The 70,629-nt window shown below is 48.7% G+C and overlaps 2 protein-coding genes and 1 pseudogene across 2 annotated transcripts; 1 reads left to right on the top strand and 2 right to left on the bottom strand.

The window, feature by feature from the left end:
• The first annotated feature begins 17,470 nt into the window (after positions 1–17,470).
• On the top strand, positions 17,471–21,588 carry LOC103666727 (annotated as a pseudogene).
• Positions 21,589–44,739: 23,151 nt separating this feature from the next.
• Positions 44,740–47,481, bottom strand: GJA4 (gap junction protein alpha 4). Its single transcript, XM_008694426.2, has 2 exons — positions 47,247–47,481; positions 44,740–46,269 (listed from the first exon to the last, which is right to left on the bottom strand). Exon 2 carries the CDS (start codon positions 46,250–46,252, stop codon positions 45,251–45,253), a length of 1,002 nt encoding a protein of 333 aa, XP_008692648.1. The 5' UTR covers positions 46,253–46,269; positions 47,247–47,481; the 3' UTR covers positions 44,740–45,250.
• Positions 47,482–52,869: 5,388 nt separating this feature from the next.
• On the bottom strand, positions 52,870–58,519 carry GJB3 (gap junction protein beta 3). Its single transcript, XM_008694425.2, has 2 exons — positions 58,315–58,519; positions 52,870–55,586 (listed from the first exon to the last, which is right to left on the bottom strand). Exon 2 carries the CDS (start codon positions 55,550–55,552, stop codon positions 54,740–54,742), a length of 813 nt encoding a protein of 270 aa, XP_008692647.1. The 5' UTR covers positions 55,553–55,586; positions 58,315–58,519; the 3' UTR covers positions 52,870–54,739.
• Positions 58,520–70,629: the final 12,110 nt, after the last annotated feature.

Genomic DNA, 70,629 nt, shown 5'->3' with positions numbered 1-70,629 from the left:
GGGGAAGCTGGCTGTCCCTCCCGATTTCACTGTGCCCTTGGCCTTTCTTCCCCTGGGACCGGGGAGGGTGGAGGGTGGAGGGTGGGAAAATTGGTGAGGGCTTTCTCCCCTCCTTTCCATCCCCAGAGACCCCTTTGTTCTCCTCATTCCGGACACGCAGGCCTGGGACCCCTCAGTGGCTGAGCTGCAGTGCTCAGGTCTCCAGTGGCCAGGTGGGAATGAATGGGTTCTCACCCCTTGACCTGTTCTGCCTCCCATCCCAGCCCCCCCACCCAGGCAACCACAATGACCTGAGGCTGATTCAGTGCCTCCCTCATCGACAGTGGAAAACAATACTCGGAGGCAGGCTGCTGGCAGGGGAGCAGCCCCCTGCCCTCCCTAGGGTTGCTTCACCAGTGCCAGGAAGCTGGGGGAGGACGTTCAATGTCTGGGATGTGGGACGCAAGACCTAAGAAGGTGTATGAGAGGAGGGGGTGAATGGTACCCTCCCCATTGCCCTAGACCTCAGTCTGTCTCCCAGTGCCAAGCAAGGCTGGGGGTGGTATGGCTCTGCCTCTCATTAGCTGGGTGACCCGGGGCCAATGGCCTTAGCCTCTCTGTGTCCTTGTCTTGAACTTGAGGCCCTACTATCTATGTCACCAGGTAATGGAGGGGAAAGCTCTTCGCCTGGTGCCTAACTCCATAGAAGATGGTCAGTTGCATCTGCTCCTACTTGCCCTTGTCTTGCTCTCCCTGATCAACCTCTGTGGGGAGCCAAGGTGCATGGGGAGGCACGGCCCGGGAAAGGCTTTTCTCGAGTCTAGCTGGAGCCTGGAGGGAGAGGAGGCCTCCCTGCTGTCTTGCTGTGGTGAGCTTTTTGTGACACAGAGGAAACCAAAGGAATCATGACCATGCACTCTGGGAAGAGGAGGTTGAAGGGGTGACTGAAGGAGCATTTGTAAGCCTATCGGAGGTTATCGTTCAGAGCAGAACTGTGTTCAGTGTGCACCAGAGGAATGTGAGGAGACACAGGAAAATCTTTCCCAGCAGAGGCCTGAGATCCTGGAATTGGGGGGTGGGGGGCTGTTACTGAGGAAGGCCGCGCAATCTTTAAAAATAGGTCATTTTGTTCTGCCTGGGCTTGGGTGGGGTTTGGCTGGGAGGTGGAGGAACTGGTCAGAGGCCAGCAGGGAATTCACCCTTGAATCAGAAATGAGGTGAGATGGGTGGCTTTCTTAGGGGGGGAGAGTTGAATCCTGCCCTGCCCCTGCCCCCGCCCCTAGGCTTGCCGAGCTGTATTTTCGGAGACAGCGCAGGAAGTGGGCCTTCACAATGTCAGGATACAGGAAGCTATCGGACTATTGAAGGCCACTTCCTGTGAGCTGGTCATTCACATACATTTGTCACCGGCTATCAGGCCTTTTGGGCCCTGCCATTGTCTGGAGGGGCTGCAAAAGCCGGGGGGCCGCCAGCAGAGGCTCTTGGACACAGAATGCACTATTGTGCTGAACTGGCAGCACCCCATGGGGCGGGGAGGAAAGCGGTGGGTAAGAAGGGGACGCCTGCCTCTCATTGTCATTGACTGCACAATGGGGTTGGGGGCTGGGGTCTGCCCCTCTTCATGGGAGCCTGAACTTCTGGGAGAAGGGATGGCTGCGGCAGGAACCTGGCTTCAGGCGTGGTGCCAGGCAGAGCTGGAGAGGAGTTGAGGCCCTTTATTAGCAGTGGTGGGTTTTCTAGATCTCTGCCAAGAGCTGGCGTGATCTAAAACGGGCTGGGAGTGAGGCAGACCTAGGTTTTGAAGTTGTCCTCTGCCACAGTCACCTGTGTGACTTTGGGCAGGTCACCTCACCTGTCCGAGCCTCAGGCCCGCTCCTATGAAACGAGAACAGTCATCACTACCTCATACGGATGATCGGTACTTGAGACGGTCTGTTGAAGTTCTTAGCTTGGTACCTGGCACGAAATGAGATGTCTAAGAAATGTTAGTTCCTTCTCCACCCTCATCTCCTTCCCTTCCAGCTCGCTTCTGACCCCGCCGTCGGGTCCAGCCGCGAGGGAGTGAATCAGTGTGCACAGGGGGAGGTGAAGAGGTGTTTTAATATCAGCCCAGACAAAGCAGAGCTCTGGCTTCCCCTATGCCAAGAATATCAAATCAACTGTTAATTATCTGCACTAATGGACGGCACAGAAGCAGATCATTTTTCTTTGGCCACGTGCCTTTGGCCTCGTGTGAATCTGGGTGTGCCTGAGTTGTACAGATTTGCTTCAGGTCGTAGCATGAGGTCGTAACGGGGCAGCCGGAGCTCAGGAAGAGGCAGGCTGGAGAACCGCAGGCAGCCCGTGGCCTTGCCCTGCTCCACTTTGACCCGTCAGTGCCAGGAAGGGGCACTTTGTTCTTCAGCAGTGTAATGAGGTGGAAAACCAGGGACTTGGAGGTCAGACACTTAGAGTTCAAACCTTGCCTCTGGCCCTAACTGTGTCACCCGAGGCAGGTTATTAGACCTGAGTCTCAGTGTCTTCATTCCTAAGGTGGGGGCAATCGTATTTACTTTGCAGGGTTTCCGTGAGGACAAAGTAAGGTAATGTGTATGTATGCCTCTCTTTTCTTTCTCTTTCCCTCTTGTCCTTGTCGCTTCAGCCCTACCCTGAACAGACAGCCGTTTCTGATCACTCCTGGCACACGCACATGGTGAAATGTTTGGATCTCAGAAGGTTTTACTGCCCCGCCATGTGCAAGAGCCAAGACTGCTCTGTCCCATATGGTGACCACTAGCCATGTGCAATGATGACAAGTATAAAGTAATGAATTAAAACTAAGCGTTCAGTTCCTCACTAGCCACATGTGGCTGGTAGCTGCTGTACTGAACATCATTGTGGAATGTTCTGTTGGACAGCGCTGAGCTGGAGGGTCCACTATACCACAGAATCTCAGAAGCAGAAGGAGATAAATTAGTGGGGGAGGGAGGCTGGGAGGCAAATATTGGCTCGCTGCTACTTGGGCGCTCTAATGCCAGGGACCTCTGAGGCTGGGCTGGGAAAGCTGCCACGTAGGCCCCGTGCTCCAGAGTTGGGTCATCTCCAGCCCTTACGGACAGTTTGCCCTGTGCGCCATGGCCACCACAGCTTCCCCACAGGTGTGAGTTGTGGCTTCTTAGGCCCGTGGGAGCCACAACTGCCGTGACTCTTTATCCCACAGCTGCTGCTCTGGTCTCTCTTGCCACCCTGATGTAGAAAGCAGAGCCATTCACGTGGCCTGCGAGGGCACCCCCTCCTCCCAGGCGTTGTCCTGCGTGCGACTCAGTCTCTTCTTACTTTGTGTTTAGCTGCAGGGACCGATCCCACCATGCAGCCTGGCCTCGGCAAGCCACAGGGTTCTGGAATCAGCTTCGTGGCCAATAGCCAGGTGTGTGTGAATCCTGGGCACCCCTGGACCTTGGCTGTCTGACTCCAGCTCTCCTTTTCCAGTTTATACAGTTTATACGCCGGCTTTGCTTCCTGACACCCCACCTGGGCTCGTTCGTGTCTCCTTACCTTTCTGCCTTGCTGGTCGGAGGGGCTGGGCTGGTAGGCTGTGGACCGGGATCCTGCTCAGAACACAGCCGTCTCCTGAAACTCCAGTTCTGGAGTCTGTCTGCATCGAGCATCAGACTGGCCTAAAGACATCAGGGTTGGGCTGGATCTTCCCTTGGAGTAGATCAGTCTCCCTGCTCAGGTCCTGGCTTCCTGTCCTTTCCCCTCAGTCTGCACCAACAGCAGAGTCCCAGCAGGCCTGGCAGCTGTGGGCTTGCCTACCCTGAGCGGGTACACACACAGTCACAGCAATTAGAATTCAGAGGAGCTTGGCAGGCACTAAGGTCAGGGGTGGGTCTGGTGGGACGCCAAGTTGGGAGACATCAGGGTTCTCTAGCTCAGAGTCTATTTGGCTCCCATTGAGTATTTCACCGGTGGGGCCCCTGAGCGAGAGGAAAGAGAACTGACTCGAGGCCACACTGGAGGTCTGAGTGGGGGCCAGGTGGCCGTCTTTGCTCCTGTGACCCCTTTCCCCACCCCGGCCTGGGGTCCCTCCCGCCCCAGCATAGAACATGTCCTGTCCCCCATCTGACCTCTCCTTTCCCTCTCCGTCCTCATGAACTTGTAGTCAGAGCAGTGGTCCGCAGGTGTCAGGTTTCCGAGGACACTCGAACTGCCTCTACCACCTGTTCCTGCCTCGGCCTTGCTCAGCTGCCTGCTGGGTTGTGGGGGTACCGGGGAGGTGTCTCAGCCAGAAGGAACAATGTGCTGCCCGTGCCATTGTCAGGAGAAGCCCAAGGGACGGCCTGGCTGGGGCCCCCTCCCGCTTTCCTTCTCCCTGCTGCTGCTGCTTGGTCTGGCCTCTCCTGGGAAGGATGGGAAAGGGCATGTGGGGGCCGAACAGTGCCGTAAGGCAAGTGACCCAAGTCCCCCTTCAGGCTTTTCAGGTAAAAAGAAGACCTTCCTGGTTTGTAGAGCAGCTTCAGCGGCAGCCATGAAGGTCACCAGTACTTTCTCTGCACCTCTCGCCTCTGTGTCTCTCTCTGCGGTGGTTCCAACCTCTTTCTGCACACCTGTTTCTTCCATGCAGAAGAACATGGCTGCCAGGAGCTCCCAAGTCTGATACATGGCAGGTTCACTGTGATCCTTGGTTTCCAAGCCCAGAAATCCAGAGAGGAGGCCCGCTGGCCCAGGTACCCATCCCTTGACTGATCGGGGGTGGTCAGGAAAGGGCAAGTATTAGGGGAGAATGTGGCCGCTTCTGCAGTGGCCCAGGGAATGGGGCCAGAGTTCCCAGAGAAGGCAGGTGGTTTCTTAGGTGGCACGATGAGGGGGCAGGTGTGACTTGGGCAGGGTAGGGGTTCTCAAGGTGGCCCCAGGCCTCTCTGCTGCTGTGCTGGCTCAGCACAGGTGTACCAGCCTTAGGAAGGGAAGAGGGGTGGGATGACTACGAGGATTTCTGGGACCCTGGAAATCAAGGACACCCTGGTAGACTAGTGTCCTGGAAGGATCATGGCTGTAGAGCCAGGGACCCAGGCGTGGCCCTCGCTCTACCACGTCCACAGGTGACTTGGTCTCTTTGAGCTCAATTGACATCCCTAAAAGTTCACGAGAGGTGGCTTTCCCTGGCTTCACCAACCTGTGGCTACAAATGGAATTGCATTGACGTTAAGGCCGCACCTTTCCTGCCTCATAGCTCCCCGTCGGGAGGACCGCAGGCTTCTACCTACTCACAGAGTCCCCAGGATACATCACGGGTGTTCACAGTCGGCTATTGCCTGAGTGGCCCTGGTCTGCGAGCCACGGGAGGGCTTACAGCGACCCTTCTCCCAAACCCAGTGCCACCCCGGTGCCCTGAAGCCTACAGCCAGGGTGCCAGATGACATGTTTCCCTCAGGCCTTGCTGGACTGCAGCCACGGGAATTGTGTGAAGAAGTAGGGAGAAGGGTCCTCTCACCAAATCCAAATCATCCTTGGTCACGGGCCCCAAAACAGAGTGGCTTGTGAACCTTCTCTCATGTAATCCCCCAGAAAAGGCAGCTCCCCGGCTAGCAGCTCCCGCTTCCTCTCCCTGAGGTTCCCACCCAGTCCTGGCAGCTGGGCCAGGGAAAGCACATCTTGCTCCGGCCTTCCCTTCTCCAGGAGCCTGCCTCCTGTATATCCACCCCCCCCCCATGCCCGACCTTCCTCTTGTGAAGGGATGTCGGGAGGAGAGGATGCAGTCCTTTCCATGTGTCCGACACAGCCTGACTCTGAGTCCTCCTCACTTAGCCTCCTCTGGAAATCCCTTCTTCACGACAAACCCCTCTGAGAAGGGTTGGTGTGTTAATTACAGGAGACACATGGTGGGTGCTCAACAAATGTTCCTTCCCTTTCCTTAAGCCAGGTGTTTGTTAGTGTCCTTTTGGGAGGGCAGGGGTGAGGGTACCTCTCTGCCAGGGAGCAGGCCCACTCGGACCAGGAAGCAGCCTGGCCTGGCCAGAGGAAGCCAGTGTAGGTCCAACCTAGCAGCTCTTCTGCGGTTTTTGGGGTGAGCTTCCTGGGTCCCCCTGTGGTGCAATCAAAGGTCCTGGCTGGTTGTTAGGGGTGTCAGAGTTTGAGTCAAAAGGTCATGGAAGATAATCCTGGCTGAAAACTCAGACCCCAGACAGTGAGGAACTACCTTGTTTCCCCTGGATGACCTCCTGCAGTGTTCATAGCTGCCCAGCTGAAAAACCAAAGCTCTGTGCCTCCCTCCCAGGCAGGAATCCCTTCTGTGGCAGCCCTTCTGTGGGAGCCCCTGTGTAGCAGCCCGGCCAATGGCTGTTGAGGCTCTGCTCGAATGTTTCGGAAAGCAGGTCCATCAAACAGGAAAACAGTGCGCTCTCCAGTCAAAGACATCTGCACGTGCTGGAATGATAAAAATCTAGCAGGGGTAGAGGGTAAAATACTAAACTGCATGAAGATAGAATGGAGAGCTGGTTTCAAGAGAGTCTCAAAAACAGCCTTGGGGGAGGGTGGGGACAGGCACCCAGTAAGGAGGGTGGGAGAAGGGTCTAGGCTGAAGTTGCTGGGGGATGTTTGGGGTCTCCCCCAGAGGAAGATATCTTTTACAGTGAGATGTTCTGGGTTCTGGGAGCTGGGCCTCACTGTCCCCTGACCTCTTCCCCCATTCCTGGAAAATGTCCTCAGAGAAGCTTCTGGATGGATCACTCCTTCCCCAGCAAAAGCAGAGACCAGGTCATTGACCCCTGAAGGGAGCACACAGAGGTGGTGCCCTTGGGGAGCAGGCAGGACAGAGTGAACTGGAAGCTGCTTCTAGAACACTGAAGCTGATGGCTTCCCAGAGGGGATGGCCTGTGTCCTCAAGAAGGCTCTCAGAGCTGCCTTTCACCCTGGGACATAAGACAGGGAGGTGTCCACCGGGACCTGCTGTCTGTTCATCCAGCCTTCACTTTCCACGAAGAGACCTAGAACCCCAGGATTAGCCACGTGCACACATGGAAACGCCTCACCCACACCCTGGGCGCCCTCATGCTCATGCACACATGCGGACCCTGACGTATGCATGCCACTTCTTCCCATCTTCAGCCACTCTTGTCCTGGACAGTTGATGCAGGCCCAGGACTTCTTGTCCCCTCCTCCTCTGCCCTCACTGCCCTCCTCACAGCCAGCCCCACCCCTGAGAAAGTACAGCTCAGGGGTCCCCAGGGCTGCACAGGAAATGCTTTGCACACCACGGGTCAGCTGGGCTATTTTCTGTCCCAGAACTGGAGGGAGGCTGGGCTGGGAGCAGCCAGTCACGACACAGTCAGCTGTTCTCTGCCTCTTTCTCTGTGCCTTTTTCTCTGCCTCTCTAATTCGTGGTGTTTCTCTGTCTCTCCTGTCTCTATCTTGTCTCTGTATTTCTCTTTCCTGCCCTAGAGCCTTTTGGACCCACTGTCCTTTGCTTCCTTTCACTTGACGATTGCCAACATACCCTTCAAAACTCAGCTCAGTGCCACCTCTTCCAGAAAGCTTTCCCTGAGCCCTCCTGTCCCATCTGGGTTCCGCTCCCCTTTGCTCCCTGAGCTCCGAGCAGGACACTGTCAGAGCACTGCACCATATGGATGAGTGTGTCTCTGCCTCTGGTCCAGACTGTGAAACACGTGAGCACAGGCTGCTGGGGAGTGAGCCCTCTCGTCAAGGGATATATCCTTGCATAACAACAGATGCTGCTGAACTGCCTTCTGAGGAGGGCGGGTTGGGGCACCAGCAGGGCTTGTGGAGGCAAGTTTGGAGCCAGAGCAGAATTGCTTGAGACGGGAGAGTCCACGGGTAAGGGGCTCGGGCAAGACGAGGACGTATTAGCATCCTGTTGCTGCTGAAACAAATGGCTGCAAATTTAGTGGCCTAAACCAACCCAAATTTATTTTTACAGCTCTGGAGGTCAGAAGTGTGAAACAGGCTGCACTGGTCCAACATAGTTCTCTCTGGAGTCTCTAGAGGAGACTCCATTGCCTCGCCTGTTCCAGCTTCTAGAGGCCACCTAATTCCTTGGCACATGGCCCCTGTCTCTTTTTTCCATCTTTATAGCTATTTCCCGTCCTCATATCAGATCACTCTGACACCACTTCTGCCTTCCTCTTCCACTTCTTACAACCGCCGTGATAATCTAGGATAACCTCCCCATCTTGATGTCAGCTCGCTGATGACCTTACTTCCATCTGTAACTTTAATGCACCTTTAATCTACGGGTTCTGGAGATTAGCATGTGGACACGTGGGTGGGGCGGACATCATTCTGCCTACCACCTTGCTGTACCAGTGTGGCGGGAAGGAGCCTGGGGATAAACATGTCCGATGGGTTCGGGTGAACATCTGTGGGGTGTGCGTGTCCTCTGTATTTCTTACAAAAGCTCCAGCACTTGGACACTATGTGTATTTTCCTTGGGCACACAGACTCTTGCTTCAAGGATTGGCCCGAGGAACCCAGGGTTCCCACAACAGAAAGAGCCGAAGGCTGGGTCACAATATGTATTCGTTCACTCAGCCTGTATGCGCCGGGCGAGGTGTGCAGCCTCACAGCCCTCAAGCCGTTCACAATCTCCTGGGGGCGGCAGGTGTACAAACAGGTAAGATCACTCGAGGGTAGGAGGGTCAGTCGTGAGGATCTGCACAGGTGGGGCACAGAAGAGGCCGTCCACGTGGTCTGGAGGCAGAGGAGGCAGGAAGACCTGAGGAGATTGCACCTGTTCCGCATCTGAGTTTTGAAGGATGAATAGGAAGGAATTCGCCAGGTGAAGACGGGAAAGTGTATTCCCGGCAGCCTGGACTGACTGTCAGAGCGAGGACGTGGAGATAAGGGTACAAGCCAGCACGAGGAGTGTGTGTGTGTGTGTGTGTCTGTGTAACTGTGAGCACTGGTCCTAGCACATCAGTGGCACTCGGGAAGTATTTCTGGAAGGAGTACTTCAGTGTTCATGCTGTCCTGTCTGTGTTTCTAGGCAGGTTGTGGCCCTGCCAACATAACTGAATAGGAGACACCTCCTTTTGCAGAAGTCCCCCCGCCCAGGGTTGCCACGACTTACCCGAGAAGTTTTTCAGGGTGTCTCATTAGGAAAAAGGGGAAGGTTTATTTCATATCTGATCTCCAATATAAGAATAACTCTTCATATCTGAGGAAGAATGCTTCACACTTTACTGAATCATTTGTAATGTCTCAACTGATCCTTTCTTTTTTTTTCCCCAGCTGGAGAAACCGAGGCTCAGAGAATTGGCAAACCTTTCCCAAGGTCCCATGGCCAAGGTCCCCCAGCTGGAATCCAGCACACCTGCTTCTCAGCCAGGCTCTGAGTGGCTGCTAATTGCTGGGTCCCCTTCCATCTGGTGCTGATGCAGCTGGGAGCTGGGCCCGGGTTGCCTAGTGCTGCCCGGGACTCTTCTCCCCCTCTTCCCCAAAGGGTTTTCCTGGAGGTGGAAGTGGGTCCTGCAGCCCTAGAGGGTGTGCATTGTTCAGCTGCACCTGGAGGGTGAGCTCATGTCAGCAGACAGAGCAGGGAAGGCAGCACCAGGCAGGCAAGGGCCTGAGCAGTTCCGTTGGCCCAGGTCCCTGCCTCCACCTTTGCCTCCTCTTCCCGGGACTGGGTCCTTTCCCTGAGTCCTGGGCCGACAGTCAGGAGGCCAGGGACCCAGTGAGGCCAGGAAAGTCCCTCAGTTTCCCTGTCTGAAAATGAAGGTTGAGTTAGATTGGGGTTTTCCTGTCTGTTGAACACCACTCCTACAGAACATTCTCCAAGAAAAGGGTTGCATGGTCAAATGAGGGAAAAGCTGGTGAGCTCTTCTGCTCCGGGATTTTCACAGTGCACAATGACATACTAAAGGCTCTGAGAAGTCCTGAAACGAAGAAACCCAAGGTAGCCAGGGTCTCTCACTTGGCCTTTCTCACACTCCTGTCCTCACAGTGTCCCACTGAGCACACAAATGTTGGCACAGATGGTCTCTAAGGTCCCTCCTCACTTCTACTCCCCAAACGTAAGCTCCTTGAGGCAAAGGTGTATTGTTGATACTTGTCATATGTTTTGGCTATCTGGCACCCCAGGCCCCCTCTTTGTTGTGAGAGAATCACATATGAATCTTGGAGGGAAGCAGAGAGGCCTCCCTTTGCAAGATATGTCCTCCTCTCCCTTTCTGGCAGCTCGGGTGGGGGTGCGTGATCTAGGCTCAGGACTGAATCCAGAGAGAATGACCCAAAGACAAGGGACAGCAGTGGGTTCATTCAGAGAGGCCGAGCCTGCAGGCAGAAGGGACGGGCACTTGTGGCAGGATTCTGTGTGGATTTTCTGCCCACCGTGTCATCTCAGCGGAAGCTCCTGCTGTTGAGCTTTTCTGGGTTCTCAGTGGTTCTCTGAGCCTCAGTTTTCAGTCTTCCTATTACTACTGTACATTCCCCCAATAATTTTTCCTACATATGTTCGCCAGAATTGTTACTACTACTGACAACCAGGAATCTTGGCTGAGCACATAGTAGGTGCTCAATAAATATTGGTCAAATGAGTCCATACAACCCATTTCTGACCCACGATTGAGCTCACTTTCCTATTTCCAGCAATCTAATCCAATTTGGTCTAGTTCCGCAGCTCCTGAGTACAGACCCTATGTGGGATGACGCAGCAGGGGAATTCAGATGGGGTCACATGCCATCTCTGTCTCCCAGGACCCCTAAGTCTGTGGAGGGAGACTGACCTGTGCCAGCACAGAGGACCTGACAGCGTCTGCAGGCAAACAGAGAGTCTTGCTAGCTGAGGAGACCTCCTGGACTGGAGCACCTGGCCTGGGTCTTGAGGAATGGTTAGGTCGGGATGCGAGGGAGAACGTTCCAGACTAAGGAAACAGCACGAGCCAGGGGAGACCGGCGAGTCTGGAGCATGCAGGCCTGGTCTGAGTACAGCAACAGGCAAGGCCCCAGAGTCCATGCTGAAGAGACTGGCTTTTACTCTGTTAGTTGTGGGAGTCACTGAAGTGTTGCGTAGGAGTGGGACATGATGACGGCCCGGAAGGCAGTTTGGCACCACAGGAAGGGCCTGGGTCTTGGGACCAACAGCCAGATGTTGCCACCGAGGAGCTATGGCTCGGGCAGGTCGCTTCCTGAGCCTCAGTTCCCTCAGCTGTAAAAAGGCTCATGATAAATCTCAGTACAGTCATTGCCAGGCTTTGAGACATACAGATCGAAACTACTTAGGGTAGTTTCATCATCGTAGTATCATCATCAGATCCCGTGTGAGAAATACGAGCCCCTTCACTAGATGGACTCCCCGAGCGTAGGGATTGTGCCTTTTATCTGGTCATCCTTAGCACAGCTGCTGGCCCCAAGTAGATGCGGGGTGGCACTGTTTGATGAAGATGGAAGGACCGAGCGTGGTAGCTGGTGTGGAGGGCGGGATGGTGGGGTGAGACTCCCGGTCCCCGTGATGATGAGGTTGGGGAATATAAGTGAGGTTCAGTGGGGTGGAGTCCGGAGCCGACGACCAAGAAAGAATTCTTGAGGCGTCTTTGGTGCAAAATTGGTGGTTTATTAAAGCACGGGGACAGGACCCGTGGGCAGAAAGAGCTGCTGCCCCGGGTTGTGAGAGGTGGCTGATTATATACCATGGGGTTGGGGGAGGTGAGGGAAAAGGGAGGCTGAGAAAGCACTTTCATATGTCAAAGAAGACTCACAGGACACTGGAGGCCCCACCATCGTCAAGCCAAGGCTGTCCACACTATCGCTGTGTCCCTATCAATGAGCTGCAGGTACCTTCATATGTCAAAGAAGACTCACAGGATTTTGGAGACCCCGCTACTGTCAAGCCAAGGCTGTTTACACGATCACTGTGTCCCTATCAATGAGCTGCAGGTCCTTTCCTTAGTTTTAGGGCAGCCAGGAGTGCTGAGGAATGTTGCATACGTGGGGGGGGGGGTGCAGGGTGTCAGCTTCTGCTTTGTCTTCAGCCAGCCTTCTATTCCCTCATCACCCACGCTGGAGAGAGCTGAGAGCCTCGACTCTGCCACGCTTTCACGGCAGGGGCCGAGGAAGAGCAAGACTTCAGAGACCCGAGAGAGTCTTGCCCTGTGCAAAACAGAGAAAAGAGAGGCTTCTGATTTTGGACGTGCTGGCTTGGAAGCGCCAGATGGGTCCAGGAGAGAGAGATTGGGCTACTTTTGTGTGGATCTAGGAGTTTGGCCCAAAAGTTAAGTACATGGAGAGAGATTTTAGCTCAAAATATGATTAGATTTTTGGGAATAGGCTGCCTCTGAAGGTGATCGGAATCCCCTTGATGGACTTGCATGAGCAGAAGCTGGCCAGCCATTGGTTGGTCGAAAGGCCAGACCATAATCTACTACCTGGTTGGGTCATGTATGAGTCAGCTTTTTCTGTGTAATAACACCTCAGTGGTATACAACAAGAAGGATGCCTGGCTCACAGGTCGGGGTACACTGGGGTGGGCTAGGCAGCTCTGCTGATCTTGCATATGGGCTCTTTCACATGTCTAGGGGTTGCCGCCTCGGCTGGGATGACGGCCGTGGCTCAGCTCTGTTCCACGTGTCTCATTCTTCCAGGCTAGCGTGTCTTGGCTGTGTCTTGGCTGTGGCAGAGATGCAAAAGAGCAGAGGCAAACATGCAAGGCCCCTGGGGCCCAGGCTCAATGCTGGCACACTGTCAGTTCTGTTGCATTTTGTTGGTCAAAGCAGATCACGAGGCCAGCCCAGATTCAAGGAGTGGGGAAGTAGACTCCCTCTCTTTAGTGAGAAAAGCTACAAAGGCATATACAAAGGCAGTGGGGCCAGGGAGAGGTAAAGCTTTGGAGTCATGAATGCAATGCAAAGTGGGTGGGGATTAGCCCATTGTTTTAAAAGCTGAGTTCTGTGTAAACCTACATTTTGAAACATTTTCCTCAGGGATCCTTGTAAGGCTTGGGGGAGGGTGAATAGGTTGGAAGTTTTCTCTGGACTTTTATAAAAGCCTCTTAACTTAGTATTAATGATGTATTATTAACTTGGCATTAATGATGATAAACACTATTGAGTAGTCTACACATCTGGTGTATTTTAGCTCCCTAGTTAATTCCGGTAAGAACCTTTGAGACCGGCATTATTACTTTCCCATTTTGTTGGGGAAAAGGCACCAAACCTTACCGAGGTCCAACAATCAGCCTGTCTGACCTCAGGGTCCTGGCTCTCAAACGGGGAGCAGGCAGGAGAGCCCAGCAGGGCAGGTGGACAGAGGATGGGGTGGCAGAAGAGCTTGAGATCCAATCTGGGGTAATGGGCACTCTGAGGCGGCTCAGAGTTTGAGATCCTGGAAGCAGAGTCGTACTGAGTGTTGAGGCTACCCCAGGCGGGTCTGGGCCTCTGTGGCCAAGGTGTGGGCTAAGGAACACTCATCTACTTCTTCTTTCGACTGCTAACTGCTGAGTACCTCTCCTGTTCCAGGCACTGCTCTAGGTGTGGGGGACACAGCAGGGAAGAAGATGGACCAGGTGTCTGCCTTTTTGAAATTTACTCTCCCGTGGAGGGAGACACCAAACCCGTAAGCAAACCCACAACACAACTTCAGATAGTGTAAGTGCTAAGGGCCAGGTCTCCATTCAGGGGATTTCCCAGAGGGTTCAGGTTGTGTTGATGACTCAGTGCACAGGTGAGAAGTCACCTTCCACTGCTCCCTCTGGGTCTGTGTTGTGTAACCATTGGGAGATCGTGGCCCAGAGGTAGACCGGCTGGAGGCCAAGCTTTTTTGGATTGAATTCTCAGGCCAGGGCCCGAGGTGACCTGGGGGCAGGAAGCAGGTGTGGAGTTGGACAAGAGCAGAGCAAAAATAGCGCTGAGCAGTCAGGGGAGATCAGCGAGGATTGTGACATCAGAGAGGTGAGGGTAGGGCCCTGGATTATGTGCGAGAGGATGGGGCCAGACCCCAAGCCTTAGTGAACAGCCTGTGGAACACTTCTTGACCGGGGGGTCTGGTCTAAGAAACTTAAGGTCCCAGGGATCAGTTCTGACTCCAGCTCCAAATATGGTTGCTTGGAATCATGTGTGAGGATGGGTTTTGAGGCAGCACCCCCCTTCAGTGGAAAAGAGCCCCGATTGAATCAAAATGTCTGTTGTGGATACAGAATGGGAGAGGAGGAGCACAGATAGGACAGCAGTGTGTGGCGGGGGGGGGGGGGCGGGGGGAGGAGCCGTCCACCTGGGTGGGGGGGCTATTTTGTTACTACTATTCTTGAGCATGGCCAGTGCTTGGTGATAATAAAAAGCAGGCTGAGTTTCAGTCAATTTTACTATTCTTTTAAAATTTGCTGCAGACAGTGCAGCCCTTTACTGCCCACACCTGGGAGAGACCACGCGCACCCCCACCCCACCTTGGTGTCCCTCTGCACACATGCAAATGGTAGGGCAAAAGCACAGCAGAGCAGCCCTTTCTGGTGTCTGTTATAAACCCCCAGTGACTGGATGCGTACCGCCTGTTTTCCAAAGACTCGGAATCAGAAGACAACTTGCTATATGGGGCGCCTGGGTGGCTCAGTTGGTTGAGTGTCCGACTCTTGATCTCACCCCAGGTCTTGATCTCAGGGTTGTGAGCTCAAGTCTTGCACTGGGCTTCACACCGGGTGTGGAGCCTACTTAAAAAAAAAAAAAAAAAAAAGATAGCTTGCTGTGTTGAAGTTGGACACATCACTTGAATTTTGAAGGTTTTCCTCATCTGTGCAGTGAAGTGTCCAGCGTCGCATTGTTTGTTTACCTGCATTGGGCACTTTCACTAGTGACTAGGCCACCAGGGGTGGTTTGTACAAGAGCTCTTGGGCAGTGAGAGAAATGGTGAAGAGAATTTGGGGATTGATTATATGGCTCCTGGACAGTAATATTTTATTCCCTTTTTTTAAAAAAATTAAATTCAATTAATTAACATATAATGTATTATTGGTTTCAGAGGTTCAGGCCTGTGATTCATCAGTCTTATACAGCACCCACTGCTCATTATATCATGTGCCCTCCTTAATGACCGTCACCCAGTTACCCCATCCCCCCCTCCCCTCCAGCAACCCTCTGTTTGTTTCCTATGGTTAAGAGTCTCTTATGGTTTGTCTCCCTCTCTGATTACATCTTTTTTTTTAATGTTTTTTTATTATATTATGTTAGTCACCATACAATACATCCCCGTTTTCCGATGTAAAGTTCGATGATTCATTAGTTGTGTGTAACACCCAGTGCACCATGCAATACGTGCCCTCCTTACTACCCATCACCAGTCTATCTCTGATTACATCTTGTTTTATTTTTCACTCCTTTCCTCTGTGCTCCTCTGTTTTGTTTCTTAAATTCCACATGTGAGCGAAATCATATGAAAATTGTCTTTCTCTGATTAACTTATTTCGCTTAGCATAACACCCTCTAGTTCCATCCATGTCGTTGCAAATGGCAAGATTTCATTCTTTCTGATGGCTGAATAATATTCCATTGTCTATACATACCACATCTTCTTCATCCATTCATCTGTCGACGGACATCTGGGCTCCTTCCATAGTTTGGCTATTGTGGACATTGCTGCTATAAACATTGGGGTGCAGGTGCCCCTTCGGATCACTGCATTTGTATCTTTGCGGTATATACCTAGTAGTGCAATTGCTGGGTTGTAGGGTAGCTCTACTTTCAACTTCTTGAGGAAACTCCATACCATTTTCCAGAGTAGCTGTGCCAACTTGCATTCCCACCAGCAGTGTTAAGAGGGTTCCCCTTTCTCCACATCCTTGCCAACATTTGTTGTTTCTTGACTTAAGTTTAGCCATTCTAACTGGTGTCAGGTGGTATCTCATTGTGGTTTTGATTTGTATTTTCCCGATGTCAAGTGATATTGAGCATTTTTTCATGTGTCTGTGGGCCATTTGTATATCTTCTTTGGAGAAATGTCTCTTCATGTCTTCTGCCCATTTCTTGACTGGCTTACTTGTTCTTTGGGTGTTGAGTTTGATAAGTTCTTTGCAGATTTTGGATACCAGCCCTTTAGCTGATGAGTCATTTGCAAATATCTTCTCCCATTCTATCGGTTGTCTTTTGGTTTTATCGACTCTTTCCTTTGTTCTGCAAAACTTTTTATCTTGACGAAGTCTCAGTAGTTCATTTTTGCCTTTGTTTCCCTTGCCTTTGGAGACGTGTCCAGCCAGAAGTTGCTGTGTCCTGGACAGTAATATTAAGACCTTCTCCTCAGGAGCACCTGGGTGGCTCAGTCAATTAAGTGTCCAACTCTTGATCTCAGTTTGGTTCTTGATCTCAGAGTTGTGAGTTTAAGCCCCACGTTGGGTTTCCACGCTGGGCATGGAGCCTACTTAAAAAAAAAAAAAAAAAGACCTTCTCCCCAAAAGGAGGAAATAAATCCTGCCCCTACCTTTTGGAGGGGAAGGTCATGGATGGGGATGGAAGAGAGAGATGGAAGGGAGGAGGAATCCAAGGACACAGTTCTCTCTGGACAGGGTCAGAATAGGTGAGGATGGTGAGGCTTGTTGTCTCTGGGTGGGGTTCAGACCCTGTGGGGTGGGCTGCAGGGGCTGTGGCCCTTAGTGAGAGGTCATCCACTTACTTAGAGCTGAAGACGGGCCCGGGGCGTCTGGGTCCCAGTATGCAGAGGGTGTGGGCATAGTGTGGTCCGGGGGGGGGGCATTTGTAGTTACAGCTACAAAATGAGGGTGGTGTTCTCTGCTTACTAACATGGCAGAGTCTGTTCGGGCCCCTCTCGTGTGCCCTTGGCACCGACCTTGCACATGTGTCAACTCGTACACCTCCTCCTGAGGGCTTTCTCCGCCTACAGGAGCGTGCTCAGCCCCTCACAGCACGGTCTCAGGGGGCCAAGGTGCCAGCAGCAGCCCTCAGCCAAGGGTGGGAATAGGGGTGGGTAATTATGTCAGCTTCCTTGTATCTCCGGGGGACAGTTCTGTTCTGTCTCCTGGGGTCCCCAGTGAGACTGAATCCCATTTGCCCACAGCTGTCTTGGCCCACTGATACACCTTATGGGGTTTTCCTAGGATCAATTCCTGAATAGACTACTCTGCACTCAAATCCTTACCTCAGGGTCTGCTTTTGGGGGGAATCCCAAACCGAGACATGAACCTAACAGGTCTGTTGTGAGCTTCTTGATAAAAAACGCAGGGTAGCTATGGCAGGGGGCTAATAGTCCCACAGCAGCCCCAGGAAATGAATACAGGAGCCTGTAAGTACTTTGTAAGCTGAAGACCCCCACAAATACAAACGGCTGTGGGGCTTGCTAGGGTGTGATGAAAAGAACGTGGGCTCTTGTCTGGCAGGTGTGGATTTACATCCCAACTGTGTACCAAGAGCTGTGTGGCCTTGGACAAGTCACTCTGCCTTTCTGAGCCTCAGTCACCTCAATTGAGAAAGACAATGGGGAACAATCCTTCTTATATCTTCTATAGCATTGAAAATGGCAATGCTGGGAAGGGGACTATCACAGAGACTAGCCGAGAAGCAGGTGCCCCATGGATATGTGCACATCTGCTCTCAGAGGTAAGCATGCTGTGCTGCTGCGATGGGACTTGTGGCCTGGCAGCCCGTGTCTTCTCTTCCCAGTGAAGGCGGGCTTGGAGTTGGGTGCTTTGTCCCTGGAGTGGCCAGGAGCTCACTGCCCCCACCCGGACTCTGAACCTGGCATTCTGGCTCGGGTGATCTCCAGGGTGGGCCTGGCCCCCTGCCCCTGCCACTGTAGCCCCAGCTGGCAGCCTGGCAGCCAGGCTTGTCCACGCTTATCAGCTCCTGTGTTTGCTCAGGATGGGTACGGGCCTCCTCCTCCCCCTCAGAAAACAAGAAAACATGTTTTGGCAGTGGCGGGGTGGAGTGGGGTGGCCTCTCTGGCTCCAGGCCCACCCCCCAGCAAGGCCGCCAGCGGGCAGCAGCCTGTTGTTATTGGAGGGATAGCTGGCTCTCCAGCCGCCCGTTTCCTCCAGCTGTCCAAGCATGGCTGGCTGGGGAGGAAGCCCCCGGTCTGTGGGGCCATAGCCGAACCCCCTGTCACAACAAGGGAACAATGGCCTGGATGGGCTGATGGGTGGGTGGCAGGGCAGCCTTCTCTGTTCCCCGCTCCCATCAGCAAAAGGGACAGGTTGATGGAAGGTCTGCTTCCAGCTCGCCTCTCCCACCCATCTTGTTTTCCACCTTGTCGGGCATACTGTCTCCCATCACGGGGCCAAGGAAAACAGCAGCCTCAGGAAATGTCTCTGGCCTGTTGCTGGGGTTCTGTGGCTCTGGGAGGTAGCAGGCTGGGGGAGGGAACCAGAAAGGGATTGGCATTGCTCAGCCTCCATTACGCCTGGGACTGTAGCTAAGGAGTCATGGTCTGTTTCCCCAGAGCTCCTTGAGGACTCTGTCTCCCTGCATCTTGCGTCTTCAGGACCAGCACGTGGCCGGGAACAGAACAGATGGCAGGAATGTTGTTGACTAAATCAATGGAAGATTGAGCATATGAATAAGTTCAATTTCTAGCTCTGCTACCTCCTGGCTGTGTGACTTTTTGCAGGTTACTTAACCTCTCTGAACCTTACTTATCTCATTTGTAGAATAAGTACTTCATAGAATTGTTATAAAAATGAAATATGCTTCTAGCACTTAAAAAATTTATTTATTTATTTATTTATTTATTTGAGAGAGAGAGAACATGAGCAAGGGAAGGAGCAGAGGGAGAAGGACAAGCAGACTCCGTGCTGAGCACAGAGCCTGATGAGGGGCCCAATCCCACAACCCTGAGATCATGACCTGAGCTGAAACCAAGAGTTGGATGCCCAACCGACTGAGGCACCCAGGCACCCCTGTGCTTCTAGCATTCTGATTTTTCTCCAGAGGAGTCTGGGACACAATAAAGCCTAAGAGATTCTAACTAGTGTTAGTATATGATTGTTGCCATTGCCGTTGTTGTCAGGGTGTGATTTGGCGGAGGTTGCCACAATATGTGCAGTAAGAGGTCTACAGTTTTGTCTCCGTGGGTATAGGAGGGGAGGTTGAGCAGATGCTATCTCTCCTGGGGCCAGGAGTGCCCCTCCCCACGTGTTCACAGCCCTCTCCATTGTAGGCTGGCTTCGGGAGCCTGGCCAGTCTTGGCAGCCTTTGGGGATGAGGCAAGTAGTTTTGGGGTCCCTGTAGGGCTTAAGCATATCAGAGGCTGTGCAGGCCCCTACCGTCTGTTATCTAGTGTAATCTTCACAACGACCCCGTGAAGAAGACATTAAAGATGGTGACATGGCTGGTAATTTATAGAGATTTGGATCTAGGTCTTAGAAACACCAAGTTGTGTTCATTCTATTATGCCTCCTTGTCTAGAGATAACGACATGCTACTTAGATGTGGGATTTGGCCTAGCAGTGACTTTAGACTCAGAAAGTAAAGATGGAGCATAAAGCCAGGGATGGAAACTGAAGAGCGGGACGCTGAGCCCAGCATGAACTAGGGCTTTTGAGGAATTGTGTTCAGAGTAGGAAGGACAAGGATTGAGCAACACTGTATATGAGTGTATATATACTGGAGTAGCCAGGGTCTCAGTGTCCTCCATGAGATCCCCCCTATCCTCCGGGAAACAGAACATGGAGAACACGGATTCTTTTTTTTTTTCCTATAGAGAGACATTGAGAGACAGAGAGAGAGACAGAGAGAGAGAGAGAGGGGAGTGGTGGTGGGGAGGGGCACAGGGAGGGGGAGAGAGAGAATCTTAAGCAGGCTCCATGCCCAGTGGAGAGCTTGACGTGGGCTCAATGTCATGACCCTGAGATCATGACCTGAGCCAAAATAAGACTCAGGCACTCAACCAACTGAGCCACCCAGGCGCCCTGGCAACCCATTTTTAGTTGCCTTGTCCAGAGGCAACTCATATCACATGCATCCACATTCTAGCAGTAAGAACTAGTTGCATGGTACTACCTAGATGCAAGGAGGCTAGAAATGGGGTCTAGTAGTGTATCCAGGAAGAAGAGACAACATGATTTTGGTGAGCCCCAGCAGGCTCTGCCACAAAAATATCAATAATTTATTTGTATCAATTATCTATCTATCTATCTATCTATCTATCTATCTATCTATCTACCTAACTAATTAACAGTTATTGAACTCTTTCCGTATGTGAGATACTGTGCTAAGCTTTGACCCACCGGGTACAGGCAAGGCACCCTGTGCTCGGGCAGTTGCTCACAGGACTGATGCTTGCTTCATTTAAGTTATTGGGTCTGAACTTGTACGGAAGTATGTAGGTGAGGGGGCTCGGATGGTTTGTGAGCTTTTTGAAATGACCAGAACAAAAAAAGCCTGCCTTATCTTCTTTGATGAAATTGATGCTATTGGAAGGGCTTGTTTTGATGCTGGTGCTGGAGGAGGCGATAAAGTGCGGAGAACAATCCTGGAACTGATCAGTCAGTTGGACGGTTTTGATCCTCGAGGTCACATTAGGTGCTGATGGCCACTGACAGATCTTGACACTTTGGATCCAGTACGATGAGGCCAGGGAGATTGCATAGAAAGATTGGATTTAATTTACCTGATCTAGAAGGTTGGACTCAGATTTTTAAGATTCAGTGAGTGTTGAAAGAGATACCAGATTTGAATTGTTAGCACGACTGTGTCCAGATAGCACCAGTGTCGAGATTAGAAGTGTCTGCACAGAAGCTGGTATATTTGCCATCAGAGCAGGGAGAAAAATTGCTAGTGAGAAGGATTTCTTGGAGGCTGTAAATAAGGTCATTAAGTCTTAGGCCAAATTCAGTGCTACTCCCTACTATATGACTTACAACTGAGCCCTGAAGACAAACACTTCTCTTAATTGGAATCCTAACCTTATTATAGACTTGTTAATAACCATCACACAGGAAAAATGAAAGGGTTTCAAAACTGTATGCTTTCTTCAGATGTCTTTTCTCTGTCGTGCAATAAAAGGTATCTAATATCTAATATCGTTAGGCAGAAAAGCTTATTTACAATGGAGGTTGACTGTTTTCTGATCCACTACCATTTAAGAGTCCCATGTCATGAGGTGCTTCCTTAGACCATGTATGTTCTAGGCCTATGTTGGCTGGGTGATGATTGTCTTCTCCCATCTGCCGAGTGAGGTGGAGCTAATGCATCTTGATCTAAAGCATGCAAAAACTTTCCTACCTAATTTACTCGTAGCAGAGCTGGGATTCAAGTCCAAGTTCGTCAGCTCCATCGCCTGTGTTCCTCGCCTTCGTGCTCTTCTGTCCCTTATCAAAATAGCCCATCTAGGCATCTAGGCACAGGACCACATGCGTTTCAATGTTTTATTTTATTTTGTTTTCCTACCACATCAAATAATAAAGCTTTGGTCTCCTTTTTTAAAGTGGAAGAAGTATTTCGTGTATTAGCTTTTGCTTTGCTATTTGAGTTGATTTCAAGTTAATCAAGAAGAATTAGTGATTTTAATGGCTATTGATGTAGTAAAGCAGAAAGAAAAATATATACACATATAATCTAATTTAGAAAATCCAAATTGGTTTCATACAGAGAAGTACTTATTTTCATCGTATAAATTAATGGTTTAAAATTTTGATGAAGGTCCTGCTAGACTTCTGGTCTACAGCGAGGTATTTCTAAAAATAAAGTTGTATTAGGATCCTTAAAAAAAAAAAAAAGATACTATGCTAGGTTCTCTGTAGAGGTCATCTCATTTGACCCTTGTAATAACCCTTGTTGGTTGATACTAATGGAGATGACTTAACTCTTTACAGCTCAAGAAACTAGTAACCATTGATCTGCTTTCTCTCACCGAAGTTTTGTCTTTTCTAGAATTTCAGATACATGGAATCGTAGTGTAGCATCTTTTATGTTTGGTTTTTTTCAGTTAGTGTGTTTCTGAGATGCATCATGTTGTTGGTATGATCAGTTTTTTTTCATTTTAGCCATTCTGGTGGGTTTTGTGGTAGTATTTCATTATGATTTTAATTTATATTTCCTTACTTTCCAAAATGTTACTGAACATCTTTTCATGTATTTCAGTTATTGCTTTTGATGAAGTCCCATTTATCACTTTTTCTTCTATGATTAGTCCTTTTTGTGTTCTAAGAAATGTTTACCTAACCCACATGTTTCTGTTCTTTCTGCTCGTAGAAATTTTATATTATTAGCTCTCATGTTTAGGTTTTTGACTTACTTTCAGTTAATTTTTGTGTATGGTGTGAGCTAAGGGCTCAAGTTCCTTTTCCCCCTCCCTATCCAATTGTCCCAGCATGGTTTGATGAAAAAACTATCCTTTCCCCACTTATTTATCTTGACATCTTTGCAAAAACTCAATGGAGCATGTATGGATGGATCTATTTCTGGACTTTCTATTTTGTTTATTGATCTTTATGTCTATCCTTACACCAATACCACGCTTGTTGATTATAATAGTTTTATAGTTAGGCTTGAAAACAAGTAGTGTATGTCTTCCAACCTAGTTATTTTTCTAGGTATATTGCATTTTGATATAAGTTTAGAACCATTTTGTCAATTTCTACCCAAAAAGCCTGCTGGAATTTTGATTGTGATTGTATTGAATCTATATTATATTTAACTTATGTTTTATTTAATTTAGAAATCAATTCCAGGAGAATTGACATCTTAAAAGCAATGAGTCTTGTTATTCATGAACATGGTATATCTCTCACTTATTTAGACCTTCTTTAATTTCTCTCTGCAATGTGTCATAGTTTTCAGGGTACGGTTCTTGTACATTTTGTTAAATTGATCCCTAGGTTTCCATATTTTTGATGCTGTTGCTAATGGCACTTTAAAAATCCCAATTCCAGTTATTTTTTGTGGTATATAAAATGAAGTTGAGTTTTGTGTATTGACCTTGTAAATTGAGATCTTACTAAACTCACTTATGAGTTCTAGTATCTCTTCTTTTATCGATTCTTCAGGGTTTTCTAAATAATCATGTCATTGGAGAATAAAGACAATTTGACTTTTTTCTTTACAAAGCTGCCTTTTATTATTATTTTTTCTTGTCTCATTGCATTGATCAATACTTCACCATTAAATATGATGTTAGCTATAGATTTTTTGTAGACACTCTGTCAGATTAAGGAAATTCTCTTCTATTCCTAGATTACTGAAAGTTTTAAATCATGAATACATGTTGAATTTCATTAAATGCTTTCCCCCCCATCTATTGAAATGATCATGTGGTTTTGATTTTCTAATGTTATATCAAACTTGGATTTCTGAGATAAAGCTTACCCATAAAGTGACTTCTCTTTTCTATATATATCCCTAAACTTTTGTTAGGGACTTTTGTTGTCTATGTTCATGAGGGGTATTGACCTGTAATTCCTTCCTTCCTTCCTTCCTTCCTTCCTTCCTTCCTTCCTTCCTTCCTTCCTTCCGTCCTTCCGTCCTTCCGTCCTTCCTTCCCTTTTCCCTCCTTCCCTACCTTTTTTTTTTCCTTGCAATCATAAAGTGAGCTTTTCTATTTTCTGGAAGAGTTTGTATAAAATTGTGAGTATTTTTTCCTTACATGTTTGGTAGAATTCACCAATGGTGTCACTTGGGTCTGGAGGTTTTTTGTTTTTTGTTTTTGTCGGGGAGGTTTTAAACTACAGATTCTATTTCTTTAATAGATATAGGGCTGTTTCTGTTATTTGTTTCCTCTTCTTTCTCTTCTTCTTCTTAGTATTATTTCTTGTTTATTAAGATGAAAAAAAATTTAAGACCCAACAAAACAGCTAAATGATGAGTTCAAATGATATATTATTTAGTGAATTGAGAATCTGTCCAAAAAGATTTTCTGGGAAGAACAATTATCCAAATGTGACTGCAAATTTGTCTCTTTTTAAACTTTAAAGCATATCGTTCAAAGTTTTGTGCTTTTTAGCTTGTGTGCATGATAGAAATTCCATACATTGTTTTCTCAATGACAATAAAAAGCATAGTTTATTAAAAACAGAAGTAAAAATAAAAATAACTTGAAAAAATCACTCACAGTTTTGTCTTTGGTATATGGAGGTTGTTCCAGGGACCCAACCAAAGCTCCTCATCCTCTGAATGCCTGTGGTCACTATGGAATTCCAAAGTCTCCTTGATGTTCTTACTGTCAACCACAGACTCCTGTTCAACTGTGCTTTTCAGCCTGTGCCCCAATGGCTTCCCTGTTGTATTGTCAGTCCCCAAAGGGCAAGGGACAAATGTAATCAGAGTTGGTCTCGTGTTCATCTTCCCAGTAGAAATTGGCCCCTTCGATAATGTGTTCAGGGGGACAGTCTCCTCATGTGTCACTGCCAACTTCTTAAGTTTCTTAGAGGGCCTCCCCAGTCAGACAGGAGAAGTAGCTTTTAAGGTGTCGGTGAGGCAGACATCGTGGGTTCTCACTACGGAAACATTCTGTGCAGTATATAAATTGCCATAGATGTTACTGTGTGTGTTTGGATGGTGAAGACAGTTTCTCTGACATTCCGGAGCAATGTATTCTCCAGTGGAGCTAGTTTCATATTCATGATTGACAATCAATGTGATCACTCTTTATCTCACCCACTGCCAAAATAAAGAACAACGAGTCACTGCCAAAGGAATGAAAAGGGCAAAGATTACAAGAGCCCTGTGAAATCCAAAACCTTTGATAGAAAGCTATGGGGTAAAAAACTCAAGAGAAGTAGAGAGAAGAAACTCTTCATTTACATCAGATTCTTTACTGCCAACTGTCTACTGGTTTTAGTGCTCAACTTCTGAAGAAAGTGTTGCTCAATTAAGAAGCAGACATTTCAGGAAGCACTTGTATATTTGTTTCTTCTTGAATGTTCTTTGGTTCGTTGTGTCTTTTAAGGAACTTGCCCATTTTATCTGAATTGTTGAATTTGTTGGCATGAAGTTGTTCATAATATTTCCTTATCATTCTTTTAATGTCTGTAGTGGTGGCCACTCTTTAATAGTTGATATTTGTGATTTGTGTCTTTCTTTGATCAATCTGGCTGGCTGTTTATTAATCTTATATGTCTTTCTAAAGAACCAGTTTGGTTTCATTGACTTTCTCTATTGTTCATCTTTATCTCTTTTCTACTTTGTGGACTTCTGATCTCATCTTTGTCATTATTATTTTTTTTTAAATATGGATTCACTTTGATCTTTTTTCTAGCTTCTTAAAGTGGAAGCTTAGACTTTTGCTTTTGGAACTTTTTCTTTTCTAATAGAAGCATTTAAATCTATCCATTTCCATCTAAGCACCATTGAGCTGCATCGTAAAATTTTATGTTGTGTTTTCACTTTCATTCAATTTAAAATATTTTCTAATTTTCCTTGTGACTTCTTTTTACCCCTGGCTTATTAATAAGTGTGTTATTTTCTAAATTTTTTTTCCAGGTATCTTTCTATTGGTGATTTCAAATTTAATTCCACTGTGGTCAAAGAACATATTTTGGATGATTTAAATTCTTTAAAATTAATTCAGATTGGTTTTATAGCCCTAAATATGATCTGTCTTAGTGATGTTTCACGTGAACTCAAAAAAAGTGTGTATTCTGTTCTTGTTAGGTGGAGACTTGTATAAATGTCCATTGGGACAAATCGGTTGATAGTAATTTTTTTTAACCATTCATTTATTTATTTGAGAGAGGGACAGACAGCACACGAGCAGGGGAGGGGCAGAGGGAGAGGGAGAAACAGCCCTAGCTGAGTGGGGAACCCAATGTGGGGCTTGACTCCAGGACCCCGAGATCATGACCTGAGCTGAAGTCAGATGCTTAACTGACTGAGCCATCCAGGCATTCCAGTTGATAGTATTGTTAAAGGTTTTTATATCCTTAATACATTTTTTGGGTCTATTTTTTCTACCAGATTTACTGAAAGAAGGGGATTGAAATTGTTAGCTATAATTACAGATTTATCTATTTCTTCCTTCAGTTCTATCAGTTTTGCTTCATGTATTTTGAGACTTTTCCTAGGTGCATGCATACCTATTGTTATATCTTCTTGAACTGGTGCCTCTACAATATGAGATGCCTTCTTATCCCTGGTTATATTCCTTGTTCCAAAGTCTATCTTGTCTGACATTAGTATAGCTACTCAATTATCTGTTAGTATTTGCACAGTAAATTTTTTCCATCCTTTTCACTTACAAAAAAATATTTTTTTTTACAGCAGTTTGAAGTTCACAGCAAAATTAAGCAGAAAGTACAGAGAGTTCCCATATATCTCATTTCCTGTCCCCACCCCCAAACCTTTCCCACTATCAACATCTGGGACCAGACTGCTACATTTGTTATAACTGATGAAACTACACTGATACATCATTATTACCCAAAGTCTAAGGTTTACGTTAGGGTTCACTCTTGGTGTTGTATATTCTATGGGTTTCGACAATTGTATAAGGACATGTAGTATCATACAGAATAGTTTCATTGCCCTAAAATCATCTGTTTGTTATTCATCTTTGCTATTCAGGATTATTCATCCCTCTTTCCTCCCTAATTCCTGGCAACCAGTGCTGTTTTTACTATCTTCATAGTTTTACCTCTTCCAGAATGTCATAGTTGAAATCATACAGTATGTAGTCTTTTCAGGTTGACGTATTTTACTAAGTAATGTGCATTTATGTTTCCTTCATCTCTTTTCATGACTTAATAGCTTGTTTCTTTTTAGTGCCAAATGATATTCTGTTATTTGGATGTACCACAGTTTATTTATCTATTTACTTACTGAAGGACATCTTAGTTGTCTCAACGTTTTGGCAATTATGAATAAAGCTATAACCATCTATGTGCAGGTTTTTTTGTAGAAATGAAATATCAAATTTGGGTGAATACCAAGGAGCACAATTGCAGGATCAAGTGGTAAGAGTATATTAATTTTATAAGAAACCACCAAACTGTCTTCCAAAGTAGCTATACTACTTTGCATTTCCACCAGCAATGAATGAGAGTCCTTGTTGCTCCATATTCTCACCAACATTTGATGGTTAGTGTTCTGGACTTTGGGGATTCTAATAAGGGTGTAGTGGTATCTTGTTTTAATTTCCCTAAGACATCTGATGTGGCTTATCTTTTCATATGCTTATCATCTGTATATCTTCTTTGGTGAGATGGCTGGTAAGGTCTTTGGCCAATTTTTTAATTGGGATGTTGATTTATTATCATTGAGTTTTAAGAGTTCTCTGTATATTTTGGATAACAGTTCTTTATTAGATGTCTTTTGCAAATAATTTTTCTCAGTCTGGGGCTTGTCTTTTCATTCTCTTGACAATGTCTTTCACAGAGGAGAAATTGTTAATTTTAATAAAGTCTAGCTTTTCAATTACTTCTTTTATGGATTGTACCTTTGGTGTTTGTTTAAAAAGTCATTGCCAAACCCAGTGTCATCTAGAGTTTCTCCTATGTTATCTTCTAGGAGTTTTATAGTTTTGCATCTTATATTTAGATCTGTGATCTGTTTTGAGCTAATTCTTGTGAAGAGTTTAAGATCTGTGTCTAGATTCTTTTTTTTTTTTTTTGCATGTGGATATCCAGTTGTTCCATCATTTGTTGAAAAGATTATCCTTTCTCCATTGTAGTGCCTTTTCTCCCTTTTCAAAACTTTACCATATTTATATGGGTTTATTTCTGGGCCCCCTATTCTGTTTCACTGATCTACTTCTCTGTTCTTTCACCAATATCACCTTGTCTTGATTCCTACAATTTTATAGTAAGTCTTGAAGTTGGGTAGTGTCAATCTTCAATCTTTGTTTTTCTCTTTCAGTATTATGTTGGCTCTTCTGGGTATTTTGCCTCTCCTTATAAACTTTATGGTTGGTTTGTTGATATCCACAAAATGACTTGTTAGGATTTTGATTTGGGTTGCGTTTAATCTATAGATCAAGTTGGGAAGAACTGACATCTTGATACCATTGAGTCTCCCTATCCATGAACACGGAATATCTCTCCATTTATTTAATTCTTTGATTTCTTTCATCAGAGTTTTACAGTTTTCCTCACGTAGATCTTGTACATATTTTGTAAGATTTATACCTAAATATATAGTTGGGGGGGTGCTAATGTAAATGGTATTGTGTTTTCAATTTCAAATTCCAATTATTTATTGATGGTGTATAGGAAAGTTATTGATTATTGTATATTAAACTTATATCCCGGCAACCTTGCTACATTGCTTGTTAGTTCTAGGAGTTTCTTTGGTTGATTCTTTTGGATTTTCTACATAGATAATCATGTCATCTATGAACAAAGAGTTTTATTCTTTTCCTATCAATATCAATATCAACTAATCCAAATCCACTTTCTAATGATATTATACCACTTCATGGGTAGTGTGGGTAGCTGATGATAATGAAATAATCCTAGTTCTTTCTCACTGTCCATTTCATTTGTATGCACACACATGCACACATACAGACACACTTGAATAGATATTTGCTATTATTGTTTTTGAACAAACCTGTTAGATCAAATAAAAATAGGAAAAATAAAAGTTTTTATTTTATCTTCACTTATTCCTTCTCTGGTTTCTTTCTTTCTTTATGAATTTCTGACCTATATAATTTTCCCTCTCTCTAAAGAACTTGTTTCAACATTTCTTCCATGGCAGGTATACTGGCAAACAAGTTCCTCAATTTTTGTTTGTCCGAGAAAGTCTTTATTTCTCCTTTATTTTTGGTTGGTGACTTTTTCCTCTCAAATCTTTAAATATTTCACCCCACTCTCTTCTTTCTGAGAAGAAATTGGATATAATTCTTAGCTTTGTTCCTCCACAGGTAAGGTGTTTTTTTTTTTTTTACTCTTAACTTCTTTCAGGACTTTTCTTTATTTTTTGTTTCCTGCAATTTGAATAGGATATGTCTGGGTCATATATTTCACATATCTATGTCATATCATATTCAAATTTCAGGAAATCAAAAATAAAGGTGTTAGTGTTTTCTTTTGGAGAGGGGTATTTATCTTGCTTGGTGTTCTCTGAGCCTCCTTGATCTGTGGCTTGTTGTCTGACATTAATTTGGGGAAATTCTGAGTCATTATTTCTTCACGTATTTCTGCTATTCCTTTCTTTCCTCTTCTGGCATNGTTATGTGTATGTTATTTTTATAGTTGTCCCACAGTTATTGTATATTCTATTCTGTTTTTTTTTCCAGCTTTTTTCCATTTTGTTTTTAGTTTTGGAAGTTTCTATTGAGATATCTTTAAGCTCAGTGATTCTTTCCTCAGCTGTGTCCAGTCTATTAACAAGCCCATCAAGGGCATTTATCATTTTCCTTTACAGTGTTTTTGATCTCTACTATTTCTTTTTGATTCTTTCTTAGAATCCCATCTCTCTGCTTACATTACCCACCTGCTCTTGTACCCTACTTTATCCATTAGAGTCCTTAGAATATTATTCATTGGTGCTTTAAACTCCCAGGCTGACAAATCCTGTCATATCCATGTCTAGTTCTGATGTTTGCTCTGTTTCCTCAAACTGTGTTTTTGCTTTTCAGTATGCTTTGTGATTTTTTCTCTTGATAGCTGGTCATGATGTATTGGGTAAAAGGAACTGCTGTAAGTAGGACTTCAGTAATGTGGTGATAAGGTGTGGGTGCAGGGGAAATGTTCTATAGTCTTATGATTAGTTTCAGTCTCTTAATGAGCCTGTGCTTCTGGATTATGAACTTCACAAATGCTTCTCAGCTCTGTCTACATATCCCCTCCTCCCAATTATGTGGAACAAGTTGGCTGGAGTGGGCTGGGGTTGAGTGCTTTTCTTCCCCTAGGTCAGTTAGGCTCCTATAAAATGCTGACAGATTAGGTTCTGGTTCAGTAGTTTCTCGGAGGGCAGACCTTGTTCAGAACAGAACTCTCTGACGTATTTCAAAATGGCTACTTTTCCCTCCCATTGCAGGAAGCATGAGGGGACTTTTCTCTGATATTCACTGTAAGAACCTAGTTGAGCCTTTGAAGGTAAAACTCACAGAAGTGTGGGGACCTCCCCACCCCATGACTGGGTCCCCCTGGAATTTTGGACTCAGACTTGTCTGTGCTGAGTTTCTAGGAATTTGTCAATTATTGCTTAGGTTTTCCTACCGTGGCACCTGTTCAGTCAGAGGTCTCAGTGGGTGGGTCTTATCTGTTGTGATTTTCCGTATTCACCTCTTGGTCTTTCTTTTTTGGGGGCAGCAGTTTGCCTTATGACCTCAATTCTCTTACAGATTGAAGGAAAGTTGCTGGTTTTTCAGTTTGTTCAGCTTTTTACTTGTTGTTAGGATGGAATGATGACTTCTGAATTCCAAACATGCTGGACTGGAAACTGGAAGTCTCACTTTCATTTTCAAAATCTATTTTTCCTGAGTTTAGAGTTCTAGATTAATAGTTCTTTTTTTGTTGTTGTTGTTTTGTTTTTGTTTATTATTACTTATCATTCTTTATTAGGAAACATTTCAAACCTTCAGAGATATATAGGATAGTAGAGTGCCCAGGAATCCATTCCCAGTATTTAACAAATGTTAATACTTATGTACTCTAGATAATTAAAAAAAATAACAATTTCTTGATTCAGTTGAAATGGACCTGCATACCTTCCCCAAACCAATTCCCTTCTCTCTCTCTCTCTCTCTCTCTCTCTCTCTCTCCCTCTCTTTTTCTTTCCCCGTCAAGATAAGTACTTCTTAATGGGTCAAATAGGTGATGGGGACTAAGAAGCACAGTGATAGTTCTTTTTTAACTTTAGAAATATTGTCCCATTTTTCTTTGGCTTGCTTAGTTTTTGATGAGAAATTTTCTCTCATTTTTTGTTCTTTTACATGTAGTGCTTTTTAAAAATTGTGGATGCTAATAAGATTCTCTCTGTATCTCTGGTTTTCAGCTCTTGGATTGTGATGTACCTTGGAGTGATTGTATTTATTCTTCTTGTGTTTTATTGTGCTTTTTCCTTGAGGTGTCTGTGGCTTTCATCAACATCAATTTTTTCAGTCATTTTTTTCTTCAAATATTTTTTCTGTCTTCTTTTATTCTTTCTACTTCTAGTATTTTCCCACTTCTTTGTTAGACTACTTGATATTGTCCCATAGGTGGTAGGACTCTGCTCAATTGTTTTTTTTTTTCAGTGTTTCTTTTGCTCTTCATTTGAATAATTTCTCTTGGTATGTCTCCAGTTTCACTCATAATTTTTACTACAACGTCTAATCTGATGTAAATCTCATCCAGTGTATTAAAAAATTTCAGATATTGCATTTTTCTATATAAGTTACATTTTGATCTTTCAAAATGTTTTTCATCGTTGTCTTCAGTATGTTCATGTTTTCTTTTATATCCTTGAGCATAACATTATATATATGTTATATATACAAATTTATTATATATATAATTATATATATAATTATATATATTATGTATAATATATAGTAATATATTTTGTATATAATAACTCTTTTAATTCACTTTTTTGGTAACTCCTTCATCTCTAATTATTGGGTCTGTTTCTATTTATTAAACTGTCTCCTGGTTATTGGTTACATTTTCATGCTTCTTTGCATGCCTGGTAATTCTTATTGAATTGTATTCCTTTAAACAAAGTTCAGATTGTTCTAGCATACAGCTAAGTTACTTGGGATTAGTTAGATTCTTGTGAAGTTTACGTTTAAGTTTTGTTAGGGTGGGTCCAGAGGACCCTGTAGTATGCAGCCAATGTAACTCCACTACTCTGCAGTGCCCTTGCTGGGACTTTTTCCCATTGCCTCATGATTTATGTGGTCTCTCCAATCTGGCAGGTGGAAACATGAACTGTTCCCAGACCTGTGGAGTTCCAGGATTTGTTCAGCTTGGAGTTTTCCAGCGATTCTTGACTTGTCTTCATAGGGTGTCACCATGGACTCAAAGGACCCTTCTGAGGCTCTCTGGAGTTCTTTCTCTGTGAGGCTCCATCTTCTCTGTTACTCTGCCCTAGACAGCCTACCTGTCTTGGCCTCCCTTAACTCTGATCTCTTTCTCTTGAATTCAGCAAGACTGCTGGTCTCTGTCTGACCTGCTTCTCCACTCTGAACCCTGAAAACTGTTTCCACACAGTGAATTGGGGCAATTGTAGTGCCCACCTTGTTATTTCCCTTCTCTGAGGGATGATGGTCCTTTACTGCCTCTTGCTCCAAGCCCAAAGGAGTTGATTAATATATTTTATCTGGGTTTTCTAGTTGTTTATAACGGGAGAGGATTTTTTCATAGCAGTTGATTCTTTGTGAGTAGAAACACAGTTCTCTGTTAGTTTTAAATTTCAATAACTTCTAAAAATGGTTCCGTAAGTTTGATTTAGTTCTCTAAAATGCATGGACCTTAATTTCTTAACAATCTCTTTTTTGCTTTTTCTTTTTTTAAAAATCGTTTTGAACATATTTGTGTAATTTACCTATTTATCTAATAATATTACCCCAAAACTCAGTAGTCTTCTTATGTATCTGTGTTGATTGGCTGGGACCACTCTGCAGAGTGAAGCTAAGCTCAACTGGGAGCCTCTGCTTAACACTGTGGCGGCTGGCATGGCTCCACTTCTCACTGCAGATCTGTGGTCAGCTGGGGCAGCTCTGCTTCTAGAGTGTTTATTGAGGGCCCTGGCTGACAGGGCAACAGCCACTGAGGGGCGGATCTTCTCATGATGATTGAAGAGGCACAAAAGAACAAACAGAAATAGATGAGGCTTCTTAAGGCTTAGTCTGGGAACCGATCCATGGTTACTTCCTCCACATTGCCATTGGTCAAAACAAGGCATCTACTTAAGCTCTGAGTTAAGGGGGTGTAAAAGTGCACTCTGCCTTTGATGAGGCCATTGCAAGGGTGTAGATGCAAGGAGGGATAAAGTATTGGGGCCAGTCATTCAATCTATCACAATTCAATCTATTGAACCTATCCAATGATTCAATAATTTGAAGTTTTGGGGAGGTCAAATTCTTTTGTATGTTGTTTTGCTTACTCTAATTCATAGTGCATTATTTTCTTGTGTGTTTTGTAATTTTGGACTGTGTGCTCATATATAGTGGGGCTTTTTCTATGGGATTTCCATGTGGCTTTGCTTAAGGAAACATCCCTCAAAGAGTGACTTTCAGTTTCTTCCAGGTACCCTAAGGTTCATCTTGGTTAAAGACTACTCATCATGTGCATTTCTAAGCTTGGGGTATCTGTGTCACAAAGAGCAGAAATTGAACTCCATAGTTGTGTGAGAACAGGTTTCTGGTTACCAAATCTCAAGGGAAGCATCCCCCCCGCCCCACCCCGCCACCTACTAGCACCAGGGCAGAGAGAGAGAGAGAGAGAGAGAGAGAGAGAGAGAGAGAGAGAGGGAGAGAGACTATTGGCTTTATCAGGAGTCTCAGTTCCAAATCTGCCACAAGTGGGCCCAAAGCCTTGTCTCCTGTTCCCACATCATTATTAAAGTGTAGGCTGGCACTCTGACCTCTGATTTCCTGACCTTCAGAACTGTGAGAAAGAAACAATTGTTGTTTAAGCCACCCAGTTTATGGTATTTTTGTTATAGCAGCCCAGATTGACTAAGACACCATCACACCACGGGGCTCATCTCTACCTGTCCTGTGTCTAGGCAGCATTTCCAGGAGGGTCGCAGGCAGAAACATCTGATTGACCGAACTTAAGTCATGGTCCCTGGTTGCTAGGTTCCAAGGAAAAGGTGTTTTCTCTTCATTTCAGCTTCCATGATGGGAGGTAGACCCTGTCTTCAGTTTCTCCTAGGACTCCTTCACCACTGGGACAGGTTTGGATGCCTGTTTAGAGAGGCTGAGCTTCTCTTATCCGCCCAGGTCTCTGCCCCATTTCCCCTACCTCTGCCCCACGCTCCAGGGATGTAGCTTCCTTTCCTTTCCTATTGTGACACTTACCTGCCTTCATGCAATATCTTGGCATTCTCGCCTCCAAAATTGGTTGTAAATCTCTTGCTCTCTACTTCTTCATATATTGCAGATAAGCTCATGGACTTTTTACTCTTCTGAAAGTGTTCCTGCTGTGCCCTGTCAGAATCTCTGAGTTCTGTTCAGTTAAATTCTATAAACTCCGATGAACCCATTTTTTTCTGTTTCAGAAAATGGATACTTTTTGTGGGAATTTCCTGACTCTGGGTTTTGTAGATGCACAGTCCAGACCTTCAGGGATCTCATGGTCTAGTGGAGGAGACCTAGAAACTCAGATTATTAAGATCCTTAGTCCAGATTTCTCTTTTCAAAGAAAAGCCTGGGCTACTTTTACTTCTTGAGGCTCTTGCCTATTAGATAGTAAATAATTGTCTATTAAAATTGTGGTATGTTTCAAAGGTATGTTTCAAATTTTGAATGCTTTGACAGACCTGCTAAAGCACCATTGTATGTATGATCTCACTTGGAAGTAGCGTCAAAACTTCCACGGACGTTACTGCTGGGTTGGTGTTCTCAGTCCAGGCTTGTCCCCTCATTGTCTCAACTCTAGGTACGTCTGGCTCAGATACACCCTGCTGTTATCTCTCAGTTCCTCTGGGGGCCTCTCTCAAGCCAATCCCAGGAAGCTATCTGGGCTCCCTGCCATACTGTGTTTTGTTCTCTGCAGGGACTGATTGCTGTAAGGCTGAGAATAGTTTTTCCTATGGCTAAAGCTTGGGTTGGGTACCTGTAATCCTAACCTAATGCCTGGGCATCTGGTCTTGAGAAGCTTTATGGGTCCTGTGCTGAACTTGACCTTCCATGTCTGTTCCTCATTCCCCTTGTAAGAATCCACTATCCCCTGATCCTTGAGTTTCTGTTTCCGCTCTTAGAGATCCTCTGGGTCACAGCCAAGCTGGGCCGATTGAGATTCTCCGAGTTCAGGACATGGCCTAGGTAATCCGGTCCCCCACATGCTCAGGTTCTCTGTGATACTTCGCTGTTCTGTGCTGACTTCCCTCCTGTGGAGTGGGGTGGAGCAAGGGATATGGTCTTTTAGAAATAGTATTTTGCATTTAACGAAGATCCTAAACATACAGACCCAGGAATAAATGTAGACTCCACCAGGGAAAGCCACTTAATTGTATTAAACTCTCAGACTTACCAGATGAAGGATAAATCCGATTTATCAAAGCTAAGAGTGGCTAATACTCTGGATGAGGGTCCAGATTTAAGAGGATGGTTCTTGTCAGTTGGCATAATGGGCCGAAATGGACATGATGGCATTTTGCTGTTGTAGATGTCAGATGTGTCACTTTTATTGGCCAAATTCCCAATTACATAAGCTTATACTTCGTAATAGCTTAGTGGCAGCCCACCAAACTAGTATAACTCTGATACACAATGTCTCCACATGGCACAGAAAGAAGCCAAGGAGCCATTTTATTTAGGGCTTTTAGTTGAAGTGTAAGCAAAGTGAGAATAGATGGTGTGATTACCAAAGGCTGCCCAAACACCTAATTCAAATAGCATTTTCTTTTTTCTTTTTCTTTTTTTGTGGGAAAATATAAAGTACTAAGATTCACGAAGAAGGAACTCTGAGTAGGCAAATAGTTGCTGGAGACAGTAAAAAAAATTTTAAAGAATGACATAAAAAAAGGCATTGAAAGAAGAGTTACTTATTCTTCTCAAACTATTCCAAAAAATAGAAGAGGAAGGATAACTTCCAGTTTCCTTCTATGAGGCCAGTATCACCTTGATACCAAAACCAGATAAAGACACCACAAAAAAAGAGAACGAGAGGCCAATATCTCTGATGAACATGGATACAAAAATCCTCAACCAAATACTAGCAAACTGAATCCCACAATACATTGAAAAAATCATTCACCATGATCAAGTGGGATTTATTCCTGGGCTTCAAAGGTGGTTCAATATTTGTAAATCAATCAGTATGATACATCACATCAATAAGAGAAAGGATAAAAACCATACAGTCATTTCAATAGATGCAGAAGAAGCATTTGACAAAGTGCAACATCTGTTCATGATAAAAATCCTCAACAAAGTAGGTTTAGAGGGAAAATACCTCAACATAATAAAGGCCATATATAAAAAACCCACAGTGAACATCATACTCAACAGGGAAAAACTGAGCGCTTTTCCCCTAAAGACAGCAACAAGACATGGATGTCCACTCTCCCCACTTTTATTCAACATAGTACTGGAAGTCCTAGAAACAGCAATCAGACAAGAAAAAGAAATAAAAGGCATCCACACTGGTAAGGAAGTAGTAAAACTTTCACTATTTGCAGATGACATGACTATATATAGAAAACCCGGGGGCACTTGGGTGGCTCAGTCAGTTAGGCATCTGCCATTGGCTCAGTTCGTGATTCCAGGGTCCTGGGATTGAGCCCCATGTCGGGCTCCTTGCTCAGCGGGGAGCCTGCTTCTCCCTGTCCCTCTGCCTGCCGCTCCCCCTACTTGTGCTCTCTCTCTCTCTGTCAAATAAATAAATAAAATCTTAAAAAAAGAGAAAACCTGAAAGACCACCAAAAATCTATTAGAACTCATAAACAGATTCAGTAAAGTCACAGATACAAAACCAATGTTCAGAAATATGTTGCATTTCTATATACTAATAATGAAGCAGCAGAAAAAGAAATTAAGAAAACACTCCCATTTACAATTGCACCCAAAATAATAAGATACCTAGAAATAAAGCTAACCAAAGAAGGGAAAGAACTGTATTCTGAAAACTATAAAACATTGATGAAATAAATTGGAGATGACCCAAAGAAATGGAAAGAAATTCCATGCTCATCTGATTGGAAGAACAAATATTGTTAAAATGTCTATATTACCCAAAGCAATCTACAGATTTCATGCAATTGCTACCAAAATACCGACAGTATTTTTCACAGAACATCAACAAACAGTCCTAAAATTTGTATGGAACAACAAAAGACCCCAAATAGCCAAGGTAATCTTGAAAATAGAAAAGGCAAGCTGGGCATATCACAACTCCAGACTTCAAGTTATACTACAAAGTAATATAATCAAAACAGTATGATCCTGGCACAAAAGTAGACACTTAAATCAACGGAACAGAATAGAAAACCCAGAAATAAACCCACAATTATATTGTAAGTTAATCTTTGATAAAGCAGGGAAGAGTATCCGATGGGAAAAAAACAGTCTCTTCAACAAATGGTGTTGAGAAAACTGGACAGCTCTATGTAAATGAATAAAACAGGACTGCTTTTACGCCATTCACAAAAATAATCTTAAAATAGGTTAAAGACCTAAACGTGAGACCTGAGACCATAAACATCCTAGAAGAGAGCACCGGCAGTAATTTCTCTGACGTCGGCTGTAGCAACATTTTTCTAGATTTGTCTCCTGAGGCAAGGGAAATAAAAACAAAACAAAACAAAAAAACAAAAAATAAAAACAAAAAATAAACTATCGGAACTACATCAAAATGAAAAGCTTCTGCACAGTGAAGGAAACAATCAACAACACTACGAGGCAACCTACTGAGTGGGAGAAGATATTTGCAAATGACATCTGATAAAGGGCTAGTCTCCAAAATATATTAAGAACTTATACAACTCAACCCCAAAAAGCAAATAATCCAATTAAAAAATGGGCAGAAGACGTGAATAGACATTTCTCCAACAACAACATGCAGATGGCCAACAGACACATGAAAAGATGCTCACCATCACTCAACATCAGGGAGATGAAAATCAAAACCACAATGAGATACCACCTCACACCTGTCAGAATGGCTAAAATCAAAGACAAAAGACATAGGTGTTGGGGAGGATGTGGAGAAAAAGGAACCCTCATGCATTGCCAGTGGGAATGCAAACTGGTGCAGCCGCTGCGGAAAAGAGTATGGGGGTTCCTCAAAAAGTTAAAAACAGAACTACCCTATGATCAAGTAATTTCACTACTGGGTATTTATCCCAAATGTACAAAAACACTAACTCAAAGGGATACATGCACCCTATGTTTATTGCAGCATTATTTACAATAGCCAAATTATGGAGGCAGCCCAAGTGTCCATCAACAGATAAATGGACAAAGAAGAAGTGGTATAAATATACAATGGAATAAAAGGAATGAAATTTTGCCCTTTGCAATGACATAGATGGATCTAGAGGGTATAATCCTAAGCAAAATAAGTCAGTCAAAGATAAATCCCATATGATATCACTGACATGTGGAATTTAAGAAAACAGATGAGCAAAAGGAAAAAAAGGGAGAGGGAAAGACAAATAAAGAAACAGACTCAACCATAGAGAACAAACAGATGGTTACCAGAGGGGGAGGGTGGGGGGACGGGTGAAAGAGGTGATGGGGATGAAGGAGTGCACTTGTGCTGTATGCAAGTGTTGAATCACTATAGTGTACACCTGAATGTTAACTGTACTGGAATTAAAATAAAACAATAATAAGTGAAAGCAAAAAAGAAAAAGGCATCAAGTCCAACTGGCTTTAAAGGCAAGTTTGGGGGCGCCTGGGTGGCGCAGTCGTTAAGCGTCTGCCTTCGGCTCAGGGCGTGATCCCGGCATTCTGGGTTCGAGCCCCACATCAGGCTCCTCCGCTAGGAGCCTGCTTCTTCCTCTCCCACTCCCCCTGCTTGTGTTCCATCTCTTGCTGTCTCTCTCTCTGTCAAATAAATAAATAAAATCTTTAAAAAAAAATAAAGGCAAGTTTGTTCAGACCTTCAAGGAATCATGCTATTAAAACAATTGCAGAGTGTATGGTCTACCTGAATCAGTCATTGGCCTGGGTATAGAATTCCAGGTTGAAAATCACTTTCCTCAGAATTTTGAAGGCATCCATCATCCTGTAGCTTCTAGTATTGTTGCAAAGTGTGATGCTATTTTGAGACCACACACGGAACTCTGTTCTCTCTCTGCAGACTTGTAGGCTCATCTCTTTGTTTCCTGTGTTCTGAAAATATTCAGTAGAGTGGACCTATGTTGTCCATTGGGCTGGGCACTCAGTGGTCTGTTTCAGACTCTTTCCTATAAGTCACCTTCCAATGCTTGGCATCCTTGGCTCTGTGCTCATATTAAGGAAGGGTCACCCAAAAAAACCTGGGATGCTCAGAGTGAATGGACGGGGCTTTCTGACCTCTCTTCGTTGCACAGCCATACAGCGGTCTGTTTCCTTCGGCAGCCCTTACTGGCCACACCTTTAAGTCTTTTCTTATGGGTCTGTCAGATTCCACTGAGAAGATCTTCCAAACACCTGCGTAGAGAATATATACCTGGCTTTCAGGATTCTGAAGAGAGGTAAAAAAATAAGAGGAGAAGGTATTCTACCAGATTTTAGAATGTCTTACAAAACGACACTAGTGCAGAGTGTCAGTATCATATAAATTAATAAGTCAACAGAATGGCATTTTAGGGAGTCCAGAAATGGATTGTTTTATGTATAAAAATGTAGTGTATGGCCAAGCTGATATCACAAATTAGTGTAGGAAGAATCATTCAGTAAGTACTGGTGGAATCATTAGATAGTGGGGGAAAAAGTTAGCACCTCACTATTTTTATCATTTTTAATATATTAAAATTAATTTATTTCTTCATTATTTTATTCAACAATTATTTACTTGTCTCCTATTATGTTCAAGACAGATCAAACATTAGAAGCGGAAAAATAATTCTGGAGAGGGGGAAACAGTATAAACATGAAATTATTATACAGAAAGAAATTGATAAATTTGACTTCATAGAGATTAGAAAGGACAAAATAATACACTAAGGAAATTTTTATAACAAATATGCCCAAAAAAGAGTTGATATCCTCTCTCTATAAAGAGCTTAAATAAATTGATCAGAAAACACCAAAATCTGAGAGAAGAATGGGCGAAGAAAATCCACAGAAGAAACATCAGTGCTGAAGAAGTAGTTTTAAAATGTCCAGCCTCACCACTAATCAGGGCTTACATGTTAAAAGGTGAAATCATATTTTTTTCTGGTTAATAATTAACAGAGGAATTTTAAAAAAATTTTAATAATGTTAGCGTGGGTGCCTTGCAATGCTATTGAATATATAAATCATTTTTTTTTTCCTGGAAAGGAACTTGCAGGTCATATAGAAAAAAGTCCTAAACAGTGAATAATATATCAAGCCCCCTTCTTTCAGAGCCTGGAGGAAGTTGTTCCCTCTGCCTGGGATGCTCTCCCCATCTCTTCCCGGAGCATCCCTCCTCACCTTTCGGGTGCCGAGGCTCACTTCCTCAAGGCAGCCTTCCTCCGCCTGCAGTCTAGATCAGATTCTCCTTTTATAGCCTCATCTAGAACCAGCATTCTGGGAGCCAGCTGCGGGGCAGAAGAGGGTCTCACCATCAGCTATGTAAACTTCTATTCAATTCCCCTGTGTTCTTTACGCAACTCCCACCCTGCACTCTGCATGGTGTCTCTCCTTCCATCTCTGCTTTGTCGGTTCCTGAGAACAAGCTCCCATCCCTCTCAGGGTGGGGGAAGGAGGGTTCTCAGTGCCCTGTGCCTTAAGTCAGCTCTCCTGTTTTCAGCTCCACCTTCTCCCCCACGCTCAGAGGTGGCTGGTGCCTTTCCTTCTTAGGATTTGCTTGTGCATTTCTGAATCATCCGTAGTGTATTACTTCCACAATCAGAAAAAAGCCCCTAACTTTTTAAAATGAAAAATGCCATACCTTTGACCCAGTAATTTCATTTCTTGGAATATCTTTCTTGTAAGGAAATAGGCAATTTGGAAAACACTTATGTACAGGCGTCTGCATCACAGTACAATTTATAATAGAGGATAATTAATTGCAAACAACCTAAAAATCCAATATCAGCGTCATGGTTAAGTAAATAATGATAAAGCCATTAAGTAGTGTTTCCAGCTTGATGACATGGGGAAAAGGGTTATGATTTATGTAAAATGAAAAAGAATACTAAACTGTAGGTACACCTTCATTCAGATTTTATTTAAAAATATTCATGGAAGAGCCTGAAAAGAATTATTTCTGAATATTAATAGTTATTATGCCTGCATGATGGGATCTCATTGTCTATAATGATCATGCATGACCTTTATAATCTGAGAAAAATTTCTATATATGGAAAAGAGAAGAAAATAGAAAAGTTAATATCCTACATTGCATTAATAGAGGTAGAGGTTTTGAGTCAAGAGAGGTGGTAATCTGGATCCTGACCACCTTGTCTATCATGTCTAGCACCCAGGGGAGTGAGGCACATGTTAAGAGGAAAGTAGACAGATTGTTGATTGGCCAGAGATTTCTGGAAATCAGAGTCAGCTGGAAGAATAGGAGAAGAGCAGACTCAGGACCAGCCTGGGGTCTATCTGCCTGTGGCTACGGTGTTTGCATGGGAAGGACGGAAAGGTTGAGCCTTGTGTGGCACTTGGGATCAGAGCCAGGACTGGTGGGGGAAGCTGTAAGGTGGGAAAAGAAGTTCTAAGAATCCATGATGGAGATCCCTTCCTGCAAATGTCAGCAGTCATGCTGAGGTTCGTGTAAAAAGGAAACGAAGGCTCTCAGCGGAGGCACTGGAGGCTGGTGGTAGAATCATGAGGTCAGCACCCCAGTGGCCAGTGAGCCCGCACGCTAGAGCCAGCATGTTAGGTGGGGAAGAGGTTTGACATCACCCAGCCTGACAGCTCTGTTTATGTGCAGCCCATGACGTTCACATGCTCCCATGGGTCATAGATAAGATGACCTTGGGTTATGCAAAATTCCCAGTGCACTCCACATAACCCCGCCCCTTTCTTTCCTACTCAGGAAGGCAGTGTGAATTCAAGTGACTGGAACTGATCTTATTATAGGAACAAACTGGAATCCATTCTGATTGATGAAAATAGCACATCACTCGTGGGCTTTAGACTAGTGACGAGTCACAGGTTACTTCCTGCAATGCTCCTCATACCTAATTGCCACATACCTGTTTCTCAGCTGAGGCCCAGAGAGGGAAAAGGACCAGCGTCAAGTCACTGTGGGGAGTGGGAGGCAGGAGTCAAGCCTCCTATGGCCCTTTCTGTGACTGAGAATTGCCTGTTACCATCTTAGATTTGGGTGGCGGTGAGGAATAGGCAGGTGGGAGGAAGAAGCGAGGTGGAATGTGCTGGGTTCCATCCAGGCCCATGTCACCAAGGAGGTGCCTGAGTCCAATACCTACTTAACATTCTCCTTGGCCTCACCCGACTAGTGCTTAGAGGGGAGGTAGGGCTGGTGGGGTGGTGGTGTGGGTTGTGTCCCTGCCCCCCAAAGAGGTATGTTGAAGTCCTAATGTCTAGAATCTCAGAATGTGACCTTATTTGGGAATAGGGTCTTTACAGAGGACATCAAGTTAAAATGAAGTCATTAGAATGGCCTTAAAATCCAATATGGCTGATGTCCTTATGAATAAATGTGGACACAGAGACAGACACACACAGAGGGAGAAAGCCATGTGGAGATGAAGGGGGAGACGGGGTGATGCTTCTATAAGCCAGAGAATGTCAAAGATGGCCAGCAACTCACCAGAAGCTGGGAGAGAGGCCTGGAACAGACTCTGCCTCACGGCCCCCAGGAGGAACCGACCCTGCAGACATCTTGATGTCAGACTTCCAGCCTCCAGGACTGTGAGAGAATAGGTAACCCACCCAGCCTGTGGTCCTTTGTTACAAAAGCCCTAGGAAATGAGTACAGGTGGATTGAAGCTTATAGTCACTCTTCATCCATGAGGCTTCACCCTACTGCCTTCACCCCCTGCCACTGTGTGTGGCCCCATTCCCACGACAGTATTCTCATCCTTAAACCACAGCCCATTTGCCTTTGTGTTTGTGTGGCCACCAGCCTAGGACCCAACCCCAGTCTTGCCCAAGATCCAAGTCCCTGGCCTGACCCCAGACCCCAGACCAAGCTCAGAATAGATGAACTTTGAGGGAAGGAAAGGATACCCTCCTTGCTCATCTACACCTTTCTTCTCTCACCTTTCCAAGCTAGGATGGGTAGGGAATACCTGCTGGAAGCACAAACTTCTAGAACCTTCCGGTTGGGCTGGCTCTAAGAGACTACCCTCTAGCCCAGAGATCTGCGCTCTCACCTTGGCTGGCGGAGAATCTCTTGGAAGAGGACCTCAGCCTCTTGGATCATGCCCTTCTTATGCACGAACAGCCTGCTTTCCGCCAAGTCTAAGTCAGTCCCTCATTTCACAAAGTGAATGATGGGCTAGGCCCATGGGGAATAAAAGTCACTCCCTGGCGATCCTTAGAGACTCACTGGGGAGATGAAATAGGCTCATAATAAGCAGTGGTTCAGTTTCCTGAGGTAGAGATCATCACTGGGGACTGGCTGGAGAAATCAAGGTGGGCTTCCAGCAGGAGGAAGGACCTACGGTAGCCTTGTCTGAGGCTGAGCTGAATTCTATTGCATGACTACTAGGAGCCAGGGACAATCTTGTGCTTTCTCTTGTTTTTATGTCTTGTTACTTGTGGGGCAGGCAATGTTATCTGCATATTATAGATGATAGAACAGAGACTCAAAGAAGTGAAATGATTAAGACTGCATGGCATTGCACATGTCAGAAGCAGCATTGAAATGGAGGACCGTCTGATGTCAAAGCTCACCTTTCTCTCCGCACTTGGGTACTGCCCTTTTCAGGGTCCTGTAGTGTTTAAAGGACCAGTGGGTCTTGGAAGTGGGGGGAAGGGGCGTTCTGGGCTGGCAAAGGACCAAGGTGAGAACACACCCAGATGAGTCTGGAGAGCTGTGGGGAGGCTGGTCTAGCAGATCTCTGGGATTCAGAGGGAACAATGGGAACCAGAGCTGGAGGACTTACAGGGGTGTAACTTTTCAGGCTGAGCATTCAGACTTTATGGGTAAGTAGTGAATAAGTTAGTTTTGGGGTGAGAGATGCAGAACTGGTGTTTTGGAGACCTATCTTGATGGAAGGGGGGACAAGTTGCCGACCTGCTGCAAAGGCTCTCAAGGAGAGGCATGTGGCCACTTGAGATGGACCCAGTCCCCTCTCCAACCCCAGCTCTCCCTGCGTAGGGGAGGACAGCTTGTTTCTGAGGGCCACTGTCAGTGTTCTCCACCCGTGTCACCTTCCAGAAAAGGTCCACTCTGCCAACACTGGGCTCATCCTCAACCATGCCTCCCACATCCCGGATGGCTCATCAGACCCTAAGCACCCCCTGAACCCCCAACCATTCCTCTTCTCCATGCTTTTGCAGAAACAGTTTTCTTTGCCCAAATACTCCGTCATCTCTCCACCTTCCCAGGGAACTCCAATCCACTGGTCAAGATCTAGTTCCACTGTTTCTTTTTTTCTGCAAACTTTGTGAGTTAGGCAAGATTTGGTCCCTTCACAGTCTCTTCCACTTCTCTGTACTGCCGTCGTCTGTTCTTACTGAGTATTCAGTGCATGGGGAGGAGATATGATGCAGGCCCTTAAGTTGCTCCTTCTGGTGAACAGACTAGAAAGGCCAAGGTAGGAGGGGGCAAGTGATCTAAGCCTGCCTCCCCAAATACCAAGGGGTCCAGGATGGGGTGGGATAGAGTGCAGGGCCCATTTGAGCTGGACTGTGAAGGGCGTGGCCAGCAGACCTGCTTGGGTAGCACAGTGTCCAGCAAGGAGGCACACTGCACACAGTGTGGCCACGGCACTGGATGGCCATGGGGCGGGTTGGGGACTGACACGGCTCTGGCTGTTGTGGGGGGCTAGGGAGTGGGGATGGAAAGAGGAGGAGGACCGTGGCAGAGGCATTTCAAAAGGTGAGTGTTTGGGACTCAGGGCTGCGGAGAGGCAGGATATAGGGGTGTGAGGGTTTAAGGTACTGGGTGGAGTTGGGGCTGCAGAGGTCAAAGATCACACAGGGCTGCAAAGAAAAGGAAGACGGGAAAGCAACTGCTCCCCAACCCTTGGAGGCATATCATGACAGCAGCCGTACACATCCAGCTTATGATCAAGTCTTGTTTATTTTAGAAGCATCAACAGTGAAACTAGGAAGGAGCGATGAGAACGAGACACCAGTCCCCTGGACAGGGCCAGATCCTACCCAGGCTGTGTGTGTGTGTGATCAAAGCCGACCCAGCAGCCTCGACCAGCCTTGCCCTGGGAGGACAACGTGGGCAGAGGTGAATCTCCCATGTGGGTGGGGTAAAATTGGCTCTGGGTTTGCTCGGAACCGAGTGAAAAAGTCCAGAGGCGCCACAACACCCTTGGCCAAGAACACGCCAAGCTGGCTCGGTCCATGCCTGGGGCCAAGTCATGTTCTGGAGGGGAAACCATCGTGTCCTCTGCTCACCGGGAAGGCCCCTGATGTTCAAAAACAGGCTGCAGTGAGGCCCCCTGGCCAGCAAGCACCTGCTTCTCCTGCTCCCCTGCAGTCTTCAAGGAGAGGACATCCAAAGCAGCCAGACTTCCCGGGGGCCCCTCTGGTGGGTGACAGAAGCCCCAGGCCCCTACACATACTGCTTCTTGGAAGCAGAGCTGCTGGGGCGACTGGGGGATTTCTGGCCACTCTCGGGGGGTGGGTCCAGAAAGAGGGGGGCCCTGGAAGAAGCCAGCCTCTCCTCTGTAGTCAGGTTGGCCCAATTCTGCTCACTGGATGAGAGCCCATTGTAGGTGGGGCATGGTGGGGATGAGGGTCCCTCGCCCACAGGGAGGTAGAAGAAGACCTGGTCAGCGTAGGGCTCCGAGGAGGTGCGCTGAGTCGGGGGGGCATCCTGGCCCTGCTGGGCCTTCATCCCCCGGCTGAGGCAGCGGCACAGCAGGTGAACCAGCTCCAGCAGGTTGAGCACCAGGGAGATGAGTCCAACTACCAGCATGAAGATGATGAAGATCGTCTTCTCCGTGGGCCGTGAGACAAAGCAGTCTACGAGGTAGGGGCAGGGTGCACGCTGGCACACAAACACGGGCTCCATGGTCCAGCCATAGAGACGCCACTGGCCGTACAGGAAGCCTGCCTCCAGCACGCTTTTGCAGAGCACGCTGGCCACATAGGTGCCCATCAGCGCCCCTCGGATCTGCAGGCGACCGTCCTCTGCCACCGAGATCTTGGCCATCTGACGCTCTATGGCTGCCAGGGCCCGTTCCACGCGTGGGTCCTTGGCTGGCAGCGCCCGCAGCTCCCCCTCCTTCTGGCGCAGCCGCTCCTCGCGCCGAGACAGGTAAATGACGTGGCCCAGGTAGACCAGGGTTGGCGTGCTGACGAAGAGGAACTGCAGCACCCAGTAGCGGATGTGGGAGATCGGGAAGGCCTGGTCGTAGCACACGTTGGTGCAGCCCGGCTGGGCCGTGTTACACTCGAAATCGGACTGCTCGTCGCCCCACACCGACTCGCCAGCCAGGCCCAGGATGAGGATGCGGAAGATGAAAAGCACCGTCAGCCAGATCTTGCCCACCACGGTGGAGTGCTCCTGGACTTGGTCCAGCAGCTTCTCGAGGAAGCCCCAGTCGCCCATGGCTCCCCGGCCTCCGTCTGCAGGGAGACACAGGACACAGTCAACAGGGCATCCTCCTCAGTTGTCCTAGCAACAAGCCTGCAGGGAGGTTGGCCATGCCCATCTTGCCTACAGGGACACTGAGGCTCAAGGAGGGGAAGGGACTGGCCTGGGGGCTCACACCCAGCAGTGGAAGGGGGGGCAGTAAGGACTAAAAGCTGATCTTTGGAGGACAGCTACTAAGTTCTGGCAAAATACAGCTAGGGTCCTTGTCTTGTCATCCATCTGTGCCCCTCTTGTTCCCAGCCCGAGTCCCAGGATGACACAGCTCAAGATTTGGATCAAGTTGAGGCTCCTGAGCTAATGGGAACAGAGAATTTGAGGAACTTACCTAAGGTCACACAGCTATGCTATGCCCCTCCCTCCTTTTGCCCATGACAGGCTGTCTGTCCCAGATTGTGGGGGTGGTGGTGCTATCTTCAGCTTCTCAGGGGGCCCAAAGCCTCGGGTCCCCACTCTTCTGCCCATTGTAGCTCCCCCAGCTGCCCTCACTCTAACCTTTGAGCTGGTGGGGGGGAGCGGGTGGGAGGAGTGTGAGATGCTGAAGGCATCATCCTGTAATAGTCCCACCTGTCAGCAATAGTGACCACCTGCCACTTAAGCGTGGACACGGATTCCACCCGCTTTCTCCCTCCCTCCCCCTCCCATCCCCACAAGCTGCCCCAAGCTGTTGCTGCCCAATTCTAGACTCTTAAAAGAATTGTCATAGCAGAGTGGAGGCACAGGCCACAAAATTCCCAGAGCACTGGGGAGAGGTGGGGAGAGGAGAGGAGAGTTGGGAGAAGAAATACAGGGAAGGGTGCAGGGGAGTGCTTCTTCCTTGGAGCAAAGCTGTTTAGAGCCAGGCTGTGGAATCAGACCTGAGTCCTCACTCCCTCTTGCTAACTAAGCTTGGGTAAGTGTCAGCCTTAGCACCTGAGTCTCCTGTCCTATAAAGTGGAAATAATGCTCTTACCTCCTAGAGTGATCAGAATACAGTGAAAGAAGGTTGGAACGGGGCTTAGCAGAGAGCCTGGCCACAGGCAGGCCGGGTGAGCGTAGCCGTTCGGGCTCCCTTAGCCCCTGTCCGGTGGCGGACGTGTCCCCCGCTTGCTGGCAGGTGGCGCCCCGGCGCCCCCAGCCCCACTCACCGCCTGCCTGCCTGCCGGGCGGCCCAGTGGCGGCGGGAAAGCGCGACGGCGGAGCGGCGCCCGCGGGAGCCCTGCTGGACGGCGCCGGGCGGCGGGGGCGCCTTAAATAGCGCGGAGGGGCGGGGTGGGGGCAGGAAGCGCGGCGGGAGGGCGGCGGGGCGCTTTTCAGAGCGGGGGGCGGGGACGAGGAGGTGCAGGCTCTCTGAAGCCACGCTCAAGGAAGGCGCCCCGGAGGTGGCCCTGAGAATTACGCGGTGGAGGGGGCTCGAGAAGCCTCTGGCGTCCCGTTCTTCGCCCTCTGCACGGTCTTCCGGCCGGTAACCCTCCTAGCCTGTTTCTTTGGCTCTGGAACGGGAGTTCTCCGGGGCGAAGTGTTTTCAGGGTGGCTAGATTTGAAAGAGTCATAGCAAGAATTTTCCGATCCTGCAACTGATCCGAGGCTGTGAGGGATGGGCAGGTGGGGATGAGGGTGTGGGGGCCTCCAGGGAAGGGCCTTTCCTTGACCTGGGGGGCCTCTTGCCCTCGGTCGGAAGAAAGGAGGGAGAAGGCCACCCATTTTTTAGGTGGCCTCAGTGTGCCCCGCACCGTGTCAGGACTTGGCGTTCGGGGCTCCTCAGGACCTGGGGAGCCACTCTGGCGGAGAGGGGTTATATCTGCCCTCCCTAGAGTCTGCGGTGGGGCTGGGCTCTCAACCCAGCCCGAGTTCTTGCCGAGTTCTCAAACATCCCCACTCCTGGGCAGGCGATCAGAGGTCACTAAGCAACTTCCTTCGGTCACTGGAGACTGAAGAGGAGGGGCTCCCCACCTTTAGTTTGGATCCCATTTTCATGCCTCTAAATGGGGTGGGGGCACCCAACACAATTAGAGAGGTGGGCGGAACCTGCCACCGTTCATCACCCTGTCGATGAACACGAACGAGGGTCTGCTGTGCAGCAGGCATTGTAAGTGAGAGGGAGATTGGACCATAAACCAGCCAGGTGTGGTCTCTGGCCTCCGGCTCTCACTGGCTGGTACAGGAGGCAGAAATTGAGCATCTCAGCCCTTGGTAAGGGTAAAGTTGTAAATATGGAAGGTTTTCCTGTGAACTACAGGGTGACCTAGAGGGGACTTAGTTGGGAACATTTCCTAGAGGAGACTGAATTAGCCGGTTGAGGGGGCTGGGGGAATCGTTCTAGACAGAAGGAGCAACGTGAGCAAAGGCCAAGGGTTGCAGAGACCTTGGTCGCTGCCCCTAGGGTGCTGAGACTTTGCTGGGCAGAGGCAGAAAACCCTAGAAGTTGAGACTTTGCTGTTGACTCCTGTGTCTTTAGGCAAGTTGCTTAAAGCCCTGTGCCTCAGTTTCTTCCTCTGGAGAATGGGGATAGTAATGGTTCCTATTGTGTAGGGTTGATAGATCCAATCAGCACATAGCATAATGTTGGTACACAGAAAGTTTTTGAGTGAGTGGTGGCTAAAAACGTGACAGAATTGTTGTGGCCAAAAGGGGTCTCTGGGTTGGTCTTGGTGCGAGCAGACAGGGCTGAGGGGAAGGAAGCTCAGGGGTGGAGTGGTGGGGGGATGGGGCCGCTAAGGAAAGGGAATGTGGCAGGTAAGGGCTGGGGACTAGGGCAGGTGGCAGAAAGGTCCTTGTTTTTCCACAACAGGATTCAGTCCTTGGACTCCCAGTGCCCCAGGGCTGGGTCCCTAGAATCCAGCCTTCAGCCGTAGCAGGGAGACTTCTGGGGCCGCAAGTGTGATGGGCTTGGCTCGGACCTCAGAACTTCAGGATGGGGCTGAGCTGGCTTCCCCTTCCAGGCCCGTCCCTCAGGGCCAGGCTGAGCGGAGCCTCCTGGATTTCCAAAACTGACAACTTCGCCCACTTAGTTCTGACCCCTGAGGGCATGAGAACAGAGGTCCCTGGAGGCCAGTTCTTACCACGCCCCCAAGACAGCCTCTGCTCCGAGTTCCTCTCCTGCCGCTGGGCCCAGGATCTCCCAAGCCTTTCTGATCCCATCTACTGGAACGAGGGAGGAGCAGGTAGAGACAGCAAGGCCCCTCGCCCTCTTCTCAGCCCTTCCTCAGGGGCTCTGGGGGTCAGGGTTCAAATGACCAGGGCCCTTTCTAAGGAAAAGCAGGGCAGGATCAACCTGGCCACTCCACCTGGGAGACATCCCCGGAACCCCATGCCTCCCTCTGTTCCCACTGCCCTGACCCTCTTTATGGGCCACTGTCTCAATGGCCTCCTAGCTGGTCTCCTGGCCTCCAGCCTCCACCCTTCCCCAGAGCTCAGACTGCACACTGCCTTGTTCAGAACCCTCTGGGGCTCCGTATTGCTTTCTCCAGACTCATCCCTCTCTCCATTTCTCTCCGTGATCCAGCCATTACTGTGGTTCTCCGTGCGCTCTGCCTGTGTCTGCGTGTCCCCCTGCATGGAGCACCCACACATGCTGAACCTGCGGGTCCTTCAGGATTTGGCTCTATGCCACCTTCTCTTGGAAGTCCCCTTGCTGACCTCCGCCTCCACCGGCTTAGGTGAGCCTTTGTGCTGCCAGCAGCTCAGGTCCTGCCTCTGGGTACATTGTTTTATTTTGGGATTTTTTTTTGTTGTTTTGTTTTTAAAAATGTTTTTCTTAGGGGTCATAAAAAATGCATAACATAGAATTTATGTTGTGTTAATCGTCTTAAACATTTAAAAATGTACCATTTAGTAGTGTTATGTTCATTCCCATTGTTGAGGAACAGAACTCCAGAACTTTCTCATCTTGCAAATCTGAAACTCTAGACCAGTTGAACAACTCCCCGTTTCCCCTCCTCCACCCTAGGCGCATCATTTACGTGTGTCTACCTCCTCCCACCCTGCCCCATGAGGCTGCGGGGCCCCTTGAGGGCAGGCAGCTGGGTCTTGCTTATATCCCCAGCACCTAGCAGGGCACCAGGCCCATGTATGAATTTACTAATTCCACAGATTTTTACTGAGCACCCCCTGGTGCCGTGGCACTGTCTTAGACACTGGAGACCATCCAGGGGACAACCATAAAACTTCCCGGCCCTTGTGGATTTTACACTCCAACTGTGGGGAGACAGAACCTGCTCGGTGGTGATAAATGCTCTGCGGAAAGCAGGGAGGGAGGGTGGAGGGTGCAGGGGGTGCGGTTTCCATGTTGAGTAGAAGAGAGGAGACACTTTCACTAAGGGGCTGACGTCTGATGCATACCCTGAAGGGAAGGAGGGAGAACGAACTATAGCTCTCCTGGAGGAAAGAGCCTTTCAGAGGAGGGAATAGAGAGTGCAAAGGCCCTGAGGCAGGAGTGTGCCTGGTGTTTCCTGCTTGAGGGCCAGCAAGGAAGTCAGTATGGCTGGAGAGACGTGAGCAAGGGGAAGAGGTGAATGCTGGAGAACACAGAAGGTGTGGGGCGGGGCAGATCTTAGAGGCCCCTCAAGGCCTGTGTGATGTGTCTCGGGAGGTTTGGGCTGGGATGTGACATGGCCTGACCTGGGTTTTACAGGCTCACCGGGGCTGAGGTGCTGAGAATAGACTGAGGGGGTGAGTGGTGAATGCGGACCTCCCGCTTCATGACAAGCCTTGTAGCCCAGCTGGGGAGTGTGGGCAGCTGACAGCCTCCAGCTGTTAGCACTCTCAGGTCTGCTCCAGCTGTCCAGGTGGCCAAGCTCTGCGGGGTGGCCCCAGGCAGGGGCTGAGCCAAGCGGTGGTCAGGGGCCCAGCAACGTGGGACTCCTCTGTCTAATGGACACAGCACCCTGGGACAGGTCTTGTCACTCCATCCTGCTTCCTTCCGTTCCCTTTATTCTGCTTTCCCAGGGTCAGGGCAGGAAGCGGGGACATTGTTGTAGTAATCCAGGGGCCAGATGACATAGCGGTCTTAGCTCAGGCTGCTGGAACAGAATACCACAGACTGGGGGGCTCAGACAATGGAAATTTACTTCTCACAGTTCTGGAGGCTGGAAGTCCAAGATCGGGGTGCCGGCATGGTTGGGTTCTTGGTGAAGACCCTCTTCCCGGTTTTCGCAGGGCTGTCTTCTCATTGTGTCCTCACATGGGGAAGAGAGAAAAGTCATCCCTCTTGTGTCTCTTCTTTTAAGGGCACCAATCCCATTCTCGAGGGCTCCATCTCGAAAGGGCCCCACTTCCTAATACCATCACATGGAAAATTAGGATTTCAACCTATGAATTTTGGGAGGACACAAACATTCAATCTGTAATAGGAGGCTTGGGCCAAGGGTGATGAATACGAGATACTCTGTTTACCTTGGGGTGCATGGTGGCCCAGTTACTTCATGCAGTAGGTGGGGCTGTAAGGGTGTGTATCTGAAATCTAAGTCTATCCTATCTCTGATCAAAGGAAGCTGGCAAGTGAATCCTCATGTAATAGGGAAGGAGATAGAAGCGCGGACCCTGGGAGGAGAAGGCTGGGGACAGGAGAGCCACCTAGTGGTGGCAGCCTGGTGTGCTGGGGACTCTGGATGGTGAACACATCCTGCATGGGGAGAGTGAGCTGCCCGCTCAGAACAGCTCTCAGGCCACAGGTGGGTGACACAGGGTGGGGACATGCCCTCATCCACAGTCCTTGTCCACAGCCTGGAGAAGCAGGGCTGGGATTGGAAGATCAGTCGTACTGGGATAGCCGATGACGTCCTCCGCGTGCTCTGACTTCCAGGCCACCTCTGACCAGGCAGCTGGGATGTCTGGCAGCCAATAGGAGACATCCCACTTCCCTGAGACCTTTGCAATCATCCAGTCCGAGCTGGGACCGACCTATGATGTGGGCTGGGCAGCGGGCATGCTTGTGCCTGGATATTTACGGGATACATTAGCACCGTACTGCTGTGTTACCTACAGTGTCTCCTTCCATCTCTGCAGCAATCATAGGAGTAGGTACTGTTCTGAGTGCCAGGCTGAATATGTTCCCCTTGCCCCTCGGATCAACTCTCCACCTTGCTCTGTGCCCCGGGAGGCTGAGCCCTACCGATGCCTCACTCAGCTCCCTTGCCCTCTGGATTCTGGTTGGGCTGGGTTGGTGGGAACCACTGGCCAGTGAGCAGGAGATGTGAGGGTGAAGTTGGGGTATTTATTTGGTCGCTGGGGTTGAATGCATCCTGCAGCTCCAGTGTGGTCCCCGTCGTGGCAACTCGGGTACCAGCCCCAGGGCACTGAAGTAGTCTGTGTGGTTTCCTTAATTATCCCCATACTTTCCAACTTTTTTTCTTTATATATATAGAGAGAGTGCGAGCTTGGGGAGTGGCAGAGGGAGAGGGAGAGAGAATCTCAAAAAGGCTCCATGCCCAGCACGGACCCTGATGCGGGGCTGATCTCAAGACCCTGAGATCATGACCTGAACCGAAATCAAGAGTCAGACGCCTAACCGACTGAGCCACCCAGGTGCCCCAATCATGCCCATACCTTTTAAAACAGTCCCTCAGGGAAACTCTATAAATTTAAAGTTGCTGGGTTTGAATGTGCCGTCTGTTTCTTGTTGGGCCCCTGACTGATGCAGTTCACACTGTACCGATGACAGGACCGAAATCCTGGAAGCTTGCACGGTGCAGCACGGTGAGGGTGGTCACGAAGTGGTTAAGCTATGATTCAGACCTGGCGGGTGGGTGTCAGCCCAACCCCGGCATTTGAAACTTGGCCGGCTTACCCACCCCCTAATGACCACACGTAAGAACAAAGGTGAACCACAGCCTGTTCTGCGGACGCAGTGATCTGCCCTCTCCCTGCCTGCCGTGGCTCTTGGCTCACTGCGCCTAGATTTCTGCCTCCTGGCCTCGGCTCTGATAGTCACTAAATGTTTTTCTGGATTAGTAGAGCCTGCACCCTCTTTTGCTTTCCCTTCAGGTCTGGGCTGGTTATTGGTGTCCTCTAAGTTGCAGGTCACCACACCTGCTGGGAGTGGGGCTGGGAACCACTCCAGCAGTTGGTGAGTGCAGGAGACGAGTGTGCTTCTGTCCCCCCCCTCCACTGCCCTGCCAAGGCTCTGAGCTGTTGGAGTTCAGCTCCTATTCCCCTGTGCAAGTCTCAGCATCCTGCCAGGGCCCTGGTGTGCCGAAAATGCTCAGGGAAAGTGGAAGGAGCTGAATAATGTTTGAGTGATGCTGGGACTCAATGCCTGTAGAGGAGACAACGGGCTGTTGTGAGAATATCTATCAGGAGGGACAGTATGAATAACAGGGATTTTGTGTACACAGGGTGGGGATGTGGGTTGTTGATGGCAGTGATTGGGCTATAAAGTGGAAGGAAGGGAGTGTGACTTGTCTACAGAGAGGACAGTGATTGTGTGCTCAGGGCAGAGTTTCCCTGAAAATGCTAGAAGCGCTGTTGCAGAGGGAGCACAGCGCCCCCTTGTGACCATACTTATAACTACAACATATATATTGGGAGCTTCCAACCCACATCCCCACGAGGATCAACCCCCCACCCCAGCCTAACTTCTGCTGCAGCCGTGGCCACAGCTTCCATCCTAGCTTCACCCACAGACATATAGCTCTCTCCCCTACCGAGGGCTACCTTCCCTGCCCTCAGGGTCTTGTGGGCGGGATAGGAGAACAGAGGATGGAGCCAATGTGTATAAAACACAGCCTTTATTGATTTCAAAGAACATCTACCTTGAGTCTCTGGGGGCGTGGTCTGAGAGGCTAGCACCAGGTTGAGCACATTTGTGGGGAGAAGATGGGAGCAAAGCTGTCTGAACCTGGGGGGAGGAGGACTGGGCAGAGGGGGTCTTCTCCTGAAGGCAGTGGGGCCCCAGAGGGTCCCTGCATAGCTCAGGCAGCGGTTGGCATCACCTCCTTCTGCTCCTTGTCACAAGCTCCCTCGCAGGCCTTCAGACCTCCCACGGCTTAGAGACTACTTCCTTCCCACCCCAGAAATCTGGGAGCTCCTCCCCAGGAAATGGAGATTCCCTTTGATCTGCATCCAGCCGGGGCAAGCATCTCCCTCTTCGTGGCCTCCAGGCCTCTGCACCTGCTGTTCTCTCTGCTAGGAAGGGCTTCGCACCTCGCTCAAACATGGCTTCCTCAGCGAAGCCCCGCCTGGGCACCCCCTCCTCCGTGAGCCCCCTAATGTCCCTTTGCATGCAGTAGTTAATTTGCTTGTCTCAAGGTCTGTCTCCCCCCAGGGCTGGCCCTGGCTCCGGGGTGGGAGACTTTTACCCAGGTAGACAGCACAGTGCCCAGCGCTCAGAAAGTCTGCCAGAAATGAAATGGGATAGATGAGTGAATTCAAAGGGGGGGCACCCAGCCCCCGCAGGACCCCTCCACCAGCGCGGGACTGCCCCACCTGTCCCCGTTGGTAGCCCCAGGGCCGCTCCCCAGCCCGCGGTCAGATGGGGGTCATGGTGGGTGCTGACGCGTGCCTCTTGTCATCACCAGAGTCGGAGCCCAGCTCCCCAGCCTCCACCAGCTTGTGGTGGCAGCGGCAGGTGGAGGCCCGGCTGGTGGAGGATGGGAGGCTGCGGCTTTTCGGGGCCTTGCTCTTGGTTATGCCCCGCAGGACCCTGTGGAAAATGAGGTAGCAGATCTCGCAGATGGTGAGCACGATGCAGACGGCAGAGGCCCCGACCATGAAGTAGGTGAAGACCTTCTTCTCGGTGGGCCGGGCGATGTAGCAGTCCACGACGTTGGGGCAGGGCGCCACGTTGGCGCACTGCACCAGGCGCGGCATGCCGAAGCCGTGCCAGAGCGTGTGCAGCACGTACAGGAAGAGGAGCTCGATGACGAGCTTGAAGATGAGGCTGAACAAGTAGGTCCACCACAGGCCGCCGTGCTTCTTGCCCGCGTTGGCGTACAGCTTGGCGCACTGGTCCCCGTGCTTCTGGCGGTGCCGCCGCTCGCGCTCCTCGCGGTAGGCCACGTGCAGGATGACCAGCAGCGAGGGGCACGTGACGAAGATGAGCTGCAGGGCCCAGAGGCGGATGTTGGAAATGGGGAAGAAGTTGTCGTAGCAGACGTTGGTACAGCCCGGCTGCTTCGTGTTGCAGTCGAAGTCCTTCTGCTCGTCCCCCCACACACGCTCGGCGGCCACCACGTACACCAGCACGCGGAAGACGAACACCACCGACAGCCAGATGCGGCCGAACGCCGTGGAGTACTTGTTGACCCCGCTCAGGAGGGCCTGCAGTGTCTTCCAGTCCATGGTGCCTGGCGGGGGTGCCGGCCGCCGTGCCCGCCTGACAGAATAAAAGGGAAAACTGTATGGTCCTGACCGGGTGACGTTTGTTGAGCATTGCCTGCGTGCCAGGCGCTGTTCTCTGAGTTCTTTACGCGGGTGGATCGCGTGACCATCCAATGACCCTTTGAGATCAGGACTTTTTCTTCCCAAGCTACAGGTGGGATACGGGCACAGAGAAGTTAAGTAACCTGCCAAAAGTCCCAGAGCTTGTAGGCGGAAGGAAGGGAATGTGCATTTGCTGAGAAACAATCCCCATTTACGCAGCATTTATGGTGAGCCAGCCACGGAGCTAAAGTTCTGGGCACCATTATGTCCTTTAGTCCTTATAATGACCTCACGAGGTAGGTGCTATTATGCTCCACATTTACAGATGAAGAGAACAGTTGTAAAACACTTAGCACATAGTAAGTGCTCAATAAACGCTGGTCACTCATTGTGAACTCTGGAGAGGGCAAGCCACGCATTTCAAACTACAGCTGGATGCAAGGTTGGGCTGTCGCGGCCAGGGCTGTGCTCTCCACCACCTCCTCTCCCCTCCTGTGCTGGATGCCTGTCCCACGCCAGGTTCTTGCAACTTACTTCATTGATGCCTTGCTACCATCTTGTGAGGGTGGGGGTATGGGCCTGTAGGGGTCAACAGCAGGCCACCCCAAAACGGGCCACTTTGGCATGAAGATTGCTTGCGTTAAAAGCAGTCAAAGCCCATCAGATTCAGGAAAAGCTCTTTACCTCTCTTTCAACTGCCTAGAAGAATTCAGACAGAGGACCTGCTCCAGGAAGAGAGCTATCACCGTAGATAACTACATTTCTATATGAACCAGGTCTGGGAGACAGGGAGGAACCTAGCAAGGCTTGTTTGATCGAAGTCCTCTACATCCCATTGTTTCTGAGTGGCCTGGCAAACATTTGTTTCCCAAATATTTATTCCTTTCCGTCTTCTGTGCATTGTATTACTTCCTTTTGAAGTCCCTGACCCCATTCCCTTCTCTTTCGCTCAGGATGACATATATACCTAATTTTGCCTGTCTTTGGAATTTCCTATCTGTGTGGATTCCCCATACATATGAAATTAAACTAGATTTTCTCCTGTTAATTTGTCTCAAGTCAATTCCGCGAGAAGGACCTTGAAGGACAGAGGAAATTCTTCCACCCCAATAAGCCCCATTCTACAGAGAGGAAACAGGCTTGGAGAGGAGACCTCCCGAAGGTCTCACAGTCAGCAGGTGGTGAAGTTGGGGGACCAGTTCAGGTTGGGGGTGAGTGGGGGATGTAATAATGGCCTGGCTCCTGGCATACCAGATCCAGGGAAACTCTAGAGACAGCCTCCCCTCCCTGTGCCAGAGCTGGGGGGAGCCCTAGCTCCCCCAGCCATGCTGGATGCCAGGGCTTTGCGGTAGGGAGACATACTGTATTCAGGCCCCCGAATCACACATTTTCCTCCCAGTGTTGGAATGACTCAGAGGGTGTGGACGGGTGGGTCTGCATGAGTACATCTAGTGTCTGGGTGCTGCCATGGGTGTGGGAACACGTGTCTCTCCATGTGCGTGTGTGGGCCTGTGTGCACATGTGGGTGCTCTTGGAGCTGGGGTTGTGGCTCTGAGTATGCACGATGCCTCTGGATCCAAACCCTGCATGACTGCTTCTCGCCCCTCTGCTGCTACCGCACTGCTTCAAGCCCCCATCATTCTCGCTGGTATTATTACCATGGCCTCCTCACTGCCTTTCAGGATCCGGTCCTGGGCCCTTAGAGTCCATGAAATTGGATCATGTCACTCACTTATTTAAAACTTTCTATTAGCTTCACGTTATGCTTAGAATTAAACCCCAGATTCTACATTCTTGCCCTCCTCTCTTATTTTCTCACCCCGATTCTCTCTGCTCTGGCCACACTGGGAGATCTGGGGGTTCTGCAATTATTCCTGCTGCCTGGAATGCTCTTTCTCCAGAACCCTGTATGGCTGGGTCTTTCTCATCACTGAGGTCTCTGCTTAAACATCATCTTAGTGGCCTCTACAGATTAATCTGTTTCTAGGAACCCAGGCTCTCCTGGTCACTCCACTCCTGGCCCTTTTATTTTCTTCCTTGAATTTAATCACCATTTGAAATTAAAATATTTGTTATTATTATTATCATTATTATTTATTCTTACTTATCATCTGTCTCCCTTACTAGAATGTCAGCTCTGTCTTGCTGCTTTATATTTAGTGCCTAGTGCTTGGCACATTGGAGACACTCATAAATGCTGGGTGAATACACAAATGCATGCTGACTTCTCAGACAGGCAGCTTGGAGGGAAGGGCTGTGAGGTGTGGGCAGGAAGCCCCAGGAACAATCTGGACAAGGTGGCTTGCAGGAAGGACTTCCCCACCCTGGAGAGACGGAGAAAGCACAATTGCTTCTCAACACCTCTGCTCTCCTGATGCCTCTTCTCTGGGAATCTCCAACAGGATGGTGTGACTGAAGAAGACCTCATCCCAGGAGACCCTCCGCTTCTCCCCCACTTGCTCCTCTGAGACCTGGCTTTTGGGGAGGGGCAGTGGAATGTGATTTGAGCACCCATGGTAGCTGGATTCCAGCCTCCGCTCCACCATTTATTAGCCAGGAGACTTCCAAGAATTCCTTGATAGTTTTAACCTCCATTCCTTATCTCTAAAGGGAAAGAATTCCTACTTTCTTGAGCTGTTGTAAGAAACGTTAAAACCATTCCCTCCCCAGCCAACACTCACCTGGTGGGAGTTCAAAAATACTGAAGTGGTGGTTGGAGCCCTCGTCTGTCTGCCAGCCCTTGGAGAAGAGGGGCCCTGTCACCGGACACCCATCAGGGTGCAGCCCCCTTCCCCACGTTCCACCTTCCGGTCCTGTCTGTCCAGTCTCTGACACACCCCAGGGGACTCGACTCACCTGCAAAGAATTTCCCTCCAAGCCCAGAACCGGGACTGGTGGAGCCAGTCTGATTACCCGCAGCTGGCCCCCAACACCACCTCCCAGCCGTTCGCTTTTTCCTAGCCCGGGGAACAAGGCTCGCCGAGCTGTCGCCACGCTCCAGAAAGCCACCACTCTGACCCCCCGCCCCAACTTACCTTCCTCCTCCACCGGCCCCACCCCCTTCCCCAGTTTTCCCTCCATCCCGGGCAGCTTGCAAGTTTGCAGACGTGGGAGGGGGGTGTCCCGGAGCCTTTCAGCCCCTGGAGCGCCCACCTCGCCCAGAATCGAGGGGCGAGAAGGCAGTGGGGGTGCTGGGGGAGACCCCTGCACCTCTTCCCTCCCCCAACCCCGCCCGGGGTCGCCCGGGTCCCGGGGCCCCCGCCCCGCACTCACTGGGAGCCCGCGTCCGGGAGCCCCGCGCGTGCGTGTATGAGCGGGGCCAGGTGCTGGGGAGACCCCTGCCCTCTTCCTCCCCCAGCCGCCGGGGTCGCCCGGGTCCCGGGGCCCCCGCCCCGCACTCACTGGGAGCCCGCGTCCGGGAGCCCCGCGCGGCGGCGGGGAGGCGGGAGCCCGGCTCTGCGGCGGCTCGGAGGAGGGACGGTCGGGGAGGAGCCTGGGCGCCCGCCCGGCCGCGGGGGGTCCGCGTCTAGTGCCGCCGCCACCCGCTGCCGGGGCGGCCTTCCGAGCGTCCCGTCGCTGCTCCGAGCCTCGGTTTCTTCGTGTGGGAAATGGGGGCATCGGTGGCCATGGGCAGGGCTGTGGCGAAGGCTCCAATGAGATCAGGGGAGGCGTTCTAACCTGCGAAGTGCCGTGGCCCGGGACCGCCTGCAATCCTGACTCGCCCACACGCGTTACCACGGCTACCGTGGCCGCGCCCTGCGGGTCACTGTTCCCGCCCGGCGTCCGGCCTGGACCCGGCTCGGGGGCACTGTGGGGGTCTGCCCTCCCGGCACGACGGCCCTCCACGGCGGCGCCCGGCTCAGACGCTGTGTCCTCCAACCCTGTGGAGAACCAGGTGGGGAGCAGACTCTGCGTCCACCCTGGAAGGGGCAGGGCGAATCCGGTGCCTGGGAAGGAGATGGGGGGATCCTTTGTCCAGGGGTGAGGGCGGGATGGAGAGTGGTCGTTGCCTGAGTTATGACAAGGGGCAGATCCTGCGGGAGAGGGGTAGGGGTGTTGGGGGCAGAGAGAGCCTTTGCCCTAGACATTCTGCGGAAGGAGGCGCGCCTGAAGCTGGGCTGCAGCTGGGCTGGGCTCTGCGGACAAGAACGCTTTGTCTTAGTTATTAATGTGCTATGACAAGGAGCCTTCCCAGCCTCCTTGGAGAAACCCCAGCGTTTCTGGCCTCCCTGGGAGTCCCGGGATCTTAGTCACCTTGGGGGCCCCGAGCCCTCAGTCTCTACAGAGATGGTATTGCTAACACAAGGGTGACTGTACCTGGCACTTTCCCAGGACTGTTCCGGTTCACACCTGTGGCCCCAGTGTAATTAACATCAAAAATGCCCCCAAACCTGGGAAGATCAGTCACATGATCACCCTACCTACTACTCATTGTGATAGAGAACTAACCCTGCATTGGGTGCCCAGAGACATCTGCGTGCCAGGCATGGCCCGAAGATTGTTTCATCCTCACAGCACCGGATGAGGAAGGCATGATCCTTCCTGATTTTAAGAATGAGAAAACCAAGGTACAGAGAAGTTAGGTGACTTGCCCAGGGCCACACAGATAATAAGGAGCAGAGCCAGCTCTGGGTCTCAGCCACGTGGTTTCTGGATAGCTCAAAGCCACAGGGCAGAGACCATCTTTGACTCATTGGGTCATGGCCACTGAAAATTGTTGCTGAGGCTCAGTGCTGGGGGGGGGGGGGCTTTGGGTATGTGTAGTGCGGGGGGGACGTGTGAGTTTGACAGTGTCCTGTGAGGGTCCAGGACTCGGCCATCTGCTCCCTACCACCTGTTGCTCTCCAGCATTTCAGAGCAAACGTGCTCCCCACATTCTTATTTTGAACAATATTTCCATCCCTATAGCGTGTCGCAAAGGCGGCCCTGTCAAGGTCACCACGGACCTCCATGATGCTAAATCCAATAGTCATGTCTCTGTCCCCACCCTCCTGGGCCGACAAAAGCACCTGACACCATTGACCACTTCTTCCTCCTCAAAACACTTTCTTCCTTTGGCTTCCTTGACATCACCCTCCCAGTTTCCTCGTGACTTGGAGGCCTCACATGCTAGTGTCCAATGTGGGCATGTCCCAGGACTCGGCCTCTTCTCTCCTGTGTGAACTCACCCAGTCTGGGGCTTTCTATACTCTCCACCACTGACGAGTCCCACATTTCTGGTGCTGCTCCTGACTTCTCCCTGAAGGGCTGCCCACCTGACCACCGGGTTTCCAGTTACTTGGTTTTCCTTCCTGAGATCAATTATCCATCTTTGACTGTATAGATACTCTTCTTTCAACACTTACCCAAGGGAGGTATGCTATGCACATGGTTCCGCACTCTGCTATTTTTTAAAAAGATTTTATTCATCTATTTATTTGGGGGGGAAGGGGCAGAGGGAGAGGGAGGGAATTTCCAGCAGATTCCACACGGAGCATGGAGCCCTAGGCGGTCACCCCGAGATCGTGACCTGAGCTGAAACCAAGGGTTGGACACTTCCCCGACTGAACCACCCAGGTGCTCCCTTTGCTATTTTTTTTTAAAGATTTTATTTATTTATATGACAGAGAGAGAGAGGGAACACAAGCAGGGGGAGTGGGAGAGGAAGAAGCAGGCTCCCAGTGGAGGAGCCCGATGTGGGGCTCGATCCCAGGACCCTGGGATCACGCCCTGAGCCGAAGGCAGACGCTTAACGACTGAGCCACCCAGGCGCCCCCCCTTGCTATTTTTATTTAACAAAATCTAGGACATTTTCCCTCTATCGGTAGATATAGAACCACCTCATTTTTTCTCATAAAACAGCTGACTAGTATTCTATTTCTCCCATCAGTAGATGTAGACCTGTCTCTTTAAAGAAAAAAAAACCCAAACAGCTAATAGTATGTATACTATAATATACTTAATCAGTCCCATATTGATGAAAATTAAGGCAGCTTCTAATCGTATATTTCCTTCTTTCTATTATAAGCACCCCTGCAATAAATATCCTTGGACAAACATCATTTAACACATTTTAAAATTAGGTCTGTAGTATATATTCCTAGAAGTGGAATTTTGGGTTAAAGTTGTATGCTCATTTGTACTTTTCATAGATAATGCCACAACTTCTCCACAGGTGGATTAGTTGAGGCTGCCACCGGACATGAGGGCCTGTTTCCCCATCTCCTGGCCCGTGTGGAGTGTTCTCTCCCTGTGCAATCTTTGCCAGTGGTCTCATTATACTTCTGTTTGGCATTTCTCTTATCATGAGTGAAGATGAGCGTCTTTCGATATACTCAGCATCCACTGTGTTTGTCTTTCTGTCAATTGTCCTTTGTTTTTGCCCATTTTTCTACCGGATGGTTGCCTTTTAAATTATTGGTTTCTTAGGAGCTCTTTATATATTCAAGAAAGAAGCCCTCTGTGTCTGATACAAATAAAAAAGATCTCTCCCTCCCAGTTTCCCACTTGTATTTTGACTTTGCATCTGGAGTTTTTGCCACGCACACTTGAAACATTTTTGATGTCACATTTATCAGTCTTCTCTTTTATGGCTTCTGGGCTTGGTCATAATTAGAAATGTCTTCCCCACTCTGAGAGCTGAAAAAGTTTTCCTCCCATGCTTTCTCCTAGCTAAAGTAGTACTTCAGTGTTTTAAATCAGATCGTCGTCACTCCCCTATGAAATCCTTGCAGTGACTTACCGTTGCTCTTAGACTAACACCCACTCTCCTGACACCGGCCCACAAAGTTCCGAGCCACCTGCTCCCACACTGGCTTCCATTCCGTTCCACAGACAAGCCACGTCCAGTCCAGTCGCCTGGCCTTTGCCATTGCTTCTTCCTCTGCCTGCACTGCTCTTCACCTGGTATTCCCCGGCACCCCCTGTGAAGCCACCTCGCCCGCTTCCTCAGCAGTCGCGCTCAGAACATTCCCTGAAATTCCCTCGGAGAGAGCAGCGAGCTTGCCGGGGGCACTCCTGCGGCACCTGCAGGACTCAGAGGCTCAGTGATTGTTTGCAGAGTTCATCTTGGGAGCACATGAAGTTATGCGTTAGAACTGTCTGGTGTGTGCGACTGGGTAGTGGGGTGTTAATGGGGTAGCGTGGGGAGTAGGCAGGTGGTTGTGAATGGGTATGATTTTGCAGAGGTGGCTGGTAGGGTTTTGTGAGGTTGTGTGCGTGTGTGGTTGTGTATGAGGTGGTGTCTCTGTGTATGGTTGGGTTATTTGGCTCTGGTGACCGGGTGATTTTATGGCCTAGGTCCTCTCGTTCTGACCTTGCCGGCACTGCTCCCTCGCTCCTGACAGCAGGCAGTGCCTCCAACAACTGGCCTTCGCTTTTTCCGGAGGGATCTGGAAGAGACCCCACTCAGAAAGAGGCTGTGAGGCTGCTGTCCCACTTCCAAGTTCTGCTCCCTGAGCAAGGGAATGTGTGGGAGGCCATGTAGGCCATCCCCTCGCCTCGGGGCAAGGCTGTGTCGTGCCAGGGCTTGGAAGCTGCCCAGGCCACCCACACTCCGTTCAGGGCCTACACCTGGTCTCTGGGGGTGGCAGGCTCTAAGCCTGGCCCTGTGCTTCTTCCGGCCCACACCTTGGCACGGGCCGGTCTTATTCCCAGGTTGCCCCTTGTGTCTGGCATGCCTCAGGCAGGGGCTTCCCTCTCTGGTCGGGGTTTTGCTAGTGTTTGCATATGTGCCCTGGCCCTCCTTGGGCCTCAAGGCCCCCTCTTCCCTTGAGCAGAGTGGGGCAGGCAGAACCCACTGGGAAGCAGGTCGGGTGGAAGGATGGGGGCTTTCCAGCCATGCTCCAGCGTGTCCGGGGCTGTGGGTAGGAAGGAAGAGCTCTCCCAGGATCCAGGCTAAAATGTGGCTTTCCTTCCAAGACGCCGAGAGTTACTTGGAACTCCTGCCCACACATCCGCCACCAGAGGTCACACATGGCTTTTCTGAGTTACTGTCGAGCTTCAAGCATTCCACATGTGCCCTGAATCCCACCCCTTCTCACCCACCCTGGACCTCACTCACCCCCTCTTTCTCCTCCACCTTCTTCCTTCTGCTCTTTACTGCATCTTTCCCTTTACAGTAAATGCGCGGGTCCTTCCCTGTCCCAGAAACGAACAAGCCTCCCTCACCCCACTTCTTCAGCATCTGCCGCATCTTCCACTGCTTTGGAGTCAGACTCCTTAGAAGAGTTGTCTTGATGTTGAATCTCCATCCGTTCTCTGCATCCCTCTCTGAGCTCACTCTCAGGGAGGCCTTTGCTTAGTGCGGTCCACCGGGACCCTCTTGCTGGGGCTCCCAAGCCTGGGTCTCCGCACTCCCGGCCGCAACTGGTCGCCAGGACGTCACACTCTCCTGACTTTTCTTCCTTTCTGCTTTTTCTTTCTCTGTCTCCTTCGTGGATCCTCCAGATCTCCCTGACTTTGAAGTACTGGGGTGCCCTGGGGCTCAGTCCTCGGCTCTTTCTCTTCTCTGTCCCCACTCACTGTCTTGACAATGTCATCCAGTCTCAGGATTTAAAATATCAGAATTAGGCTGACAATGCCAAGTGCTTATCTCCAGCCAGGCCACCCCCCTGAACTCTGGGCTCACATGCTCAGAGGCTACTCCACATCTCCTGTGGGCATCCAGTAGGTATCGTAAACTTACCCGGTGCCACATTAAACTCCTGCTTTATTAGGATTGTCAGATTTAGAACCAAAGCAAGCAAGCAAACAAAAACCCCCAAAACAAAACAGAACGCAAAAGCATGGGCTCTGTTAAATTTAAATTTCAGATAGCACATGGGACTTACTTATACTAAAAAAACTAACCTATTCTTTATTTGAAATTAAAATTGAGCTAGGAGTCCTGATTTTAACCGACACCCTGCTCCCTATATCCCTCTCCCATCTTTCTCCAGCCTTTACTCATCCAGATGAGTAAGTGGCAGTTGTACTCATCTACTCGTTAAGGCCCCAAACTTAAGAGTCATTGTTGACTCTTTTTATTTTTACCCCACGTTCACTGCCACCGAATCATTTTGGTGCTACTTTCAAAATGTTTTCGAAATCCGGCCACTTCTCACTGACTCTACTAGTGTTATCCTAGTAACATCAAAGCCACAGATAATTTCTTCCCTGTATTATTGCAGGTGTCTTATAACTGAGGGCCCTCTTTATCCTTTGCCCCCATGCATCTATTGTAAACACAGCCACCAAGGGGATCATGCCCCCCCCCCTTTGTCCCCAAGGTGCTCCCCTGGCTTTCTGCTCACTCAGAGTGACAGCCAGAGGTATGGGGATGGCCTGTACGACCCCGTGTCAGCTGGTCCTTCTCGGGCCTCATCTGAACACTCTGGCCTCTTGGCTCTCTTGCTGCACAGCCTCTCTGGCTTCTCTGCTGTCCGTGGTGTGCCTGGGCTCTTCCGCAGCCTTCACGCCCATGTTCCTGCTTTTCCTTTCATCTGGCACACTTTCCCCCAACTCTGCACGGACTTCCCCGGCCTCCCCATCCAAAGTTGGTCTCCCCACACTCTCTCCTCCTGCTTCATGTTTCTCCTTGGCAAGTACGATCATGTAAGGTATTGTACATTTTGCTTATTCTTGTTAATGGTTTCTCCCATCACTAGAATCTGTGAGGACAGCCATTTTTGGGGGGTCTGTTGTGTCCTCTGCTGTATTCCCAGTGTCTAATACAGGACCTGGCACTTTGTGGACAAAGTCCTTGCCAAATGAGTGAATAAACCCATCATGCAGAATAAGGCCCCATCCCAGGCTGACACAGAGCTGCTGTTTGAGCAGGTCCTTCTAGCTTAGTATCCCACCCACCTACCCTCTAGAAGTCTTTCCCTGACCACCTGCCTCCTCCAGGGAGCCTTCCCTGACTGAGTCTCATCTCTTTCCCCTCCCTTCTGCCAGCAGGCCCAAATCCCTGGTCTGGTACTCAAGGGGCAAGTGGGCTGTGTGGCTGGGTCTGTCTTCACCCGGCCTCCCCTCTCTCATGGGAAGAGGCTCTTCGCCTGAGATGTCCTTTGAGCTACAAGGGTGTGGGCATCTGGGCAGCTGGGGAAGCCAGCCTGGGGTGAAGCGTGTGCCAGATTCCTGAAATCAGCCTGCCCCCTGCACTGTGGGAGCTCCTGGAGCCTTGATTCTGGGTGGAAGAGGGGCTGGGCACTGGGCATCAGGGATTAGAGCCTAGATGGGGTCTGGGCTGCAGGGTCATGTTTCCTGAACTCGCTGTTCCTACCGATTGGGGAGGTCCTGACATCGGTGCCCGAGTTGGTGATTTCCCATTGGCTGAGCTGGGAAGCACAAGAAGGGAAGCAGGTTGGGAGAAGCAGAAAGAAATGATAAGGTCATTGTGTCCAGAGTTGGCTAAGTGATATGTGTGTTTGTAAATGAGATTCCAGTGCAGCCATTTTGACAAGAGCATCAGAACATTCTGGCATGACTTGTAAAAGCCCCCCCACCTTTTTTCTTATGATGCAAGGATACACCGGGCAGTGTCACTCCATCCCACACTCCGTCCCCGAGCTTCACCGAGTGCCCAACACAGCCCATCCCAGAGCCTCGGGGATGGGACGTGGCTCAGCATTGGTTGTTTTCACACAACTGAATTTTCCTTTGCATCCAAAAGCCCCACCGGGTTGTGTGTGGAACACACATGTCTGGATGTGGGAAGGCAGCAGGACGCATGGGACAGGAAAGAGAACAATGGCAACTTTGTACGTTGCTGGTGCTCATGCAAAATGGTGCAGCTGCCGTGGGTGACAGTTTGGCGGTTCCTCCAAAAAAAACGTAGAATGACCATATGAGCCAGCAAGTCCACACCTACGTGTATACCCAGATCTGAAGAGAGCGACTCAGACCCGTCCGTGGATGTTCATAGCAGCACCATTCACAATAGCCAAGACAAATGTTTGGAAACAACCCCGATGGCCATCAAAGGAAGAATGGATAAACGGAATGTGGTCTATCCACACAATGGAGTATTATTCAGCCACTCAAGGGACTCGAGTCGGATACATGCATGCTACAATGTGGCTGAATCTTGAAAACAATATGTCAAGGGAAATAAGCCAGACACAAAAGGACAGATATTGTATGATTTCTAGGATACTAGAATCCATAAATTCAGAGAGACAGTCAGTCGTTGGAGGCTACCAAGGGCTGGATGGAGGCGTGAGTGGGGTTTATTATTCAGTGGGTATAGAGTTTTTGTTAGGGGTAACGAGAAAGTTCTGGAAATAGTGGTGATGGTCGTACAACATTGTTAATGGAATTAACACTACTGAGTCGTGCACCTGGAAATGGTTAAAATGGCAATTTCATGTTATGTATATCTTATCACAATAAAAATACTCAGGAAAATTAGGAATATTAGGGATATTAGAGAAAAATAGGAGACAAGGAAATAATCCGTGAGGAGATATGGATTTGGGAATCAGCAGTGACCAGATGGTAATGAAGCCCATGGGAGCAGAGGAGCTCACCCAGGGAGAGAGTGGAGACTGGGAGAACAGACAGCCTGGGAAGAGCCCCAAGGACCCCCCCCAATGGTGGGGGGCACTGAAGGACATTGACGGGGCATGACTGGAGCTTCAGGAAAACTGGAAGAACCCTGGGCATATTAGTCAGTGCTCCTGATTGCAAATGACAGAAATCCAATTTGAATTAGTTTGGGCACAGAGGGGAATTGATTAGTTTGTAGAAACATGGGGAGAGCAGGGGTGCCTAGGAGCCCCAGAAGCACCCGCCTGGAGACAGGTCTGGCTTTGTCTCTCCTGCTTGCCTCCCCTCTGCTCCTCTCTGCCTGTTGGCTCCTCCTTTCCATGTGCTGACAGGCTTTTGCCCAGGGTCACCAGGTCCCTCCGAAAGGGTTCAAATAATCTGGGGAGGAGCCTCGAGTGGCCCCACCCGGAGCACATACCCACCCTGAGGTCGAGGGGCCAGGCTGCATGACCGACAGTCGCCCATAGCTCCGCCATTTGGAGCCTCACTGGGCAGACAGCACGTACAAGGTATCTGTGGTATGGGCGAGGTACAGAGGGAAGGCAGTTTACCCTGTGAAATGGCTCATGGCACAAGGACTGGTAGCATCCACTGGGCTTGGGGGCGAAGGAATCTTAGGTGCGCTCCGTAAGGGCAGGGCGGCTTGGGTGGGGTGATGGAGCAGGGACCAGATCATAGCTGGTGGGAGGGAGTGGGAGCTGAGGAAGTCCAGATGGGGAGTGCAGACCTGTTTCGCGAGGCGCAGTTGGGAAAGCCAAGAGAGAGATAAGGAGGTGGTTGCGGGAGACGTGGGGTCAAGGAAGGATTTTGTTTTAGCTTTTGGATGGGAGAGATGCGAGCCTGCTGAAACTCTGGGAGAGCCAGGAGAGAGCTAGAGGTTGAAGAAACAAGAGGGCGGGAAGACGTTGGAGAGCGGGGGTCCTGAGCACGGGGTGTGGTGGGATGGGGGAGGTTAAAGCAGTAACAGGAGTGGGCTCGCCCCTTTGACTATGCTGGGGGAAGGAGGGAGGGCCAGTGTGGATGCAGGTTGGTCTGCGGGTCTGGTGGCAGTCAATGGGAGAGCATTCTTGGAAGCTTTTGCTTTCTCTGAGACGTGGGATGAAGATCAGATAGAACTGGCTAGAAGTTTCGAGGAGAATGGAGACGCCTGAGAAGGCCAGGCACCACCATGAACAATGGCAGAGAACCGAAGCAGAGAAGAAGGAGGGCTGTCAGGTGGGCTGGAGAATATGGATTTGCGGTGACCTCACTCTGTTGGCTGCTGGGTTCACTGGAGCAGAGCCCAGCACAGGGTGTAGCCATGGGAAGGACAGTTGGACTGATGTGGGCTCAGCAGGAGGGGCAGAGAGATGATGGGGATATTGGTTGGACAGCAGTTCCTTCCAGTCATTATCTCAGCAAATTTTTTTTTAAGATTTTATTTATTAATTTGACAGAGAGAGACAGCCAGCAAGAGAGGGAACAGAAGCAGGGGGAGTGGGAGAGGAAGAAGCAGGGGGAGTGGGAGAGGAAGAAGCAGGCTCCTAGCGGAGGAGCCTGATGTGGGGCTCGATCCCAGAATGCTGGGATCACGCCCTGAGCCGAAGGCAGACGCTTAACGACTGCGCTACCCAGGCACCCCTCTCAGCAAATATTGATTACCCTTTTACTGTATACCAGGCACAGTGCAGGGCCAACCAGATGGATACTTTTCTGGCCTTCAGAGAGACTGTGGTCTAGAAGGAAGGACAGACATCAGTCTAAGAGCTCCCATGGGATGTGAGGGTGATGGGAGAGACTGTGGATCCCAAGCCTAGGCTGGATGCAGAAGGAGGGGAATGTAGGAAGTGCTGGCAGATTAGGAGAAGGTCACCGGGTCAGGTCTGGAGGTGCCTATGTGGTCCCCTGTGGATCTGTTGAACAAACATGAACAGTTGCTGAGGGAGGAGCTAGGTGAGGGGGTTGGGGGGAAGTTGTGGTCAGAGAGTGGGTGACCTGCACCTGTCTCACCCTCTCCTCCTTCCCTCTTGTTACAGTAGGTGACCTGTCCTTTTCCTGTTGAAGTCCGAGCCTCCATCTGGGCTCTGCATCCCATTCCCTCTGGCCCTATGGGGACCTTGACCTCCTTTCCCCTCTACTGGATTCATTTCACCATTATTTAAATATTCTCAAGTCTCTCTCACTGTAAAAATAAATTCTTGACTGCTCCCATCTTTCAGCAAGGAACACCCTTTCATTTTCTATTCTTCTCCCAGCCACCATTTTCCAACCAGTTGTCCACACTTGCTATCTCCATTTACTTGGTCCTCACTGTCCCCCCCCCCCCACTTCACCGGGACCTGGTTTCTGCACCCCATTCTTTACGTATGATGCTCCTGCTATGGGTGCCAATGACATCTATGTTAATTGAATCAACACTTTTCAGTCTTTATCTAATTTGCCCCATGGCAACGTTTGGCCCTGGTGATCACTTTCTCCTTCTCTAGGACTCCTCTTCTAGAAAATTCTAGTAGTTCTAGAAACCTCTCTAGAACGTGTGTCTCTTGGCTTCTGTGACATCATCTTCCTTCTCTGTGAAGGAGAGATCATATTCCCTTGGATTCTTTGATATCAATTTACCCTGCAATCCCCTTTCTTGGCTTTCCCCCATTCTATTTGGCCTTTAAGGCTCCATCCTGGGCATCTTCTCATCTCTACCCCCACAGACTCTGTACCATATCAGCCACCATCCTGGCTTGAGTTACCACCTACCATAGAAGCCCAGATAGAAGATGACTCCAAATAAAGAGCAAGCCCCTATATTCCCAGTGAGGAGACCCTCCAAAGTTTGGGGGCTGATTTGCATACACACACTTTCAGTGTGGTTGAAATAATAATTACTTTATTAACTTAGTTTGCTACCTATTTTTTTTTCTTTCCAAGTTTTCCTTTAAATTCCAGCGAATTAGCATACAGTGTAAATTTAGTTTCAGGTGTAGATTTTAGTGATTCAACACTTACATACAATACCTGGTACTCATCACAAGTGCACACCTTTATCCCCATCACCTATTATTTATTTATTTATTTATTTATTTATTTATTTATTTATTTATTCGTTCCTTCGTTCCTCATTAAGTTATTTTACTAAGAGGACAATCGGCTATTAATTTTCAGTTTGTTTTCTTTTTCTTTCCTTTTTTAGATTTTATTTATTTATTGGAGAGAGAGAGTGAGAGTGAGAGAGCCCAAGCAGGGCGAGTGGCAGAGGGAGCGGGAGAAGGAGACTCCCTGCTGTGCAGGGAGCTGGAAGCCTGAAGCCAGAAGTGGGACTCGATCCCAGGACCCTGGGAGCATGAGCTGAGCTGAAGCCAGACGCTTCACCGCCTGAGCCACCCAGGCGCCCCCAGCAGTTTGTTTTCTAGAGCTAAGCGTCTGTTTCTTGGTTTCTCTCTCTCCCCACCCCCATGTTCGTTTGTTTTGTTTCTTAAATTCCGCTTCTGAGTGAGATCACATGGTATTTGTCTTTC

Source organism: Ursus maritimus, unplaced genomic scaffold, assembly GCF_017311325.1.
Source record: "Ursus maritimus isolate PB19 unplaced genomic scaffold, ASM1731132v1 scaffold_32, whole genome shotgun sequence".
Classification (NCBI taxonomy): Eukaryota; Metazoa; Chordata; class Mammalia; order Carnivora; family Ursidae; genus Ursus; species Ursus maritimus.
This window is presented reverse-complemented; position numbering and strand designations above follow the sequence as displayed.

Coding starts and splice junctions, on each gene's coding strand:
- GJA4 (XM_008694426.2), bottom strand. CDS start 46,252: ATGGGCGACTGGGGCTTCCTCGAGAAGCTGCTGGACCAAGTCCAGGAG.
- GJB3 (XM_008694425.2), bottom strand. CDS start 55,552: ATGGACTGGAAGACACTGCAGGCCCTCCTGAGCGGGGTCAACAAGTAC.